Raw genomic sequence first — 72089 nt, forward strand, 5'->3', positions numbered from 1 at the left:
GTGTATAATAAAAGTCCAGGATAGCCAGGGCTAACACAGCGAAGCCCTGTCTCAAAAATACAAAAAAATAAAAACATAAAAAGTATGTAGTCTGAGCAGCAGAAAGAATGAAGGAAAATAAACGGAAGAGAATCTAAGAATCCCATAACACAATACTTGCTTTGTCAACATGCACACTGTAAGTGTAACAAAAGGAGAACATAGATCATGAACTGGAAAGAACCTTGAGAAAGTGCCAACAGAAGGCAGCCTTCACGGGAGGGAAGCTGCCCACTCTTACTGCAATTTAATAGCCATCTTTGATTGCATCCATAGGAGGCCTGTGGCGCACGCCTGTAACCCCAGCACTTGGGAGGCAGAGAGGCAAGGGGATCTCTGTGAGTTCGAGGCCAGCCTGGTCTGCAGAGTGAATTCCAGGACATCCAGGGCTACACAGAGAAACCCTGGCTTGAAAAGCAAAGCAAAACAAAACAAAACAGCCTTTTTCTGAAGAGAAAGGGAGGAGGAATGGATGGGGAGGGCCAGAGGAGAGGTCGGGAGGTAGGGCTGGGAAGAGAGGAGAAAGGAGAAACTTGGCCTCCCCAGTTTAGGAATGTGAAAAAAATAGTAATTTAGAAAAGAGAGAAAAATAATTACCAAAGAAGTGAGAAGGGTAACTTATACCTGTAATCCCAGCACAAGGAAGGTGAAGGCAGGAGGATCAGGAGGTGATAGAAAAGTATCAGGAATTCAAGGACAACCTTGGCTGTATGGTGAGTTCAAGACTAGTCTGGGCTACATGAAACCCTCTCCAAAAAAACCCAAAAAAAACCAAAACAAAACCAAAAAAAACCTCTTTTAAACCAGGCATGGTGTCACATCTTTAATCCCAGCACTCAGGAAGCAGAGGCAGGTGGATCGCTGTGAGTTCGAGGCCGGTCTGGTCTACAAAGTGAGTCCAGAACAGCCAAGGATACACAGAGAGACCCTGTCTCGAAAAAAAAAACAAAACAAACAAACAAAAAAAGAACTCAAACAACCAATAAATAGCAAAGGACCTGAAGAGCTATTTCTTAAAGAAAGGCATACAAATAGCTAATGGCTATGTCAAACATGCTGAAATCACTAATGGTGATGGTCAGTGTTACTTGTCAACCCTACAGAATCTGGAGCCATCTGGGAGATGGGCCTCTGACCATGCCTGTTCATCTTCATTATCTGATTTATCTGTGTATCCAGTTATCTTGATAAGACCTATCTCAATTGCAGACAGAACCATTTCTTGGACAGGGCATCCTGAAAGGTACAAATAGGAAAAAAGAAATCTAAGTTTCACCATGCACATCATTCTCTGCTTTCTGATCTGCAAATGTGATATGGCCACCTGCCTCAAGTTCCTCCCTCCTTGACATCCCCAACATGATCGGCTGAGCCTAAAACTGGGAGTTAAAATCAAGTGGTTCTTCCTTAAGTTGCTTTCATCAGAGTATTTTATCACAGTAACAGGAAAAGAAACTTAGGCATTATCATCAGGGAAATGCACACTTCCCACAATAAGACACTTCCTTATGCAAGCTAGAATGGTTCTAGAACAGACAAAAGCTAACTGTTGGCTAGAATGTGAAACAAAGAAATCTTCTGCATACTCTTTAACAATGTAAATTTCCAGCAACCACCTGGTGCCTCACAACTATCTATAATGTGATCTGATGCCCTCTTCTGGCCTGCAGGTGTACATGAAGCCAGAGCATTGTATACATAATAATAAACAAATCTTAAAAAAAAAAAAGAAAGAAAGAAAGAAAGAAAGAAAATCCATTATGCAAAACAGTATGGAAATTATTTTAAAAGACTGAACACAAAAGTACTACGTGGTCAGTATATGCATACTAAAAAAATGGGGTTCACTGAGTGTTATGAAGTACACTTTTAATCCCAGCACTGAGGAGGCAGAGGCAGGAGGATTTCTTTGAGTTTGAGGCCAGCCTGAGGCCAGTTGAGGCCAGCTAGGTCTAAGATAGTTAAGGTTACACAAAGATTCCCTGTTCTGTTTGTTTGTTTGTTTAGTTTTTTGAGACAGGGTTTCTCTGTATAGTTCTGGTTGTCCTGGACCTTGCTCATAGACCAGGCTGCCTTGAAATCCGTCTGCCTCCCAAGTGCTGGGATTAAAGGCCTGTGCCACTACCCCTCCTCCATGGCCTCTGCATCAGTTCCTGCCTCCAGATTCCTGCCTGCTTGAGTTCCTGTCCTGACTTCCTTTGATAAAGAATAGCAATATGAAAGTATAAGATGAATAAACCCTTTCTTTCCTAACTTGCTTTTTGGTCATGGTCTTTCATCACAGCAATAGAAATCCTAAGACAGTATTTCACCACAGCAATAGAAAGAAAGCAAACTAGAGCAGTGCAGAATACTTGATTAGCATGAATGAGGCCCTGGGTTTCATCCTCAGGATCCCTTAAAAATAAAAATTAAGATTATCAGAGATGAAAATAGCGTTGCAAAATAATTAAGTAATCTTAAAGAAGCTCTCATCTCTCCTTCCCCCTCCCCTTTCCCCTCTCCTCTCTCCTTCCCCTCCCCACTCCCTTTCCCCTCTCCTCTCTCCTTCCCCTCCCCCCTCTCCTTTCCCCTCTCCTCTCTCCTTCCCCTCCCCCTACTTTCCCTCTCCCCTCCCTCCTCCCTTTCTAAGACAAGGTTTCTCTATGTAACAGCCCTAGCTGTCCTATAACTCACTCTGAAAAATCTCTGCCCCCCACCCAAGTGCTGGGATTACAGGCATGCACCACAACATCCAGCTGAATAGCAGTCTTGGCATAATACAATTAATATTGATGGACCACCGAGTCCAAAAACAGAAAAATACAGATGCATTGGAAAGCACAAAGAAAACATTTACTAAGATGTGTACTATGTGGGCTATAAAGTATATCTTAATAAAATTTTGGAAAACAACAAAAATTATGTAAAATCTGTGTTCATACTCCAAAAACATGATCAGAAAGTGGGTAATTTGCAAGTATTTAGAATCTGTACAACATAGTTTTAAATAACCTATGGGTCACAGGAGTCTCAAGAGAAATTAAAATGTTTTAACTAATTGAAAATAAAAGTACAGCACACCACTTGCATACTGTAGCTAAATTTTGGAGAGATAATTATAGGATTAAATATCTATAAAACAAAAGAAAGAAGATTTGAAGGGACTGAGTTAAGGATGCACTACAACAGCCTGAAGAGGTAAGAGAAGTAAACACAAAGGCAGCAGCAGAAAGAAAACACTGACGATGAGATGGTAAGAAATCACCAAAACTGAAAGCAATACAAAACACATCAACAGAAGACTTCAATCCTTGTGTTTGCAGCCACCACCACTGAAGCCATCAGCCACCACTGCAGCAGCAGTAAACTGCACTTTGGGCCAAGTCTCTGTCTTTTTCTAAGGCCAGGAGCCACCCAGAGCCAGTGACCTGCTGTTACTGTGACTAACCAGTCCCAAAGCGGCTGCTGTGGTTCCTCTGCCCCAAAGATACCTCTCCGAAACCTCAGGTGCTTGGTCATTCCCAGTTCTGTCTCCCATTCCAAATCCACCCAAGCTATTCCTGACATAATTTTGCTGTCACAGGATTGATCCTATCCCATTGGCTCATTCTCTACATGCCTAATGCACTAACCCTCATGCCTACTGCCATCCTAGTAGCTGCCTCTATGGGTGCTCTGGTGTAGACATCCAGTGCAACCCTGCATCTGGGTATGTGGATCCACACCCAATGTTCCGTGCACCCAAGGCTGACTTCTGCAGCCAGACTACTGCATAATCCCAGCCCTGGCCCACACAGCTGCACACATGTGTATACCTCCAACTCAACCCCATAGCTGCCCACATTCATGAAGACCTTCTTTCTTGCCCCTGAATATTAGGATTCTGCTTCAGTTGGCCTACCTGTGATGTCATCACCTACCTGCCACAGGGGAGTGGCCCTGCCCAGGGCTATATAAAAGGACAGACTCTCCTGTGGCCCTCTCTCCCCCCTCACTTCCTCTTCCTCTTCCTCTGTCTCTGTCTCTCTGTCTTTCTGTCTCTCTCTCTCAGTCTCTCTGTCTCTGTCTCTCTCTCTCTGTGGGGGGTACCCCTCCCCCCCTTTCCTTCTCCCCTCATGCTCATTTAATAAACTCCTCTATAACATAATATCTGCTGCCTGGTACTTTATTATCTTATCATCTTCTTTTCTTATATTTTAAATCACTACACCGATAGCTCTATAAGATGAGTAACCAAGGAAAGTCATGAAACATGCATGAACACAGAGGAAGGCACTTGTGAGGCTACAGACAAGGCAGCCATTTGCAAACCAAAAAGAGAGCCCTCAGAATAAAGTAAACCAGCAAGGCATTGGTGGCCTATGCCTTTAATCTCAGTAGTTGGGAGACAGAGGCAGGTGGATCTCTATGAGTTCGAGGATAGCCTGGTCTATATAGTGAGTTCCAGGACAGCCAGGGCTACACAGAGAAACCCTATATTGAAAACCAAAACCAAAAAAAGAAAAAGAAAAAGAAAAAACTCAAAAAGGGCCAGACAAGATAGATCAAAGGCGCTTACTGCTAAGCCCTATGATCTAAATTCAACCCCCAGGAAGGAGAGACCAACTCTTATCTCCACAAGCATCCATGTCATTATCCAACAGGGAAATCAAATTTTTAAAAAAGGATGAAATGCCACTACATACATATACTAAGGATTAGAGACAAGATGCCTATAATGTAAAAAAGTAGGACAGGAGCTGGGGAGATGGCTCAGTGGTTAAGAGCAGTGGGTGCTCTTCCAGATGGACCCAGGTTCAATTCCCAGAACCCGCATGGCAGCTCACAACTGTCTGTAACTCCTGTTCCAGGAGATCCAACTCTGTCACAAATGCAAGCAAAATACCAATGTATGTAAAATAAAAAGTAAACTAAAAAGTAGGACAGACATATTAAAGATAACAGCAACTGTTGATAATGAGATGGGAACACTAGAATTGTTGGACACAGCTGGTGGAAAGGAAAATGATGTAATCATTGTAGAAAAGACTGCTTGCTTCATAGAGAGAAAAGCATAAGATCTGACAGATCTATTCCTCTGTGTAAACCCTAAGAGACTTGAGAATATGTGTTCATAAGTGCTTGTATGGAATACTAAAAGCAGCATTATTCCCTGTAGTTGGATTGTTCCTATTCTTATTCATATTAGGAAAAAGTAAATGGAACTTAATAGCCACCAATTGATGAATACAAACAAAATATGATTTATTCATAAGTGTAATTGTATTCAGCCATTCAAAGAACAAAGTACTAGCAAATTTTTGTGTCTGGAAAACATGGTGTCACACAAAACAAACAAGCCCAACATAAATACTGCATGCTGTGCCATTCATTCTATTTCTATGAAACATCCAGGATACACAAATCCATGGAAACACACTGTAGATTACTGGTTGCCCGTGGCTGGGAGGAGAGGTGGACCTAAAATGGGCAGAAATGGGGCAATAACCATATGATGGTTTCAAACATATGTGAATACACCTAACAATATTAAATTGTAATGGGGGCTGCAGAAATGGCTCAGAGGTTAAGAGCACTGTCTGCTCTTCCAGAGGTCCTGAGTTCAATTCCCAGCAACCACATGGTGGCTCACAACCACCTATAATGTGATCTGATGCCCTCTTCTGGCCTGCAGGCACACCTGTAATCAGAACATTGTATATATAATAAATAAATCTTTTTAAAAACATTATTAAATTGTATGCTTTAAAATAAAATGTATATTATATTTCAGAAAATCAGTCACAGATTTCTATTTTAGGGAATTAAAAGACAAATGAAAAAAAACAACAATTTTTGGCCAGATATGGTTGTGCGTGGCTTTAACCCCAGCACTCAGAAGGTAGAGACATGTGGATCTCTGCATTCAAGACAAAACTGGTTTGCATAGTAAGTTCCAGTCCAGCCAGGGCTACATAGTGAGATCATATTACAATGTTTATATTCACCCCATTGCTCTCTACTATTACCACTGAACCCCTTTTTCTTTCCAACAAACCTCCCTTCTACTTTTGTGTGTGTGTGTGTTGTGTAAAACCCATTATGTTTAATTGGGGCCGCTTGCATGAAGATAGGTGGGGCTTATTTACTTAAGCAGGGAAATTTTACCAGGGACTAGACCACTGAGGAATTCAAACCTCCTTCCTCACTGGGATGTCTTATTGCCTCACCTATCCCAGTCTTGGGGATAAAGAAGCCAGAACCACAGAAATACCAGTTGGGACACACATAAATTTACCCCCAGCTCAGTTCTTTCTAGCCAAAGGAGACCAGACAAGGAACAGGATAACTAACTGGAAAACCTTAGATGGTAGATTACCTGTATAGCATATATTAATACCACAGAAAAGGACTCTAGTTCTGCCTTCATCTTCACAGCAAGGCTAAGTTTGTTGCTTTGTCTCCTATACTTCAGAAGTTGCAAAACAACAAAAATGGTGAAAAAGGAAGGCCAAACAGACAATCAGGACTTCTCACCTTCACTCATCAACTGCAAGACACTTCCATCTTCTGGATTACTGCAAATGATACAAGAGGCCCAGATTCTTACCTCATCCAGCAGTACCAAGTACCGGGCTGCTAGTTGAGCATCAATCAAATCAATGGGGAACGTGGACTTTCACCTCCAACAGGGAGTCACGTAAGGATGCGAAGGATGCAGCAGCCCAGCTTCCCTCAAGGGAGCAGAGCCAGCAGACATCAGTCAAAAGAGAAAGCTCAAAGAGATCCAAGCTCTCAGGAGGTAATATGAGGACACTCAAATTTACTTGGCAAAAAAACTTATTGAACTGGGTATAATGTACAGGACTTGAATCCCAGTACTCTGGTGGCAGAGGCAAATGGCTCTCTGTGAGTTCAAGGCCAACCTGGTCTACAGAGCAAGTTCCAGGACAGCTGGGGCTACACAGTGAAGCCCTGTCTCAAGAAAAGAGAAAAAAGAGAAGGCTCAAATGAGAAGGACAAATAAATCCACACCAAACTACATAATAATTAAAGTTTCAAATATTAACAACAAATAAAAATATTTAATGCATCCAGCAAATAAACACAATATCATTGACAATTCAAAAAAATACCTGGACACATGAAGCAAGTGGTATAACCTTTCTCAAATGCTGAAACTATTGTCTGTCCAAGAGTAAACACCTACTAAAAATAGGAATGAAAGTACGATGGCTATTTCATCAGATCCGGAAAAGTAAGGTAAGTTGTTGCCAACGAGCCTCAAGATCAAGCACAGGGGGTGGGGAAGAAGTGATACAGTATTTGGGCACTTCTCCCAGTGTGCCCAAGGCTCTGGGTTCCATCCCCCGCATGGGAAAAGAAAGAAAAAAAAAAAAAAAAACAGAAAAGAGAACATAGAACAAAAACTAAATAGGAAAGACAAGAAAAATGTCAAATATCCTAGAATATCAGTAACAAAGAAGGAACTATAAGTAAGCAAAAATACTAACAAATACCCCTCTCATATTTATAAACGGTGGTGGCAGTTGAGTTGTTTTAAATAAATCATTTAAAAGACAGAGAAGCTATGATCAACAAGACACAGAATAACTCATGAGAATGTCAGCTGATAGAACCATGCTGGAAAAATTCTTTAACTGCTTTATTGAGTTCAATAATCTTTGTAAAAAAAAAAAAATTCTATTTTGTCATTAACTGTGTGTGTGCAGGTGTCCTCAGAGGCTAGAGGCATCCAATCTGCTGGAGCTGGAGTTACAGGCTGTGAGCTGCCCAAATAATGGGTGTTGGGAACCAAATTCAGATCTTATGAGAGGACAGTATGTGCTCTTAACCTCTGAGCCATCTCTCCAGCTCCAAAGTTCAACACAGTCTTAAGTATATGGCCCAAAATTCCACTTACACATATCTACTCAAGAAAAAATTAAAATGTGTTTTACAAAGACATATGAACATCCATAGTAGTATTTTCTTTTCTTTTTTTTTTTTTAACACAGGGTTTCTCTGTGTAGCCTTGGCTGTCCTGGACTTACTTTGTAGACCAGGCTGGCCTCAAACGCAGCACTGGGTGACCTCAACACCCAGCTAGTATTTTCACAATATATAAAATCCAAATGTCATGACCAGGTGAATGGATAAACAAAATATGACATACTGCAACAATGAAACACTATTTATCCATTAAAAGGAATAAGTCAGGGGCTGGAGAAATGGCTCAGAAGTTAGGAGCGCTGGCTGGTCTTCCAAAGGTCCTGAGTTCAATTCCCAGCACCCCAATGTTGGGTCACAACCATCTATAATGAGATCTGATGTCTTCTTCTGCCCTGCAGGTGTTCTATGGAGACAAAACAGTGTATGCATAATAAATAAACAACAAAAAAGGAATGAAGTCTTAATAAATGATACAATATCATCAACCTCAAACAAAAAAGCATTAAGCAAAAGGTGTCAGTGATAGGCGGGCGTGGTGGCGCACACCTTTAATCGCAGCTCTCAGAAGGCAGAGGCAGGCAGATTGCTGTGAGTTCGAGGCCAGCCTGGTCTACAAAGTGAGTCCAGGACAGCCAAGGCTACACAGAGAAACCCTGTCTCAAAAAACCAAAACAAAACAAAAGGTGTCAGTGCCAACATATTTTATAATATAACTTATTTGAAAATATCTGCTGAAGAAATACAAACTGAGAACACAGACTGATAGTTGCGTAGCAATGGAGATGAGAACTGAGGGTGGAGGATATTGAAAATGAGGCAATGGAAACATTCTAGAATTAGTTTGTGGTGATGAATACACAACTCTGTAAATTGGCTAACATCAATAAATTGCATGCTTGAGCAAATAAACAAATCTATCTTTTAAAACAGCAAACCCCTCTCAGACCATTAAGCCTGAGACTTTGTGCCTCAGGTCTCTATCTATTAGCTGAGAGAATTACCCTCATGACCTTCTTTGCACATTAGGTAAACAAAGCCTTCTACCACCTGCTTTCCTCGCTGTCCACGCCTCAATTCGCTCTCCTAAAAGCTAATTTATCATTTAAAAACCATTATGCTTCTCATGTGTTCACTGACAGTGGAGACACAAAACGTGTTTTTTCTCTGCTTTCCCAATCTAAAAAGCCTCCTGTCGTTCAGCAGAACTGATTACCTTTGTAATCACTTATGCTTTTCTGCACAGAGTACATGGAGGATGACAAATGAGCTGACCTGACCGTACTCGTACATTTGGCCAAGGGTAGCAGTCCTTCAAACTACTTTGTCCTTTCGCCTTCTGCCTAAATGCCAGTGGCCTCTTTCCAATTTATTTAGTTTGTTTTGTTTTGCTTTGTCTCAGTAGTGTCCCAGGCTGATCTCATAGTTACTATGTAGCCAAGGATGAAAGTGAAATCCTAATCCTCCTGCCTCCACCTCCCTACTTCCCGGATTACACATGTGCACCTGCATTCTCAATGTATGCTAAAGATTTGTCCTTGGGTTTTCCTACATAATAAGCAAGCGCTCGACCAACTCAGCCACAGCTCTGGACTCTCCGCTTTGCAACTAACAGTAGCATTTGTCCTTCTTCTTTTCCATCGCCCTTAGCCACTATTGCCTAGTTTTACAGTAGTTCCAATGTCTTAATGCAGTTATCACAAAATGCAACTCTTAGACTTTTCCCTTTCTGTCAAGTATTCCTTCCTAGACTAATTTTGAGTGATAAAAAGTAGAAGCTACCACTGGGACAGCAATCAGCATACTACTACGATTTCCTCTCGCTATGCACTTGCTGGCCTCTTTCTTTATATATATGATGCTTCTGAAACATTTCATCTCCTCTTTGACTTTGTTGTGCTTCTTTAAAAGAACTGGGACAGAATATTGAATTTGATCTGAAGTCTAAGGTCATTCACTCTCATTGTTGATATAATATGTTTAATAATAGCACCAGGAAAACCAATGAATTTTATGAAATACTTTAAGATTCTATCTTTTATCCTAATCTCTGGCTAAAGTAAAGCTCTTTATACAACAAAAGCTGCATTTGTTCCTTATAGATAATGTTACAGCTTACTTTTTTTTTTTTTTTTTTTTTTTTTTTTTTTTTTTTTGAGACAGGGTTTCTCTGTGTCGCCTTGGCTATCCTGGAACTCTCCTTGTAGACCAGACTGGCCTTGAACTCACAGTGATCCACCTGCCTCTGCCTCCCGAGTGCTGGGATTGAAGGCGTGCTCCGCCACACCAGGCATACAGCTTACATTTCAATTCCAAAATAGCCAAGCTATTGATTACAGTGGAAAAAATAATCTCCCCCTGCCCCTCTGAATTTCTGAGACATTGAAAGCACTGAATCCAGGCTTAAGATCCTTGATGATTAGCCACAGAGGATCCTGGGAACCGAACTCGGGTTGTTCGGTTCTCTGCTATAAAAGGCATGTTCATAACCTCTGAGCCATGTCTTTAGCCGGAGGAAAAAATAATCTTAATAACAGCAATTCCTTGGTATTTGAACACTCGCTGACAGAACAGATCTCTCCCTTCCTCATGTACCTACATATTCTGTTTATTGTCACTGTGTTGATGAGGCAAGGCTCATTCTAAATTCCAGGCTCTGTCTGTTTTCCCAGTCACACCATGAAATCAGAATGAAAGGTCTAGTGCAGAAGAAGGCAAAGGGAAGCCAGTGTTGATATGGAGGTCCACGATATTCATTCTATTACAGAGCCGCTGCGCAACTTTATCGTCTTAATTGCACAAAGTCTGTGCTACTGCCAGATACGAACCGGTTTGGCACATTACCTAGAAACTCAAAATAGGTGATCTCTGTATTTTAGCAGTGTAGAGATGAGGTAGAACGTTTGAAATGGGGGGGGGGCGCAATGGAGAAAAGGTCACTACAGACCTGAATGAATGATTTAAATTTTGTAACGTTCAGTTCAACTCAGTTCAATCGTCTTTTTTAATGTTTTTTTTTTCCTTTGTTTTATGTACATCGCTGTTTTTTGCCTACATGTATAACTGTGTACAGGTGTCAGCTGGAACTGGAGTTAAAGACAGTTGTGAGCAGCCATGTGGGTGCTGGGAGCTGAACCAGAACTCTCCGAAAGAGCAGCCAATGCTCTTAGCTGCTGAGCCATCTCTCCAGTCCATCAGTTTTTCATCTATAAAGACATATATAAAGATGTAACTGAATGGGTCTCTAAACTACCATGTCCTCTCTCCTCCTCCTTCCTCTCTGTCTCTGTCTCTCCTCCCCCCTCTCTCCCTCCCTCCCTTTCTCCCTCCCTCCCTCCCTCTCTAGCTCTCTCTTTCTTCCCCACTTCCCCAGAACTAGCTCCGTAGACTAGGCTAGCTTGACTCAAAGATTCTCCTGCCTCTGCCTCCCAAGCGCTGGGATTAGAGACTTGGGCCATTATGCCCCGCTTCAAAACTTCAATTGCAAACCTGCATATTCTTAGTCATGAGAACCAACAAAAGTGCACTACCCCATCCAGCCTTCCTAAGCAACTTTAAACACTGTAGCTGTTTGGCTCAGAATACAGGGCTTTGGGAGTCAGAAGAGAGTCCCGATTTAAAAGCGCATCTGTCATTTACTAGCTCCATGATCTTGGACAGATTATTCTCTTTGTATCTAGATTACCCTTGTGCAATATGAGACTCAGCATGATACGGTCCTCACAGTGTTGTGGGAGAGGTTAAATGAAATACGGACACAGAGCACTTAGCACAGTCGGTGACACTTAGCAAGTCCCCAAAGTACCATTCAGCATAAGAAATTAATAGAAAGTTTCCTCTTTTGTAAAATGTTAATAAAAAAATGTTTCCCTTTTCTCAGGATTCTATGTGTAAGGGATTGACATATGTGTACCTTGAGATATTTTGGGCAAAGTCCTAAACTCGCTTTTATAGAATTTGCTATCCCTCGACTGCGTGCATAGAGGTAAATATATCCCGCATTAATTAAAAGACACTAAAACGAGAACGTATGTCCCCTGCGTACAAGAGACTGACGTCTGAAACGCAGCACGAAGATCAGCACCCGCAGAGCGGACCTCGAGAATTCCCTGGAGTTCACCTCTACCGGCCCCCTCCCCTTGGAGGCGCGCAAGCGTACACCGAATTTACTCCCTGGTCCCTCATGCCCCCGCCTCCAACCCCCGCGCTGTCTGCCCAACACGCAGGCGCGTCTCCTCAAGTGCTTTCCCTACCCCCCTCCTCTTTCTCTTCAGTTCATTCCCCCTCCTCTCCCAGCAGCTCCGCAGGTTCAAACTCTTCTCCCGGAGAGTGGCGGCGATCGCGAGGTCACGTGATGAGCATCCTGCTGCCCAACATGGCGGAGTTCGACACCATCTCGGAACTGGAGGAGGAGGAAGAAGAGGCAGCAACGTCGTCGTCGTCGTCGCCGTCGTCGTCGTCGTCGTCAGTATCTGGGCCCGATGAGGACGAGGAAGATGAGGAGGAGGAAGAAGAGGAGGAAGAGGAGGAGGAGGAAGAAGAGGAGGAGGTGCCGCCCCCGCCTCGGGTAGTGAGCGAGGAGCATCTGCGGAGATATGCCCCAGACCCTGTGTTGGTGCGCGGTGCCGGCCACATCACTGTGTAAGCGATTGGGACGGGGGCTTGCCGAGGCTGAGATTTAGCTACAGACGAATGAAAAAGGGCATTGAGGGGCCTGCGGAGTGGGGGAGGGTTGACTAAGAGATACTGTTAGCAAAGGACACCTGGTCTAAATGGAGACACCGCAGGTTGAATAGATGCAGTGTAAAAGAAGAGGGAGGATGATGGCATCGACCCTAAGGAAAGAGTGAGTGTAGGACATGTAGTTGCGGGGGGAGGGGGAAGCCAGAGGCGCTGGAGTAGGGGTGATCCGCTTGTGCGTGTGCTGGCAAGTGAATAGTCTCTAAACTGCAGGATGTACTAGGCTTCTCTGCTGCCAAGATTGAAGGCTAGTGGGAAACGGCTACTGCTGTGACATGTGACAAGATCTAGGTTTGAATTCTTCAAAACAAAAATGTGATGCATTTTGTGAATAATATAAATATTCATCCACCCACATATTTATCCATCCATTCTTACTATCTAATGCTTAGATGAATGAATATCGTCATCCTTTCTCTGTTGAACGCACTACTCTGACGTTCCTTTAATATCACATCCTGAGAGGTTCAGGTTGATAAGAATCTATGCAAAGTAGGAAGAGCAATGGATACTGAGTGAAAGGTCTTGCTTGCTAATCTCAGTTTCCCTTCTTACTGGCCCCATGACCTTGGTCAGTTGATTCTTACTTCCAGGCCCTGGGTTCTCCACCTCCAAAATGAAGGGTTTGGAGTGCGTGGTTTCTAAGCCCCTTTGGGTCCTAAATAATTTATGACATCTACAAGGGATCTTGTATGTCCAAACACTAAATATACAAACGTTAAATAGAGAGAGAGAAGTTAGCCCTTGATGAATTGAAGATGATTTCTTTAAAACTTATCCAGCATGGATTCTTTTACATTGAAATCCTGTATCATCTTTGAGAAAACAGAGTGTGCAAGGACTTAATATCATCTTGGTTGTACAGTAAAAGAAGAAAAATTGATCTCTGGGCTTTGAAGAGTCCTTCTTTGCTTGGATTGTAAAATACTTGGCATTTTGAATATGGTGTTGTGTTCTTTTGCTGCGTTTTCCAACTACATTTGCTCCTTCCCATCATGTCAGACCATCTTAAATTCTGATCATGGCTCACATAGTCCCTTGGACTCAGTTGAGTGCTTGCATGAAATCATTCAATAGTGTTGTCTTTTAATTTTTTCACATGTTAACCATTTTGACTGTAATATACTTTTTAAATCATTGAATGGATGTATTATCAAATATTTTTCAATTGTGGAAGGCTTTGGGGAGACCTTTAGGCCTTATTTTTTTAATTAGGTAATTTTAAGACAGTTTTTCTCAGTCCAAGATTTTTGCAGATAACCTGCAATGTTCAGGTGCCAACTTACTGTACTGTTTGACTTGCATTCCTTTTTCACTAGAGAGACCATTATTCAAACTAATTATGATCCTGGTGTCCAGGATTCTTTTATGCAGATTGTTTTAAATGACCAAACCAAGAAAAGGTATTTTTTTATGCTGACCCATAATTTTATGTTCCAACTCCCCCATTATTTTTTAAAATTCTAACAATGAGTACATAGCAAGGAAGCATAATTTAAGTTCTCTAAAACTTCCTTGTGGCTCCATTCTACTCTCCACACAACCAATTTCCTTTCTTCATTTAAAACAGAGCACCAAGATTTGCTGTGTCTAGCCCCTTACAGGTAATAACTCCCCTCCCCCAGTTGAAAAATTCTGGAGTTAGGTGTAAAGAGATAGCACCGGTAGCGTCTTGGTATTGTGTCAAGAAGAGTCCAGAAAGCATAAGTCAATACTTAAATCACTAGACTTGAAGTTAGTTTTGAAAATGGTTCAGTTTTATTGTATATATTTTCTCATTTAGGAAGAACATTTGATGCTAAATATCTAGCAATTTAAGAAAAAATATGACCTGTTTAAAAGGTCTGCAAAAACCTTGGCATGGTGGTTCATACCATGCTATCACTTGGAAGACTAAGACAGAGAGAGTGCCATGAGTTCAAGGCCAACCTGGGGCTCATAATAAGGTCCAGGCCAACCTGGGCTACAGAGTGAGACACTGTTGTTAATAAAAATGTTTGGTTGGGACTTGAGACATGAACTGTAATAACTGATTGTCAAATGAACTAAAATCCTTAAGAAATAATCTTAATCTGATACATCTAAAGTATCAAATTTTGTTTCATTTTTTTTCTGACATAGGCATGTGTAGATTGCTCTAAACTATATGTTGTATTGGTTTTCGTGGGTGTTGTAGTGATGAAACTCAAACTATAGCATTGTGCATCCAAGCAAGTACTGGATCACTGAGCTACACCCCTGCCCCTATGTGAGTGAACTATTTCTTGTTCTCTTCTTGTGGGCTGACTTTTTTCTATTCTGTGTGCAGCATTCATCTATAGAAGATTTTGCTTCTATTTAAAGTTTAAATTTTGAGAGTTGTCACCATCAATTACATTTTTTTTTCGAAACAGGCTTTCTCTGTGTAGCCTTGGCTGTCCTAGACTCACTTTGTAGACCAGGCTGGCCTTGAACTGACAGTGATCTGCCTGTCTCTGCCTCCTGAGTTTTGGGATTAAAAATGTGTGTCACCAAGCCCAGCCAAACTAGATTTTTTTTTAAAAGGAAAGTATTTTGTAGCTTTTTACCATGAGTAAGAGATAACTATTTAAGGTGGTAGATATACTTATCCTGATTCTAACTCAGTATATCTTAGTATCTTAAACTCAACATTTTTCCTCACCAAATGGATTGTATTTCCAGTTGCCACATTTGTAGTAGGGGCACCAAAATTGTACTCTCCCAGGGTAATGTTTGAAATCTTTGAGTCATTTTGACTCTTCTCCTTGAATTGCCCTATGTCCAATTTTCCCAGAATTATGTCATTATATATTTGGAAATTTGCTTAGATTTTTTTCATTTTCTCTATTTCTATTTGGCACCACTCTTGTTTGAGTTGCCATCATCTCCTTCTTGAATTATAGGCACAGTCTGCTGCCTCTCCCCATTTCATCGTGCATGCTTGTGCCAAATTAATTTTCTTAAAATTCACTGTGCTGCTGCAAACCTGCATTGGATCTTTATTAGATCTGAGTTCTCCCAACATCAGAATTTAAAGAGTCCTTCTCCTTACCCAAGACTCCTCTCTTCTGCCTTCCAAACTCTTGTCTTCTAGCCTCCTCCCAAGGTCTTGTACCAGAAGACAGTCCCTGGCTCCAATAGTACCTCACTTTGATCCTATCTAGAATCTAGTCTAGATTGTCTTATAATTATAATCAGTCCTTCAAAGACAAAAGCCTTCTGATACCCACATATCCTTTAGCTGCTATCCACATGTGCTATATATCATTCCTCTAATCTGGATTCTCCCACCTTAATTGTGAAGAATCTGGCCTCAGTTGAGAGCACTGTGATCAGAGAGTAGGAGGACCTTTAGTTCTCCCAGTACTTGCCTGGCATGTATTTTTCTTTTCTTTGTTTTTGTTTTGGGGGGTGGTTTAGGATAGGATGTCTCTGTGTAACCCTGGCTGTTCTGGACCAGGCTGGCCTCAAAGTCACAGAGATGCACCTGCCTCTGCCTCCCGAGTGCTGGAATTACAGGCATGCACCACCACCACCTGGCCTCCTGTCTTGCTTTTTAAATACCAGTGATCCATCTGGTAGGTGGGCGCAGTAGGGCACTCCTGTGTTTTCAGTTATCCAGTGTTTCCAAAGATGTATCTCTGTAGCTGACTCTGCTCAGGCTTTTACCTAGGCTACTTCACTCTCAAATGTACCTTATCACGCTCTATTCTCCATCTCAGTTGAGTGTATCTCCTGTTACCTACCCTTTCTTCTTCTCACATTTCCCAAAGCTAAGCATTGAGCAATTATTAATAAAGAACTTAAGTGCTGCTTGTTTTCCTCTCTTCTGCTACTTCTCTGATTCAGGTCTCTTTTTCCACCCTAACTAGTTGTCTAACTAGTTGTCTTACCCCTGTCCTTGTCCACTCTGACACCTATCCTTCATCCTGTTGCTTGATTAAAACATCAGAAGTACAGATTTAATTAAACTGCTCTCCTGCTTAAGATTAGTCTGGTTTCTGCTTCATTACCAGGATAGAGTCCAAGCTCTGGAACATAGCATACAGAACTGGACCTAACATGTCTCCATCATCTCCTTCCATGTCCTTTGCTGCTTGTATGTTACTTGTCATAACATGCTATTTCTTTTCTTTTTCATTTTTTTACTTTTTATTTATTTAGTTATTTGGTTTTTTGATATAGGGTTTCTCTGTGTAATAGCCCTGGCTGTACTGGACTCACTTTTAGACCAGGCCAGGCTCTAACTCACAGAGGTCCATCTGTCTCTGCCTCCCTAGTGCGGAAATTACAGGCGGGTGCCACCACGCCTGCTATTTCTTATCGTGTATGCTATTATCTTAAAATGCTATTTCTTATCTTACATGTGTTCAAGCTAGTGCCTCCATCCTAAATGCCAACATACACTTCCTTTCACCCTGACTATCCAAATGTTACCATTTGTTATCAGTCTTCTTTGACCTTGCTAAGTTGTAAGCTACAACAGCAAAAACAGTCCTTCGTTCCCTATGAGTCTTCAGTGCCTACCGTAATACCTATTTAAGTAGGGTCATTGAAAGTTGCTTCATTTTCATGATAGTCCATGCCCATTGTTGTGCAAACTATACTACAGGCCCTCAACAAATGCTAGGTGGTAGAGTCTTGCTGCAAAAAGGACTCTATATAGCTGTGATGTTATCATAATCCCAATGATGAGGCATCATCCCTTTCCAGCTGATGGCATCAGGATCCCTCTAGGAAGCTTTGTTAAGTTACCCTGTGTGCCAGGGTTCTCCAGTTCACTTGTATCATCTTCATATTTTGGCCTTCTAGTTACTTTAACAAAATATGAATGTTAACATGAAATTAATTGTAATTAAGCCAGGTGTGGTGGGGCACATCTTTAATCCCAGTACTGGGAAGCAAAGGTAAGTGTATCTCTATGAGTTCAGAGCCAGCCTGGTCTACATAGTAAGACCCTATCCTTATTTTTAAAAATTACTAAATTAACTCCCATAGGTTTGAGTCTATTAGGAACAAAGTAATGAATATCACTTGCAAGTATGAAGTATTTCAGAAATGCAGTATATATCAGTTATACTTTTCTTCTTTTTTTGGATAACTATCAGGGCATGGTATATTGAAATGCAGAAAACATACATCTGATAAGATTTTTATTATAATTTATTTAATTTTATTCTATGTGCATTGGTATGAAGGTGTCAGAATCCCTGGAACTGGAGTTATAGACAGTTGTGAGTTGCCATGTGATTGCTGGAAATTGAACCTGGGTCCTCTGGAAGAACAGCTAGTTCTCTTAACCACTGAGCCATCTCTCCAGCCCCATCTGATGATATTGTGTTTATAAATATAACCACACTTAAAAATGTATGGATATCTGCCCTTGCTAGAGTTCCTTATATAGAAGTTAGTTGAACTGATTGTTGGATTATCAGTTTTTGGTGAGTCTCCTTAGATATAGAATCAAAACCAGGCGGTGAAATTTATAAACAGTACTTTTCAAAACAAATTTAGAGACACTTCGTAGATTAGAGAATGGCATACCATTCTGTTACCTGTCATTGAAAAATTACAGTGACTCGTTGTTAGCCTGACTTCATGGAAGGTGAGTATTTGTGCTCAGAGAGAGGGCTTGCTCAGTAGGCCCAAGGCCCTGGTTCAATCCCCAACATTGAAAACAATCAGGTAACTATTTTACAAAACTTTAAGCCATTGTGTAGTCTGGTAATAAAGATTAAGGAGATCTAAGAATATTTTTTTTTAAAAGCCGGTTTGTAGTTTATGGCATAATTTTCCTTTTCTTTCGTACAGTAGAGTTGACTACATGTACTTTAGAATCAATATTATTATTAAATACATAGCTTTCTAGCAAAATGGTGGTTCTTTTGTTTTGTTTGAGGCTGATCTCAAACTCACAGAGATCCGCCTGCCTCTGCTTTCCCAAGTGCTGGGATTACAGGGATGTGCCACCACACCCAGCAAAAATGGTGGCTCTTGTTAGAAGTGTTTGACTGCACTGATTCTTAACCTGAGCACGCGAACTTTCATTTCCGCAGGGTTTTACATGATTGAAAATAGTCATTTTTACAAGCATGAAAAGCAAGGAATATAGGGGGGCAGGGAAAAATAAGGAAAAGGATCCTTTTTTTTTTTTTTTTTTTTGCCTTCATTTCCTATAATCCAAAGAATTGGTCCAAGAAAATAAAATGTAGAGGCATTGAAAACGCTTAAAGAAAATTTAGTCACTGACAACCACTACCTTGGTCAACTTCAAACACGTAATAGACTCTACATTTAATAAAGTCAATAAAATGACTGCATGAGTGGTTCCCAAGTGCCTCTTTGTCTACTGCTGAAGAGTGCCACATCTTGGCTAATGCATATCACTGAGAAGCAATGAATAGATGCATTTGTGTAACCTCTGTAGAGCCGTAGCTGTAGTTATTTTTTTTTCTTCAAATTTATTTATTTATTACATACACAATATTCTGCCTGCATGTGTGCCTGCCCACCAGAAGAGGGCACCAGATCTCATTATAGATGGTTGTGAGCCACCATGTGGCTGCTGGGAATTGAACTCAGGACCTTTGGGAGAGCAGCCAATGCTCTTAACCTCTTGAGCCTCTCTCCAGCTCCGAGCCATAGTTCTTAAATTCACAGTTTGCTTATGAAACAGAGAAAAGTGTTTATTCAGCACCAGTTATTTTAATCTTATATTTGTAGCTACTAAGTGAAACCCTCAGAATCAAGGTTATTTGAAGTAAACATCTTTTTATGTCCTCACTGCTAAAGAAAGAAAGCAAAATTAAGAACGAAATCCTTGTTAAGTGAGAATAGGATAACTATTTCTTGTTAGCCACAATTATGAGAGTATTGGCCTTGGTTTGCTTTCCATTAGGCTTTGTCTGATTTTTGAGAGGGATTCTCGATATATTGTCCAGCTTGACCTTGAACTCACTATCCTCCTGCCTCATCCTGGGATTATAGATCTGTGCCACTATGCTAGCTTCTTTATATTTTATGGTATAGAAACAGTTTTCTGTAGTCACAGGTTTTTTACAAATCGAACCATTTACAGATCCAAAATATCTGAAAAAATTACCATCTACATTGGGCATCTGTGGACATCCTCTTATTATTATTCTGTAAACAATATAGAATAATATAGAATAACAATAATTTGTATGGTAGTGCATTAGCTATTACTAGGATGATTTAAAGAATATAGAAGGGTATACATGGGTTACATGCAGACACTACTCCAGTTTAAAATAAGGAACTTGAATCCCAGCACTTGGGAGGCAGAGGCAGGCGGATCACTGTGAGTTCGAGGCCAGCCTGGTCTACAAAGGAAGTCTAGGATAGTCAAGCCTACACAGAGAAACTCTGTCTCGAAACTATCCCCTCCCAAAAAGGAACTTGGGGCTGCAGAGGTGGCTCAGCAGTTAACAGCACTTGTCGCTCTTACAGACAACTCTTTCTTAGTACTGCATGTAGAGGTTACTACATGGAGTTCAGAATGGAGTTCAGATTCAACTCCCAGTACTCATATGGATGTTCATAACCACAAGTAACTCTAATTCCAGGAGATCTGACGCTCCTTTCTGACGTCTGAGGGTACCAGGCATACATGCAGGCAAAATATATCTGTGATAAAATGAGTCCTGGACTCACTTTGTAGACCAGGATGGCCTCGAACTCACAGACATCCGCCTGCCTCTGCCTCCCAAGTGCTGGAATTGAAGGCGTGTGCCACCGCCCAGCCTTGGTTTTGTTTTTTCAAGACAGTGTTACTCTGTAGAGGAGGCTGGCCTCAAACTCAGATATTTGCCTGTAAAGTTTTATTCAGAACATAATCTATTCAATTTAATATTATTTTTAAGGCTTATGTATGGATTTTTTAGATCCCTTAAGTTTGGTTTTAGCTGGCACATATATCATAAAGTTATGCATATTCAGGACACACTTTTTAAATCTGAAGGCCAAAAGAAAATGTCATGGGTTTATAACATATTGTGAGAAAGGACTAAATATGCTGAATAGAATAGATTTTGTTCTTTCTTTTTAAGGTTTGGATTGAGCAACAAGTTTGATACAGAATTTCCGTCAGTTCTGACAGGGAAGGTAAGTGGATTTGCGTTGAATTTTCCAATTCTAATGCACTGTGTTATGGTTTATTCAATGTTATGACAAATGCTTTGACTCACCAGTAATGAAGCCAAATAACAAGGGGCCTCTCTACATGGAAGCTGTGTTCGCAGTGACTAAACGGTGTTTCCATGACTACCAGCCTCTGGCCAGCGATTTTGTTGGTTCTTTCTTAATGTCAGCCATTGTTTATTTACCTGTTCAGCTTTTCCAGTGTTGCCTTTTTTTGTCCAGCACAGGTAGCTGTAATTGTTTTCATTTAGATCTATAATTCTCAATCTTTCATTGCCAAGGTTATCTTTTAACTGAGTCACTATTATTTTTAAAGTGTTATCTGCTATGCATCATTTATTACTGATAAAAAAGATCACAGTTTTTGGTTATGTTTTTCTTCCGTTCAGATTGAATTTTTAAAATTGGACTCATAGCAATAAATAACTACCTTTCTATTCCCAGGGTTCTCTATATTCCATTGTATAGACAAGCATTCATGCTCAAAATTCAAACTTCGCAGGTTTCAAAGCCGTAAGTCTAGATTAATGTACTGCCTGATGATTATAAATAATACTGCATTATATACTGAAAACTCACCAAAGTAAACAGATTTCAGGTTCTCTAAAAAAAATGATAAATGACTGTGTAAGGATCTATGTTAACTTGCTTGACTGTAGTAAGTATTTCACTATGGTGTGTATGTACATGTTGAGCTGTTGTCATGGCATTGGTCTGCAAACTGAGCACTAGCATTCAAGAGGGTCATGAGCTCCCGGCTAGCATAGGTTACATAGTGAGAACTTGTCTCAGAAAAAGAAAGAAGGAAGGAGGGAGAGAAGGGGGAGAAAGGAAAAGAGAGGGGAGGAGAGAAAGAACAGAGGCATGTTGCACACTTGAAATATTGCCTTTTTAAAAGTACTGTATTTGGAACAATTCTCTTACAGAAATGCAAACCATCAGGTTGGGAAGATGGCTCAAAGGGCAAAAAATGACTGCTATACAAGCGTGAGAACCTGCATTCAGATCCCCAGCACCCATACACAAGCCACAATGATTGGCAACTGTAACCCCAGTGCTGGGTAGCAAAGACAAACAGACAGATCCTAGGAGACACTCTCTGGCCAGTTAGTCTAGCAGAAATGATGAGTTCCAGGTTCAGTTGGAGACCCCATCTCAAAAAATAAGATAGAGAGCGATAGCCCTTTGGATACACCTGAAGTCGATCTCTGGCCTCCACACTTACACACATGTGCGCACGCATACACACACACGCACAGAGAGAGAGAGAGAGAGAGAGAGAGAGAGAGAGAGAGAGAATATCTCATTGGTGTAAATGGCTTTGGTTTCTACTATCTTCTACCTTCCTCTCCTAATCATTTACAATACTTCGCCAGGGCAGCAGCAGCTTAAACTTAGATGTATTGGACTGAAGAAAGAGATGACTCAATGGTTAAGAGCACTGGCTGTTCATCCAGAGATCCTCTGTTCAATTCCCAGCAACCACATAGCAGCTCACTACTGTCTGTAGCTGTACTCCCACGGGATCCCATATCTTCTTCTGGTGTGCAAATGGCAAGTGTATGTACAAACAAAACACCTATATACATACATAAATAAATAGTTTTAAAGCTTAGATATATTTTATAAACATTATTAATAAACATTTTCTCCAAATGTATAAAATTAAACATGGAAATATCTCTTCAATAATACATATAGGCAAGAACATGGTAGCTTTAATATTAAAATTAAAGAACAATGTAAAACAAATCATCTCCAACAGAAAATTTATTTACATTTCCCTTAATGATACTGCATGTGTTGTCTGGGAAATTACATCCACTTTTAATATTAGCTGCTTTTCTTTCTTTTTTTTTTTTTTTTTTTTTTTGAGATAAGATTTCTCTGTGTAACCACCTTGGCTCTTCTGGAACTTACCCTGTAGACCAGCAGGCTGGTCTCAAACTTACAGAGATCCACCTGCCTCTACCTCCCAAGTGCTGGGATTAAAGGCGTGCGCCACCCCCACCCCCCACCCCGGCTCTAGCTTATTTTTTTTTTACATGCTTAAAATTAAAGTTCCAGAAAGTTCTAGAAAATTAAAACCTTCAAAACAGTCAGTAAATAATAGCTCTCAGGCATAAGCAGTATCCATTCAGTTCTGGAACTGAAAATTCTATTGCCCCAAAAGATACTAGAATGTTTTTAAAATCAGAGTTGTAAGAATGGTAAGCTGGCTCTGGGTCGGGGTTCGATATTTACTGCACGTATAGTCCTTGGCTGGTGCCATAATTTGAGCTGAACCCCTGGGCCCAGATCTGCCCATCATAATGTTCTTCTTGCAGGTTTCTAGGACCTTCTGGATCCTTCTGTTTCCCCATTCTCCCTTGCCTCTCTCACCTAGAGTCTCAATAGGATGTCCTACCCTCTGTCCCACTTTCCTGATAAGTGAAGACTTTCATGGGACATGCTCCTTGACCATGTCCCCTGGAGGGGGAGACCTGGTGGCACTCAGAGGAAGGATAGCAGGCTACCAAGAAGAGACTTGATACCCTATGAGCATGTACAGAGGGAGGAGGTCCCCCTCAGTCACAGTCATAGGGGAGGGGAGTAAGGGGAAAAAGGGAGGGAGGGAGGAATGGGAGGATACAAGGGATGGGATAACAATTGAGGTGTGATATGAATGAATTAATAAAAAGGAAAAAAAAGAATGGTAAGTATCCATTCATACAACCTAAATGATCTGGGTGGGTGCTATTCTTGAAAACATTTCTTCTTCTTCTTCTCCTCCTCCTCCTCCTTCTTCTTCTCCTTCTTCTTCTTCTCTTGTCTGTCTTTCTTTTTTAGAAAGAGTTTTGTTACGTACCCCAAGCTGTCCTGGAATTCATTATGTAACCCAAGCTGGTCTCAAACTTGTAACAATCCTCCTGCCTCAGCTCTCTAATTCTTATGATTAAAGCATGAGTCACCATGCCCGGCTAACACATCTATTCCTTTCAGGTGATTATTTGTACAGTACACATCATACTGATATACAGATGCTTGTTCAAATATGTGCTATTTCTATTGTATGCATTTTCTCATGTATTGGGTAATACAGGAATGATAATGCAGTGTTTTCTTAATATGTTTTTGACATTGAGAAAAGCGCTAAAAAAAATTCTGATATCCTGATGCATGTTTATTTTGTTGCTGTGGACCAAGCCCAGCGCCTTGTTCATACTAAGCATGTACTCTGCCACTGAGATTCATCCCTGGTTCCTGAAGGTCTAATTTTTAAAGTTATGTGTTTATAATATAAATACAAGTTTTATTTCCTTAATGAGAAGAGTCTTTTTCCCCAGTAGGTACTACTTCATTAGTATAGATTAGTGTGGATTATTAAAAAACATTCCTGTAATAAGGTGGGTCTTATATAAATATGAAAAACTAAATTAAAAGGTCTTAATTCCCAACTTAATCCTCTTTGTGTAAATTGTCTTAAAGTGAGTAACTTTAGTACCTAACAGAAAAGAATTTCTCTTCATAAATATCAGTCTTTTGGCATGAGTGAGATAGTCTAAGGAGCTGGCTTGAGGTTAAAAAAAAAAAATTACAGCCAAGTAGGAAAGTCTAAAAGGCCATTTGGTAAGATCCACAACTCACTATTAACTTTTTGCTTCTTTTGTGTTAATTCTTGTAAGTGCAAAAAAAAGATGGTTTTCCCTATTTCACTAAAGGTAAGTTGTCCTGTCATGACCTACAAATCTTGTAGGTGTACGTGTATATACACACACAGATTCTGAGCACCAGAAAGTAAAAGACTGACATAAGTTTTTAAAAAAGAGATGAAGATGTCATCCTTAGCTGGAAAGAAGAAAAGGGAGTTGTGGGGAGAACAGTGTTTAGTGTTGGGAATGGTAAGCCATAAAAATTGACCTCCTCTATTGTGATCCCGTATGACAAGTGATTAATAGGCCTGTGTCCCTCACAATGAAGGAGGCAAATCAGTCCTGCTGGGCTTTGCTTCGATTTTTGTCTGTTTGCAGAGTCTCCTGTATCCTGTTATAAAATATTATGACCCTTTCCCCCCACTTTCAAGATGTTCTTTTCCTTTTTCTTTCCAAGAGAGTCAAAAGGAATGAAATGTTTCTTTACAACCTACTGTCCGGCTAGAAAGTCAGAGGCTCCTAGCCGGCATCCAGCACTGGGACCACTCACGCGTATACAAGCAAATGAGTCCAGCTGCACTAACTGGGCTTCTGCACTTAACCAAACCTTTATCTCATGTTTAAAGTTGACAGTTGCTGGATTCTCGGCCCCCAGCTCTGTTTTATGACTTGTACTGCTACTCAAACACAGGGTTTGTTTTTTCCCCAAAAGCCAGTCCTGGCATCTTTTTAAAGTCAAAATGCCTACTGTACTATATTGTTTGAGATTCTAGTGGAAGGTTTTCTTTTCAATATGTTTGTCTTATGAGCCAAAATGTCTCATTTTTAGTAACTTGACCATTTGAGTTTTAAATTGTCTATAGTAAGAGAGTATCTCTTAAAAGTAGAGTGTTAGAAAAGGAAAATTGCCAGACTTGAAGAGTGCTGGGATTGTCATTTTCTGGAACATGTAATGAAAGGCAGTTTCCTAACAAACTATATACCATGATGTGTATTGGTTTCACTCACATGTTTCAGATTAAAAGCTACCTTTCCCTCAGCCTTCTAATACTGTTGTTTTTCCCTGCTAAAAAGAAACAACTTCTTTTTTTCTTTCTTTCTTTTTGGTTTGGTTTTTTTGTTGTTGTTTGTATGTATGTATGTTCACGAGTGTGTGTGTGTGTGTGTGTGTGTGTGTGTGTGTGTGTGTGTGTGTGTGTTTCAAGACAGGGTTTCTTGGCTGATCTGGACTCACTTTGTAAACCATGCTGGCCTCGAACTCACAGAGATATTCACCTGCCTCTGCTTCCCGAGTGCTGGAATTAAAGGCCTATGCCACCATGCCTGGCTGAAACGTTATTTTTTTACAAATCCTTATACATTGTTTTGTTCTTTTGGATAGATTCATTTCTATCTCTGGTATAACTCTTTACTTTTAATATTTTTATCTGTATTTGCATACTTGTTTTTAAATAAACGTTTAAATCATAATTACAAACTTTTTTGGGTTTTCAAGACAGAGTCTCTCTGTTTAACAGCACTGGCTGTCCTGGACTCACTTTGTAGACCAGGCTGGCCTTGAACTCACAGAGATCCACCTGCCTCTGCCTCCCAAGTGCTGGGATTACAGGAGTCAAACTTTCTTTCTTTCTTTCTTTCTTTTCTTTTCTTTTCTTTTTTATATTTTGAGACAGGGATTCTCTGTGTTATCTTGGCTATCCTGGACTTGTTTTATAGACCAGGCTGACCTCGAACTGACAGTGATCCACCTGCCTCTTCCTTCCGAGTGCTGGGATTAAAGGTGTGTGCCACCACGCCCAGCTTCAAACTTTCTTTTTAATATGAAAAAAATGTTAATAGCCAAACCAATCACTTAAGTAGCAAAAGCACAAACATTGATGATTACAACTACTGGAAAACACAGATTTGCCAAGAAATGAGGAGGCAAGTCTTTAGGATCAAGAAGAGAAAATGAAAACTGATTCTTCACAGAAAGTCCCTAAACCAACAACAACTCAATGAATTAATAATATAGTATATTACATTTTCAGAAGACAAAACAGTGAAGGATTTCTGGGCTGAGTGGCCCTTGCCTGTAATCCCAGCACTAAAGGAAGCAGAGGCAGGCAGATCTCCATGAGTTCGAGGCCACCCTGGTCTACAAAGTGAGTCCAGGACAGCCAAGGCTACACAGAGAGACCCTGTCTCAAAAAACAAAAACAAATAAATAAATGGAACATCAAAGGACTATAGGTGGAGCATCTGCTTAGTGTGGGCTAGCCCCTGGGCTCCATCCCTGGTTCTGAGAAGAGGGAAGAACCAAGCAAAGGGGAGGAATATCTCTGAACTGAAGAGCAGTGAAATGTCCTTCAGAGTGAAGCAGATTATCCTTTTATGTACAACCTATACGTAGCAAAACTGGGAGGCTTTCTGTGCCCATCTGATCCATCCCTTTGCCTTCACAGAAGTTGGGCAACAGCTTTTCATTCTCATTTCTGAGATGTGATTTGCAGACCTTTTGTTTGTTTGTTTGTTTTGTTGTTTTGTTTTGTTTTGTTTTTCGAGACAGAGTTTCTCTGTAGCCTTGGCTGTCCTGGACTCACTTTATAAGCAAGGCTGGCCTCAAACTCACAGACATTCTGCCTGCCTCTGCCTCCCGAGTGCTGGGATTATAGGCATGCGCCACCATGCCTGGTTGCAGACCTTTTTTTAAAAAAGTATTCCAGCCAAGAAAATCCTAAGTTAGAACTTCCATTTCCAGTGACTACATCAGCGTTAGAGAGATGGCTCAGAGGTTAAGAGCACTGGCTGCTCTTCCAGAGGTCCTGAGTTCAATTCCCAGCAACCACATGGTGGCTCACAACAATCTATAGTGACGATTTGGTGCCTTCTTCTGGTGTGCAGGTGTACATGCAGATAGAGCACTCAAACATAAATAAATAATTTTTTAAAAAAGCAAAAAACGATACCATTTCATGATGTATATGAGGTGCTGTAATTAAGAAAATTTAAATGAGCCGGGTGTGGTGGCACTCGCCTTTAATCCCAGCACTAGGGAGGCAGAGGCAGGTGGATCTCTGTGAGTTGGAGGCCAGCCTGGTCTACAGAGTGAGTTCCAGGACAGCCACACCTATACAGAGAAACCCTGTCTGGAAAAACAAAAAAAAAGTAAAATAAAATATTTTTAATTGAATTATATTACCTACGATTTTTCTCCCCTGGACATGGCAAGAACTAGAAGGAGTCTCCTGATTTGGCTGATTAATGTTTTCTGATTTCAGTTATAAAGCATGACTCTGTTGATTTATTTTTATATTTACCCTCTAACATGTCAGTTCATTGGAATTATTGGTGCAAAGTGACTGCCACTGCACCATGTTGGTAACAGTGTCGATGGAGAATGAAGTCCATTTTTCCCATGTAAACTAAGTTTTAAACTCTACAGTTACAAAACTGGTCACTGTTAGCAAGAATAGCCAGTTCATGGCCAGTTTGTGGACTGAATAATTCACTTATAGATGACACAAACATTTCTAATGAAGCCTACCTACTTAATGTTTTCATTGTTAACATGCTGAATTGAATCTGCCGCATCCGCTAATACGTATGTGTGTGGATTCTAAGACATCCAATGCTTTTCTAGTATAGCCTTTCGTGTGGAGTGTGAAGTTTTTAGGTTTGTGATGTCACACATCATCGCGGCGCTTTCATTTTACAGCAACTTAATTTTCTACCAACATCATAAGACCAGATGCTGCAATTTTCCCCATGAATTTTCCAGCTGCCGACTTTCTGAATAATGTGGTATCGTCTTGATGATCCAGAAGCATGATTTTAGTGAAAGCACACTATTTTTAGTATTACCTTTGAATGATGTAACTTGAGAGGAGACTTTGTGGTGTAAATCTTAACTACATGGGTCATTCTCATGCCTTTAAATGGACTTTACATAGTTTATATAGAAGCGCAAGCCACCACTTCCAGGAACAGGGGTAGTAACTAGAAATATGAAATTTGTATAAAGACCTTCCAGCCTTCAAAACTCAGAATGATTATGAATCTGCTGTGTGCTGAATACTAACAGACTGCTTTAAACATAATTACTAGATATTATCTCTTGTTAATGTATTTCTCTGCAAACAGCAGCAAGATTAACTATTATATTGCAGATTTGCCCAAAAGAAAAGGTAATAAGCGTTTATCTCAAAGGAATCCAGGATTATTATCCATGCCTAGTGTTTACTCTATTTCTCTGGTTAGTCCCTGGGTTGTTGTTTTTGTCTTATGCTTCTGGCAATCACTCAGCTCTAAGTCAGGGTACCCAAAGGCTGAGGAATGTTTGCTCTCAAAGGTGTTGATGGGTTTCCTTTACTATCCATCATGCTGCTTTCAGATTATTGTTGGTCATTTCAGCACATTGCGAATATTACGTGAAGTTCTTCAGGCATGAAATGATATTGCTTTCCTCACTCATTATCTCCCAAGAGTATATGCTACAGATTTATGGAGAGAATATATTGAGACATTGAAATAGTTGTAGTGAGACCTTTTCCTTAGGAGGAGAGGTAGTAGGGAGCTATCCACACATTTTAAAGATAGTCCCTCTTTTTTAGGTGGCTCCAGAAGAATTTAAGACCAGTATTGGCCGTGTGAACTCGTGTTTGAAAAAGGCTCTCCCAGTCAACGTGAAGTGGCTGCTGTGTGGATGTCTCTGCTGCTGCTGCACCCTGGGGTGCAGCCTGTGGCCTGTTATTTGTCTCAACAAAAGAGTGAGTATAACCAGCCTATTCTATAACAATAAAAAGAGCTGACATTTATTGGACACTTACTATGTGGTAGAACTGTTTCCATTATTTATTTAATTCCACTAACAATGCTGTCCTTATTTTCAAGCTAAAGAAACTCTGGGAAGAGAGAGCAAGCCACTTGTTCAGCCTTTTTCAATACTTCATCACTTAATATGAGTTTCCACCATTTGATTTTTTTTTTTTTTTTTTGAGACAGGGACTCTCTGTGTAACAGCCCTGGCTGTCCTGGACTCGCTCTGTAGATCAGACTGGCCTCGAACTCACAAAGATTTGCCTGCATCTGCCTCCCATGTAGCACTGGGATTACAGGCATGTGTGTCGCCACACCCGGCTGAGTTTCTACCATTTGAAATAAATGCAATGTAATTGATGTACTCAAGTAAATATATATGGATTACTTTTCTAAAAAGAAAACGCAAAGGGATGAGCTATAGGTGTACCAGGAGAGCATCGGTGGCTCTGAAGCTAAGCAGGAGGACCAGCAAGCCTCACAGGCGAAGAAGCCCTTAGCTTTGAATATGTCACAGTAACATTCTTTTCTAGTCGTATGTCCTGAATTTAGGAACCTTGTTCCCAGCAATGAAAACCCTGTGATTAAAAGACCTGGAGAGATAGGTAACAGCACTTTCTATGCAAGCACGAGGACCTGAGCTTAAATTCCAGCATCCGTGTCAAAAGGCAGGCATGGGTGGTCACAGAAGGGTCACCGCAGCTTGCTGGTCATCAGCAAGAGACTCTGTCTCAAGGAAATGGGATGGAGCTAGAGCAGGGCGTTCTCCTCTGACCTCCACAAGCACACAAACGAACTATGATTCGATCCAGTGAGGGAAACACCTATCTTACCTAAAGTTCTTTCCGTAGTACCTACTAATATTTTGTTTAAACTTGTAAATAACAATTAGTCCACTAAATCAGAGAAAGTATTATAAGTTGAAAATACTGTCAAGAAATACTTTTATCTTGCATCTTCACTTAAGCTCTTTCATGATTACTTCAAAAAGATAGATAATAAAATGACTTTTTTTTTTCGCCTAGAGCATTGTGCATGCTACGCAGGTGCTCTACCACTGAGCTATAGCCCCACCTCTTGTTTTTGTTTTGAGACAAGATCACATTAAGTTACAGAAACAGGGTTTCTGTCAGGTGTGGTGCCATATGCCTGTAATCCCAGCACTCAGGGAGGCAGAGGCAGGCGGGAGCTCTGTGAGTTCGAGGTCAGCCTAGTCTACAAAGTGAATCCAGGACAGCCAGGGCTATTATACAGAAAAACCCTGTCTCGGAAAACAAAAAACAAAAACAAACAAAATAGGGTTTCTCTGTGTAGCCTTGGCTGTCTTGGACCTCACTCTGTACACCAGGCTGGCCTTGAACTCATAGATAGCAACCTGTCTCTGCATCGTGAGTCTGGGATTAAAGGCCTGCGCCACCACTGCCTGGCAGGTGATTTTGGGGGCGGGGAGAGTGAGTTCCAGACAGAGTCTCTCTGTGTAGCCTTGGCTGTCCTGGACTTGCTTTTGTAGACCAGGTTGTCCTCGAACTCACAGTGATCTGCCTGCCTCTGCCTCCCAAGTGCTGGGATTGCAGACATGCACCACTACACCCGGCAGAAACCCTGTGCCACCACACCTGGTATGATTTTTTTTTTTAAGACTGAGTCTTACTGTATAGCCCTGGCTAGACTGGACCTCATTATGTAGTCCAAGCTAACCCTGAACTCACAGAAAACTGTCTGCGTCTGCCTCTGCCTCCTTGGTACTGGGATTAAAATTCACACTAGCAGACAGCTGGCCTGGGCGGATCCTTCTGTAGCCTAGGCAGGCCTTGAGATCATGGGCTTTTTGTTCAGTCTCCTAAACAACTGGGATTATAGGTGTGCGTCACCAGGCTCAGCTCCCCTATGGCTTTCCGCAAGTAAAAGTTAAACACTTTACTGGTTCCTTTAATAACCAGCAGTAGATCAGAGCTTTGCTTTAAATACAGTTTAATTTGTTTGTCAAGGCGAGCATAGTATTTTCAACTGGCTTTCTCTAAGTTTTAAAAAGGCTGACGACGTAAAAATTTTAATTGTATCTTTTAGAAGTTAGAATCAATAGCTTCCACCACTTTATTTTAAAGTCTCGGTGTGGATTAATCATGATTTGGATTTCCCATCATAAGTAAAGCCAGAGTCTCAGTTACTTCGAAACAAGGTTTTGGGTTTTAATGTGATCAAGGATATTTTTCCTCTGTGACTTATTTATGCTTTGTCCATCTCAATAACTGCACCAGAGGGCCTGAGACAGAAACATTTTTTTCCAATCATGTGTTTGTGCTTTGAGTATTTCTAATAGAATATTCAATGGAAGCTAAGATGGTGCAAATTCTATGACAGCCTTCTTTATGTTGTTGCTTTGGTTAAGTAAGAGTTTATTCTGGGGCAAGCAGGATGGCTCAGCTAGTAAATAAAAGTGCCTGGTGCCTAGCCTGAGAGCCTCGGTTCAGTCTCCAGACCCACGTGGTAGAGAAGGGAACCTACTTGCACGTGTAGTCTTCTGACCGCCACACGCATGCATACACACACACACACACACACACACACACACACACACACACACTTTAAAAATGATCACTTATGGGGCTTGAGAGATGGTTCCAAGTTTAAAAGACTTTACTACTCTTTTTTTTTTTTTTTTTTGCTTTTTCGAGACAGGGTTTCTCTGTGTAGCCTTGGCTGTCCTGGACTCACTTTGCAGACCAGGCTGGCCTTGAACTCACAGAGATCCGCCTGCTTCTGCCTCCCGAGTGCTGGGATTAAAGGTGTGTGCCACCACCACCCGGCCCGACTTTACTACTCTTCTAGATGGCCCAAGGTCAAATTTCAGACCTACTTCAGGTGGCTTGTAACCACCTATAATTTCAACTCCAAGGGATCTGAAATTTTATTGTGGCCTCCATAGGCACCCTCACACACATGGCACACATATATATGGTTTACACACACACACACACACTTTTTTTAAATAAGAAAATAAATCTTTAGAGATGACTATTCAGACTAGGGATAAATCTCAACTGTTAGAGTGCTTACTCTGCATCCACAAAGCCCTAAATGCAATCTCCAACACTAAATAAACCATGCGTGGTAGCTTATGTCTATAATCTCAGCACTTGCGACAAAAACAGTAGAAGCAAGAATTCAAGAGTTCCTGCTTCAGGAAAAAAAAAAGAGTTCAAGGCTATCCTTGGTTCCATGGTGGGTTTGAGGCCAGCCTGGGCTATATAAGATCCTGTCTAAAACTATCCTTAGTATGAATTTGTAAACTATTAATTACCCCAACGGCCACACCATTCTTGGATATTTAAAATAATTATCTGAATTTAAAAATTAGAATAGTAAAGCTGGGTGTGGTGGCGCATACCTTTAATCTCAACACTCGGGAAACAGAGGCAGGCAGATCTCTGTGAGTTCGAGGCCAGCCTGGTCTACAAACCGAGTCCAGGACAACCAAGAGAGACCTTGTCTCAAAAAATAAAACAACAAAACAAAAAAAAATTGGAGTACTAAAACCACAGATCAGTGAGACAGCACTTGCCTAGCGTGTGTAGTGAAGTCCTAGATTCTACCCCTGGTACCTCATTAATGAATTAAATAATGTTTAAAATAAGATTTGCACTATGCAGCCAGCTACTCACAATAAGGAAAGATCTGAGAAGACTGGGCTTCAATGAGAGTTAACTGTGGCCACATAGATATACAAGGTCCAGTAGGTTTTGACTTACTGCTCTTCATGTGCCATGGAGGCAGCCATGATTTCATATTCAGCTTTGAGGCTTGGCCACGCCACCACCCGTACAATGAAATGAATTAAAACCTTTCTCCTTTTTTGCTTTGAGCTGTGTTAAATTAAGAGGGCCATTAAGAAGGGAGGGTCTATTCCCATAATACAAATATGATTTTTATGAGGTAGAGCTTGTAGTCCACCATGGTGCTTGATTCCATTAATTTAAGTATTTTTTAATTTGTATTTATTATTTTTATCTCTTTAAATGATTTATTTGTTTTCATTTTATGTGCATTAGTGTTTTGCTTACATGTATGTTTGTGTGATATCAGTTATTTGTGGTTGTTGTTTTTTTGTTGTTGTTGTTGTTTTTCTTTTGAGATGGGGTTTCTCCCTGTGTATAGTTTTGGCTGTCCTGGAACTCACTTTGTAGACCAGGCTGGCCTTGAACTCACAGAGAGCTGCCCGCCTCCTCTCCTAAGTACTGGGATTAAAAGCATATGCCACCACCCCCAGCTTATTTTTTCAAGTACTTTTTTTTTTTTTTTTTTTTTTGTTTTTCGAGACAGGGTTTCTCTGTGTAGCCTTGGCCATCCTGGACTCCCTTTGTAGACCAGGCTGGCCTCGAACTCACAGTGATCTACCTGCCTCTGCCTCCCCAGTGCTGGAATTAAAGGTGTGCACCACCACTACCCGGCTTCAAATACTTTTTTTTTTTTTTTCGGTTTTTTTCAAGACAGGGTTTCTCTATGTAGCAGAGCCCTGGCTGTCCTGGACTCCCTTTGTAGACTAAGCTGGCCTTGAACTCACAGAGAACCAACTGCCTCTGCCTCCCTGAGTGCTGGGATTAAAGGCATGAGCCACCACCACCCAGCTCAAGTACTTTTTAAAGAAAGAATTTACATGCCATAAAACTTAGTCATATTAGCCAGGCTGTGGTAGCACACGCCTGAAATCCCAACACTCAGGGAGGCAGAGGCAAATGGATCTCTGTGAGTGCGAGGCCAGACTGGTCTACAAAGTAAGTCCCAGACAGCCAAGGCTACACAGAGATACCCTGTCTCAAAAACACAAACAACCAAATCTTACTCATATTAAGACGATGAACCAAGGGCCTGGAGAAATGACTACAATTGAAAGCATTTGCTACTCCTCCAAAGATCCTGAGTTCAGTTCCCAGCAACCACATGGTGACTTACAGTCATTACAACGGAATCATTGCCCTCTTCTGACAGACAGACAGAGCATTCATATACATAAAAATAAATAAATGAAAGTTTTAAAAGATGAATCATTTAGTTTTAGCATATTTACAAAAGGTGCCTGTATGACCATTGCTACAGCCTAACTTTAGAACATTTCCATCACCTTCAAAAGGAAATCTTGGGACTAAAAGGAAAGAAATCTAGTGGCTTCAGATTTCTCCCCATCCCTGTTCCCAATCCCAACCAAGTACGATCTATTTTGCCTCTCACCTTTCCTCCTGGGACAGTTTCAACAGTGCATTCGTACAGTATACATTACTTCGTGGTTGGCTTTGAAACCAAGAATGATGGCTCTTATTGTGTAGAAACACATACAAAAGATGCTTTTGAAGCCACTTTCAAGTGTATAATTTAATGACATTAAATACATTAATGCTGTCATGCAGCCATCACCAGTATGCAAGGCCAGAACTTTTTCATAATCCCCAAAGAAAAAAGCCTATACCCATTAAGCAGTCGTTCTCCATTTCCCTTCTCCTCAGGAAGTGAAGAAGTTCTCCCTCCCCTATCTTTCAGAAGAGTTTTAAAGGATTAGTATGAATTCTTAAATGGATCTGGGAGAACGCACTAGTAAAGCCTGGGATTTACTGTGTTGGCAAGGGTTTGCCTTGCATGCACTCTCTTGACTTGGCTTAATCAGATTTACTCAGGCTTAGTCAGGTTTTGTATTTCTATTTGAGTCAATTCTAGGAATGTATTTGATCCTTCATCTAGGTTCTCTGGGTCTTCTGCGTATCCGTCCCCTTAGTATACTCTAATGCTCTTCGTCCGTGTAAGGTTGATAATAAAGTTTCAGACTTAGTCATTTGATTCGTCTGGTACAGCTAGAGGTTTGTCTTCTTTTCTTTTCTTTTTCTTTCTTTCTTTTTTTTTTTTTTTTTTTCTTTTTTTTTTTTTTGTTTTTTTTTTGTTTTTTTTTTTGTTTTGTTTTTTGAGGCAGGGTTTCTCTGTGTAGCCTTGGCTGTCCTGGACTTGCTTGTGTAGACCAGGCTGGCCTCGAATTCACAGCGATCCGCCTACCTCTGCTTCCCAGGTGCTGGGATTATAGGCGTGCACCACCACGCCTGGCTACAGTTTGTCTTATTTTCAAAGACGAAGACCTTTTAGTGTTTTGCTTTGTTTTGTTGTTTTTCAAGACGGTTTTTCACTGTAACAGCTATAAACCAGGCTGTCCTCGAACTCCTGGGAATCTGCCAGCCTCTGCCTCCCTGAGTGCTGGGATTAAAGGCTTACATCACCGTGCCTGGCTAGGATGATCTTATCTAGTTCTATCAATTTGCCTCCAAATTTCATGATGTCTTTGCTTTTAATAGCTGAATAATATTCCATTGTGTAAGTGTATAGTTTCTTTATCCATTTTTCAGTTGAGGGGTATTTGGGTTGTTTCTAGATTCTGGCTATTATGAATAAAGCTGCTATGAACATGCCTGAGCAAATGCCCTTGTTGAATGGTGGAGCATCTTTTGGGTATATACCCAGGAGTGGTATAGTTGAGTCTTGAGATAGAGCTGTTCCTAATTTCCCGAGAAAGTGCCAACTTGATTTCCATAGTGGTTGTACAAGTTTGCACTCCCACCAGCAATGGAGGAGTGTTCCCCTTTCTCCACATCCTCACTCTTAATCACAGTCCAAGCCTCCAGAACTGTGAGATACAAATTTCTGGGGAGGGGTTTCCCCCTTTTATTGAAAATAGACAAAGGCCAGGCATGGTGGCGCACACCTTTAATCCCAGCACTCAGGAGGCAGAGGCAGGCAGATTGCTGTGAGTTCGAGGCCAGCCTGGTCTACAAAGGGAGTCCAGGACAGTCAAGGCTACACAGAGAAACCCTGTCTCGAAAAACAAAAAAACAAAAAAAGAAAGAAAGAAAATAGACAATAGATTCTTTTCTCACATAATATATCCTGGTTATGATTTCCCCTCCTTCTACTCCTTACAGGTCCATCCCTACCTCTCCTCCCATCTGGATCTACTTTCTGTTTTTCATTAGAAAAAGAACAAGCTTCTATGAGATAATAATTATTACAAAATAAAATATAATAAGATAAAAGAAAAAGTATCACATTCAAGTTTGACAAGACAAATAGAAAAAAAAGAGCCCAAAGGAACCACAAAAGAGTACATACTGTTTTATTATACTGCCTGAACAGATTAATTCCTGTGTACATGTATGTGTTGTCTGTCTTTTTCTTTTCTTTTTTGTTTTTGTTTTTTGTTTGTTTGTTTTTGTTTTGTTTTTCAAGACAGAGTTTCTCTGTGTAGCCTTGGCTGTCCTGGACTTGCTTATAGACCAGGCTGGTCTCGAACTCACAGCGATTCACCTGCCTCCCCTAAGTGCTGGGATTAAAGGCCTGTGCTACCACCACCTGGCCCTGTCTTTTTCTTTTTTCTTTCTTCCTTTTTTTTTTTTTTTTTTTTTTTTTTTTTTTTTTTTTTTTTTACAAGACAGGGTTTCTTTGTGTAACAGCCCTGGCTGTATTGGACTCACTTTGTAGGCCAGCTGGATTAAAGGCATGTGCCACCACCACCTGGCTTCTCTTTTTATTCAGTCTATTTCGTCCTATATTAGCATAGCTGCCAGAGTTCCTTTTTGGCTAATTTATCATGCAATGTCTTTTTTCTGTCCTTTTATTTCTTTTCTTTCTTTCTTTCTTTCTTTTTTTTTTTTTTTTTTTTTTTTTTTTTTTTTTTTTCTAAAATGTATTTTCTCACACTACTGGAAGGTAAGGAGCCTGTCCTAGGGCTTTATTGCTGTGAAGAGACACCATAACCAAGGCAACTCTTATAAAGGAAAACATTTAAGTGGGGCTAGCTCACAGCTTCAGAGGTTTAGACGCACCCCCCCCCCCCCCCCCCCCCCCCCCCCCCCGCCATGGCAGGAAGCATGGTGCAGGCAGGCATTGGTAAAGAAGGAGCTGAAAGCTCTACATCCGGATCCTCAGGCAGCAGGGAGTGAGCATATCTGAGACCTCAAAGCCTACCCCCACAAGGCCACACTTCCTCCGACAAGGCCACGCCTCCTAATAGTGCTACTCCCTAGGGGCCGAGCATTCAAACAATGTGAGTCTATGGGGGCCGTTCCTATTCGGACCACCACAGAAGTCAAGGTCAAGCTGTCTCCAACACTGTGCATAAAGGAGCACGCAGCACTTTGGAGGCTAAAGCAGGAATGTTTCTGTGAATTCAAGGCCAGCATGGTATTCATAGTGTTTCACGGCCAACCGGGGCTGCATAGTGAGGGAGACCCTAGTCCTTGCTTTAAAAAAACATCTCCAATCTTCTCTTCCTATACAAATACCTATCATAGCCAGGTGTGATGGCGCACGCCTTTAATCCCAGCACTCAGGAGGCAGAGGCAGGCGGATCTCTGTGAGTTCAAGGCCAGCCTGGTCTACAAAGCAAGTTCCAGGAAAGCCAAGGCTACACAGAGAAACCCTGTCTCCAAAACCCCCCAAAAAGAATCATAACCAGGTACATTGCCTCATGCCTGTAATCTCAGCACTGAGGCCGTAGAGGAAGCAGGAGGGTCATGCCTTGAATTAAAGGCCAGCCGCAGCTACCTAGCAAGTTTGATGCTGGCCTGAAACCCTGTCTCAAATGACAAGACAGAACAATTCCAATTGTTCTGTTACACCCACGCCTATAAGACCTCATTTGTCCTGAAATAGCTCCTTCAATACACAATCTCCAAATACAATCACTTTCCAATAGAAAGCGGGGTGTGTGGGTGTGGGTGTGGGTGTGTGATTTCAACATGGGTTTTTCAGAGAACAAAATTCAGCTCGTAAAGACTGGAGAGATGGCTCAGTGGTTAAGAACACTGGCTGCTCTTCCAGAGGTCCTGAGTTCAATTCCCAGCAACCACATGGTGGCTCACAACCATTTATACCCTCTAATGCCCTCTTCTGCAGGTGTACATGCAGATAGGGCACTCATATACATAAAATAAATAAAACATTTTTTAAATGACAGATTTAATTTTTCTATTTTGTTGATTTTTAAAAATCTGTTATTCTTTTGTGTTTGTTGTTTGTATATTTTTGTTTAGTTTTTGGTTTTTTTGTTTTGTTTTGTTTTTCCAAGACAGGGTTCCTCTGTGTAGCCTTGGCTGTCCTAAACTCACTCTGTAGACCAGGCTGGTCTCGAACTCACAGCGATCCGCCTGCCTCTGCCTCCCGAGTGCTGGGATTAAAGGCGTGCGCCACTACCACCCGGCTTTCTTTTGTTTTTTTGGGGGGGGGTTTTGTTTGTTTGAGAAAAGGTTTCTCTGTGTAACAGTCCTGGCTGTCCTGGCCTCACTATGTAGACCAGGCTGACCTCAAACTCACAGAGATCCACCTAACAAGTGCTGGAATTTAAGGTGTGTGCTACCAAGCTAAGCCCTTGTCATTCTTTTCTCACCCCTCAATTCCTGTGTTACCTCCTGGTGTGGTTTGGGTGGTAATACCGCCCCCCATAAGATCAGATGTTTGAGTACTTGGGCCTCAGTTAGTGGTGCCGTTTGGAGAGATTTTGGAGCTGTGGCCTTGCTGAAGGAAGTTTGTCACTGGGGTGGGCTATGAGGTTTCATTCCCAGTTCTCTGCACCATGTTTATGGTTCACCTTGTAAGCCTTCCCTCTTCCTGCTCCTACCAGCTTGCATTCACCCCATCATAGAGTCCCGTGGAACTGTAAGCCCAAATCAATTCTTTTATAAGTTGCCTCGCTCACGGTATTTTATTACAGCAGTAGCAAAGTAGCGTATCTCCTCATCTAACATATCACTGATTTTCATAGTGAAGTGTTGTTTTGTTTACTTTTCATGTTTTGTGATAAAGTCCCTGACAAGAGCAACTGAAGGCATGAAGGACTTTGTTTGCCTCATGACTCCAAGGACTATAGTCCATGGAGGCAGGGATGACATGCCTGCCACTCTGTCTGCAGCATCAAGAGTTGACCACTCGAGCCGGGCGTGGTGGCGCACGCCTGTAATCCCAGTACCCAGGGAGGCAGAGGCAGGTGGATCTCTATGGGTTCGAGCCCAGCCTGGCCTACAAAGCGAGTCCAGGACAGCCAGGGATACATAGAGAAACCCTGTCTCAAAAAAACAAAACAAACAAACAAAAAGACTTTGCAGCTTATTTGCACCGTGGTTGATCAGGAAAACGGAGAACTCAAGTCCAAAGTTCTTGGCCTACCTTCAAAGGCCTACCTCAGTGACCCACCTCCAGAAGCCATGCCTCCTTCCCAAAAAGTTCCTCAGCCTCTCAAAAAAGCACCACTAGCCAAAGGTTCAAACATATGAGTCAACAAGCATTTAGCTTTAATAGAGCCCATTTGTTTCAATAGTTTGCAGACTCTGCTCCTATGTATGTCCTCCCCTTGGCCTTTATGTTGCTACTGCCCCAAATAACATGAACCCATACACACACACACACACCACACCACACACCACCACCAACCACACATATATATATGGGTTGGTATTTTGGGAGGTTGTTGCTTGGGCATTTTGTTTTTGAGATATTGTCTCACGTTGTAGACTAGGCTGGTCTCTAACTCACAGAGATTCACCTATCTCTGCCTCCCAAATACGGGGATTAAAAGCATATGCCACCATGTCCAGCTGGACCCATTTTTAGTAGCCCAGACTTGGGATGCTTCCAGAAGGGGGAAAAAAAAAGACTGCATCCCTTCCAGAGTAACTAATCCATTTCCAATGGGACACCATTTCTAACAAGACAGGAGCTAAAGGATCTATGCCCAGTTTTAGCTGGTTTTCTTTTTTTTTTTGTTTGTTTGGTTTTTGTTGTTGTTGTTGTTGTTGTTTGGTCTTTGCTTTGTTTTTCGAGACAGGGTTTCTCTGTCCTGGACTCACTTTTTAGACCAAGCTGGTCTTGAACTCACAGCGATCCACCTGCCTCTGCCTCCTGAGTGCTGGGATTAAAGGTGTGCTCCACCACGCCCGGCCCTACTGTTTTTCTTTTAATACTGTTCAGTTTTTAAAAATAATACATATACTTTACAAGCCAGTAATCTTCAAGGTAAGTTTGTTGCAAATTTTTCTGAGCCCACTACTTATCTTTTCAGTCTATAACAATTAATTGTCTATACTATACCAGAATTTCAAATTTTTCTTAATTTTCATCATAACCTATTTTTTTCTATTATTGGTCCTTCTTTTTGGCTGTGAATCTGAGAATCCATTGCCAAACCTAAAGTCACCTCAGTTTTGTTTCAGGTTATAGTACAGGAATTTTATAGTTTTCAGCTTACATTTGTCTATGACCTTTCTTTTGACTTATTTTTACCTGTGAATGTCCACTTGTTCAAGAACTATATGTAAAAACACCATACTATCCTTTCTCCAATGCCTTTCCTCACTTGTAAAAGTCACATGGCTAGAGATTTATGTGCTTTTTTTCTGGCCCCTCTAATCAGTCCCACTAATGCTATAATGAGCGCTTTTGTTGTTGTTTTGTGTTTTTATCAATAGTACACTGCTTGGTTAATGTACTTTTACAGGGTTAGCGAGATGGCTCAGTAGTTAAAAGTACTGGTTGTTCTTCCAGAGGTCCTGAGTTTAATTTCCAGCAACTACATAGTCACTCACAACCATCTATTATGGGATCTGATGCCCTCTTCTGATGTGCAGATGTACAAGTTGATAGAGTGCCCATAGATACATACATGAATAAATGATTTGGGGTTTTTTGGTTTTGGTTTTTGCTTTTGTTTTTGTTTGGTTTTTTGGTTTGGTTTGGTTTTTGGTGGGTTTTGTTGTTGTTGTTGTTTGGGTTTTTTTTGTTTTTGTTTTGTTTTGTTTTTTTGTTTTTGGTTTTGGTTTTTCAAGACAGGGTTTCTCTATGTAGCCTTGGCTATCCTAGACTGGCTTTGTAGACCAGGCTGGCCTTGAACTCACAGTGATCCTCCTGCCTTTGCCTCCCAAGTGCTGGGATTAAAGGCGTGTGCCACCACGCCCGGCCTAATAAATGATTTTTTAAAATGTACTTTTATACTAAGCCTTCAAGAAAGGTAGTAGCCATCCTCTAACTTTGCTCTACATAAGTACTTTGTTGAGTGCTCTAGCTTTCAGGTCGTAGTATAGGAATTTCATAGTTTCCAGTAAACCTTTTTGTATAAGGTAAACCTTTTTTAATAAACTCTAGAATCAGCCAGGCGTGGTGGCACTGGCCTGTGATCCCAGCACTCCGGGAGACAGAGGCACAGGCAATTAGATCTCAGTGGTAAAGAGCACTAGCTGCTCTTCCGAAGGACCTCCATTCAATTCCCAGCACCCACGTGGCAGCTCACAACTGTCTGTAACTCCAGTTCCAGGGCATCTGACACTCTCACACAGACAGACATGCGAGCACATAAAATTTTTTAAAAAGAAAAGTTATGGACAGACCCAGGTCCTCTGCAATAGTAGTAAATGTGGCTAGGCTTCATGAACACCTTTAATCCCAGCACTCAGGAGGCAGCAGCAGGTAGATCTCTGTGAGTTCAAGGCCAGCCTCATCTGCACAGTGAGGTAGACTGCATAGTGAGACCCTGTCTCCAAAAATAAAAAAGAAAATGTTCTTAACCATTAGGCCATCTCTCCAGACCGTGATTTAACTTCTTTGGTAAAGGCTTATGAAGACGGCTTCTTCTTTTTCTATGAGTTTTCTCTCCTTCAAGTAATCATTCCATTTCATGCCAATGCTCACCCCCGTTAGAGAACCCTCCTGCAGTAGATGTTTTCCCCCTAGGGAATTTCATAACATTTTGATCATCATCTTTCTCCTCACCCAACTACTCTGAGATCCTCCCCCACCTTCCTACCCACCCAACTCCATGTTCTTCCCTGTAAAAATAATTTTAATTTAAGAGAAAGAAAGAAAGAAAAAAAAAAAAGAAAAAAAGAAAAAAAAAAAAAAAAAAAAAAAGAAAAAAAAAAAAAAAAAAGAAAGAAAGAAAGAAAAAAAGAAAGAAAGAAAGAAAGAAAGAAAGAAAGAAAGAAGGCTGGAGAGGTGGCTCAGAAGTTAAGGGCACTGTCTGCTTTTCCAGAGGTCCTGAGTTTAATTCCCAGCAACCACGTGGTGGTTCACAGCCATCTATAATGAGATCTGGTGCCCTCTTCTGGCCTGAAGGTGTACATGCAGGCAGAGCACTGTGTACATAATAAATAAATCTTTTTTAAAAAAATAATAAAGCCAGGTGTGGTGGTGCACGCCTTTAATCCCAGCACTCAGGAGGCAGAGGCAGAAGGATCTCCGTGAGTTCGAGGACTCCGTGAGTCTACAGAGCAAGTCCAGAACAGCCAGGGCTACACAGAGAGACCCTGTCTCGAAAAACAAAACAAAAAACAAAACAAACAAGCAAACAACAAAACCCGTGGTGTGGGCCAACTACTCCTGAACATGGGTGCTGCTGGAATTCCACCTTATCTTTTGACACACGATCTCTCACTGGGCCTGGAGCTTAGCACTGTTCTGACTTGCCTGGCCAAGCTTCCCTTCTCTGCTCCTCCCCACAGCACTGGGGTTATAAACACAGGCTACTATATTCAGCTTTTACATGAATACAGAAAATCCAAAGTCAGGTCCTCATGCTTGCACATAGAGCATGTGACCCACTTTACCCAAAGTAGACTTTTTTCAATCTCATCCAATGACCTTCTTTATTTCTGATAACTTGCCCCCAACTCAGCTTCGATACTGCCTGCCACTCACTCTCCTTGGAATTGCTGTCAGCATTTCTACTCTTAGACTTTCTACATCTCTTTATGTTTAATCTGTTTGTCTATATATGTAATGTGGGTTTTTTGTAGACAGCATATGCTCTAGATCTCGTTCAATTGATGCATTTAAACCGTTAGTGTTTAAAATGGTTACTGCTATAGTTGGAATAGCACTGAGCCTGGTTTATAAATCTTCTGTTTATTTACTGTGTCTTGTTCTTGTTCCGTCACTCTTTTTCTGCCCTCTGCTATTTTAATATTGTATATGACAACACTTCTACCCTTCTTTAGCATGTATCAATTCTATTTCTTTATGTGTTCTATGGGCGTTGTTTCAACCTGCATGTCTCCACACCAGAAGAGGGCATTCCACTATAGATGGTTTGGAGGCCACTATGTGGTTGATGAAAATTGAACTCAGGACCTCTGAAAGAACAACCAGCCCTCTTACCCTCTGAGCCTCAACTCTAAGCCCCTCAGTTCTATTTCTTTATAAACTTTTTTAGTGATTACATTACATTTACAACCAGTTCAAGTACTAGTATGGCCAGTGCTTCTAGGCCTTTTTTTTTTTTTTTTCCTCTCTCTCTTTTGGCTTTTCGAGACACAGTTTCTTTATGTGTAGCCTTGGCTTTGTAGACCAGGCTGGCCTCGAACTCACAGTGATCCATCTGCCTCTACCTTCCTGAGTGCTGGGATTACAGGCATGTGCCACCACCTCCTTCTTAACTAAAATCAAGTATCAAATAATGGCATGCCCTTTCCCAAGCAGTACAGATGCCTGCTGTTTCTCCCTCCTATTCGCTGTAACATCTCTGCCTAGAGTCACCAAGTTAGTCCTATTGTTACCTTGAACAAACTGTTACCTTTTAAATGAGCTAAGAATAAACACACATGCACACACGATTTTGTTTTACTTTCACTTATTCTTTCTATAAAGCACTTGTCCTGTCTTTATGTAGATCTGAGTTTCTGGAAAGTAAAAATCCAACCTTCTTAGTTATTTTAAGTATAATACCGTATCTAACACTGTGCTTTCATGGTCGGTTTCCAGAAGTGATTTATTTTACACGACTAAGACTTATTTCCTCTTAATAATCAGCTACTCCTGTCTCGCTCTACCCAGTTCCTGGCATGCTCTCTGCTGCTGCTGTGAATTTGCATATTTTATATTCTTCATTATAAGTGCGCACGACCTTCCTGCAGAGGCCGGAGAGAACAGCATACCTTTGAACTAGAATGACACCAAGAGCCCCAAAACATTATTCAAATGCAAATCTGGGGCCAGGGGAATTAGCTCTGTCTGTAACGCCCTTGCCTTGCAAAACTAAAGACCTGAATTTGAGCTCCGGACCCCACGTGAAGAAAAGAGAAAAGCCTGCGTTTGCAGCTGTAGCGTTGAGGACACTGAGGCAAGCTCACTGCCCGCCAGCCTCACCTTCTCAATGTGGGTGAGAGAGACAGCTGTCTCAAAAGAATGAGGAAGAGAAGAGGGGCGTGGCAGCACACGCCTGTAATCCCAGGCAGAGGCAGGTGGACCCAGGCAGAGAAACCCTGTCTCCCTGTCTCCCTGTCTCGGGAGAAAAAAAATGAAAACAATGATGGACAGCAATGCCTCTGTCCTCCGAGTGCATGTGCATAAATACAAATCTGGTTTGATGAGTAAAATGGGTTTAATGGGGCTTAATTATTTAATAATGAACTGGGGAGGGCTGCACTCACCCTCAATCGAGTTGCCAAACATGCCACCTTCCTGCCTTACCAGCCTCCTACTTTATATTGCTTTAGACCAATTAGTGCTTCGACCCTCTAATACAGTTCCTAATGTTGTGGTGACCCCCTCCAAACCATAAAGTTATTTTGTTGCTATTTCATAAGTGTAATTTTGCTACTGGGTTGTTTTTGTTTGTTGGTTTGGTTTGGTTTTGGTTTTTCCAAACAGGGTTTCTCTGTGTAGTCCTGGACTCGCTTTGTAAACCAGGCTAGTCCAGAATTTACAGAGATCCTCCTGCCTCTGCTGGGATTAAAGGCGTGCGCCACCATGCCCGGCTCATTTTGCTACTGTTAATGCAGGATATCTGGTGGTGTGATTGAGATCCACATGTTGAGAATTACTGAGACTATAGTGGAACCTGGACTTAGTGCGCCACCTTGTGACCACAAATGGAAACACACAAAACCAAATTGGGGAAAGTTAGATATTTTTTGTTGTTGTTGTTTATTTTGTTTTTGCTTTTCTCAGACGGGAGTTTTCTGTGTATCCCTGGATGTCCTGAAACTCACTATGTAAACCATGCTGGCCTCAAACTCCTGCCTCTGCATTCAAGTGCAGGGGTTAAATGCACATTTCTCCATTACTTTTTTTGAGACAGAGTCTCACTATGTAGATTTGGCTGTCCTGGAATTCGCTATGGAGACCAAGCTGGCCTCAGCTCACACAAATCCTCCTGCCTCTGCCTCCCTCCAGAGTTCTGGTGATTAAAGGTATGTGCCACCACACACTAAATGCGTATTTCACCCTTTCCCTCCCCCTCATCAGAGATTCTGCTGGTTTCAGCAAACGCTGGCTGATAAGAGAAAGCAGGCTTCAAAGCATCCTACAGATTCATGTGTCATTGTATTGAGGACCAGGAATTAGACAGATTCCCTGATAGGCAGACAGAGGGGCCAGAACTAGGTAATAAAGATAGAGAACTTCCAAAAAGCCGCTGGCTTCTTCCCCACCCTCCTGGGCTTAAGACAAAACCCTGGAGAGCTTTTTTTCTCTTGCGCCTGTAGGGCCAGCTCCTTGCTGGTTGGTTGGTGTTCCTTCTGTGTTTAGGAGATTAATCCTGTATCAGATATATGACTTGCAGATATGGTCTCAAATTCTGTGTATTCCTTTTTCTTTTTCTTTTTTTTTCCCCCCTTCTCTGGGTTTTATGTTTGAGGTGAGAGGTTGGGAGGGTTGGGGGTTTTGTTTTGTTTGGGGTTTTTGTTTTATTGGGTTTTTTTTTTCAGGGTTGGATATATGCCGGGCATGGTGGATACACAGAGAAACCCTGTCTCGAAAAACCAAAAAGAAAAAAAATTAGTTGTGTGAGTAGGTTTATTTTTAGGCTCTCTGTTCCATTCTACTGGTCTATATATCTGGGGAGATTTTTGGTTTGTGTGTGTGTGTAGGTTTTTTGGGGGGGGGGTGTTTTTGTTTTTGTTTTTTGAGGTCTCTCTGTGTAGCCTTGGCTGTCCTGGACTCCTTTTGTAGACCAGGCTGGCCTTGAACTCACAGAGGTCCACCTGCCTCTGCCTCCCGAGTGCTGGGATTAAAGGCCTGCACCACCACTGCTTGACTAAAGACCAGTATTTTGGTCATGAGATGAAGCATTATATTGTTGAACTGTTTACACTGCATCACTGCGATATAGAAATAGAGAGCCGGGCGTGGTGGCGCACGCCTTTAATCCCAGCACTCGGGAGGCAGAGGCAGGCGGATCCCTGTGAGTTCGAGGCCAGCCTGGTCTACAAAGTGAGTCCAGGATGGCCAAGGCTACACAGAGAAACCCTGTCTCGGAAAAAAAAAAAAAAAAAAAAGAAATAGAGAAAGAAAATCCCCCAAATTGGTATAGAATCACAAAAACCCACGAGCCAGAGGAATCATGACAAAGAATGAAGGTAGAGATGTCACCTGATGGGAAACTATAATTGAAAAGATAATCAAAACAGTCTAACACTAGTATAAAAGCCAGACATATGGTCCCAGAGAGATGGCTCCAGGGTTAAGAGAACTTACTTTCTCAGAGGACTGGGATTCAGTTTTTAGCATCCATATTGAGAGGCTTACAACCATTTGTAATTCCTACTCCAGGAGCTTTGACACCCTTTTGTGGATTCCATGGGTACCAGCACATATGTACACACACACACAGACACACACACACACACACACACACACACACACACACACGCAAAATCAATAAATCAAAACAGCTGGGCCGTGATGGCGCACGCCTTTAATCCTAGCACTTGGAAGGCAGAGGTGGGTGGATTGCTGTGTACCACAGAGCTATCCATGTGTGTACTTCATTTGGAAAATTATGAATTAAAATTTGGTTGATTTATAGGTGGATTAATAGTTTCTTTTTTTTTTTTTTTTTTTCCCAAGACAAGGTCTCTCTGTGAAGCCTTGGCTGTCCTGGACTTGCTTTATAGATCAAGCTGGCCTCGAACTCACAGAGATCCATCTGGCTCTGCCTCCCGAGTGCTGGGATTAAAGGCGTGCACCACCACCACCTGGCAGGTGGATTAATAGATCTCCTTTTACTGGTATACAGTAACCACCCAAAGTGTTATTCTGCCTTTGGCGGTTTCTTTCAGATACATTGCCTTTTTTCTGATTGACTTATTTATTTATTCGTTTTTGGATTTTCAAGATAGGGTTTCTCTGGGTAGTGTTGGCTGTCCTGGACTCACTCTGTAGACCAGGCTGGCCTTGAAATCACAGAGATCCACCTGCCTCTGCCTCTGCCTCCTCTGCTGAGATTACAGGCGTGTGACACCACGCCTGGCTCTTTTTTCTGATTTGTAGTAGAAAAAGCAGAGACGAAACTAATAGTGCCTTACAAGAAAGCAGAAAACCACCAACTTGTGTAGCTTATAATGTTCTTTAGCTCCTCTCCTCACAGAAGCTTGGTTCTTTTTCTTAGACCAGAAGATCGATTCAGAAGTTACTAGAATGGGAAAATAACAGATTATACCACAAGGTAAGACATTTTAGGCAAATAAATGACCTGTTCATGTTTACATTATCAGACTGAAAAAGTAACTAGTCCGTACATTATTCAGAAGACAAAGGAACAGATTCATGGACTACACCTCAGTTATTAGGGTTATTAGCATGCATTCTTTTTGTTGTTGTTGTGTTTGTTTGATTTTGTTTTTCGAGACAGGGTTTCTCTGTGTAGCCCTGGCTGTCCTGGATTACCATTGTAGACCAGGCTGGCCTTGAACTCACAGTGATCTATCTGCCTGCCTCTGTCACCCGAGTGCTGGGATTAAAGAAGTGCACCACCACCGCCCAGCGGGGTATGCATTCTAGATATGGGTTTCAAAGTGCTTTTTTATGGCCCAAAGCCTAGATTGTGGTTTTAGTGATGTGTTGAAATGTAATTAGCCAAAGATGATTTTGTTTTAATTCTTAACAAAGTTCTTACCTTCTTAGCTTGCTTTGCACTGGAAGTTGACTAAAAGGAAATGTGAAACTAGCAATATGATGGAGTATGTAAGTATGGAGCTATTTTCATTATGTTCTTTGGATTTCACCCCAAGTGCAATGAGTTACTATGTTCACCACCTGTTGTCTGTGCTTTTTAACTTCTCAGCCAAAATTTCTGTCAGTTGGGGTACAAAGACCACCATTCATTTTCTTTAGCTTTGTGGGCAACCTAAAGTATCTTGGAAGCCTAGTCTCGGAGCCTGTGCTCAGCGGACAATGCTGTACACCCGTCATTTCTGTTACCACAGAACTGTAACATATGCTATACCACAAACTGCAACATATGGCAGCGAGAACAGCTGCTGCCTAGCAAAACACACCGAGGTGCAAGCTTGCCAAAAAACTTATATTTGGAATTGACTTTCAGTTTTGGACTCATATCACTAGGTGTTTTTTTGTTTTTTTGGTTTTTTTTTCTTTAACTTGGCTGGCATTTAACTTGGAGTGAATAAACTATTGAATGAATAAAATCTAATTAAATGGATTTGAATATAGGCTAAAAATTTTTGCTGAAAATCTATAATCTTGCTGTATGTGGTGATACACACACACACACACACACACCTCTCATTCCAGCAGGGGCGGGTGGGTTGCTGTGGGTTTCAGGTCAGCCAGGGCTACATAATGAGACCCTATCAAAAAATATTTCAAAAATGCACAGCTTTTTTCATAAAGCATAAGACCACATATGAATAATATGATGTATTCATTCCAAACTTCCAGAGTTTATCACTAAACATTCAGGGGCTGAGACTATAGTGCAGTCAGAAAAGCACTTGTTCAGCATCTAGAGCCCTCAGATTGGTCCCCAGCACTGCTTTACACAGGCTGCCTGTAATCCGGAAGTTCATGGTCATCCTTAGGCGGGAGATCCATCAGACTGCCTTCACCATGTAATAATAGACGTGGCTCACACCTTTAATTCCACCTCTTAGAAGCAGAGACTGGTGCGTGGGTACATATCTTTGAGTTTGGGGCCAGCTTGATCTACATAGAAAGTTCCAGAAATCTTGTGAGCCTTTCTGGAGTTCAGCTGTTTTATAGCCAATCCGTTCAAGCAACTCATATTTCATAAACAACTTACAAAAATGAATAATCCTCAACTAATATTCTCTGCTTTAATTAAAAAATAAAAACAAACATTTTTTTTCTAATCAATATAAAGAAGTTTAAATCTCTTCTTGGCTGAAAAGAATCGGAGATATAAAAATGTAGTAGAGCTTGGCTCTCAGCAAATAGCTGTCATAAATCAGGCCGTAGCAGCTGTTAGGTCTAGTGGGTAGGCTGGTCTGCCAGTTGAGTTTTGTCAGAACTTGTGCTTAATTCTTTGAAGAACCATTTTGTGTATGTCACTCACCTCCTATGATGCAGGGTAAAAATACAGTCCTGTGGGACTCAACTAGATTTTGGGGCTTATGTAAATTAAATGAAGACTATTTCGTCAATATATTCTTTTCTGTCTTTATTTTACAGGTAATACTAATAGAATTCTTACCAAAATACCCCATATTCCGACCTGACTGAGGAGTTTTGTTTGGTCACTTGTGTGTTATCTGTCATTTCCTACCCTTAGTGCCTTGTAGGTGATCTTGGAATGGAGACGGTCTCCTTTGCTGTTTTCAGTTTATTCTTCACAACAGTAGAATATTCTTCTCACTCTTATTTGTGTTGATTTAAGAAGACAATTTGCACATCCTTTTTGTTATTAAATGAGGCTTGTGTTTTGCACTCTCAATTTTTAAATAAACACACAAAAACATATACACGTATATATAGTTGACACTAAAAACACCAGTGCTGGTGTTTTATGAAACAAAACAAAAACCTTGTTCTGAGCATGCTGCCTTATGATTTTCATACTCACTGTTTCTAAATATGCATCATTTTTCTAGGCTATTTAATGCTCTGTAATCCCTTACTGGACACACCCAAATAAGCTTTTGGTAGCTTTTAGAAATGGTTTTACTCTGCTTTTAAAGAACATGCAATTAATAACGCTGGTTTCCTCCTGCACTTTGCTAAGTTGTCACTTATGTTAGTGGATAAAATATTTAAACTCCTAATGATTGTAAATATCGTCTCTTCGCATAATGTAAAATGTGGTATGCCATGGTTTACAGAATGTATTATTACTCTCAATGTATTGCCAACAATTCCGCGTAGATTTTAATATGAATGAAGTTTGCAAGTCCTTTTGAATGTAGAGACCTTTACCATGCTGTTTTGTGGCAAAGCCAGAATGAGGATGTTAAATTTCAGGTGCGAGGCCAGACTGCCCTTCCTTACAAGTGGATTAAAATTGAAATCATTTTCAGATCTTTTGCATTACATCGGAGACAAGAACCTTATTTTCACATTTAATCCACTGGCCTTCATTTATCTCCACTCCACCTCCCATAGTGTTTGACATCAAGCGCATCTTATGGCCTCACCTGCTCTCATTCCCTTGCCCTTATATGTCCTTTTCGTATGAAGATACACAGAATTCCGGTCTTTAAGTGTCTTGATAGCCAGGCTCACACCTTTCATCCCAGCACTCGGGAGGCAGAGGCAGGCAGATCTCTATAAATTTGAGGCCAGCCTGGTCTACAAAGTGAGTTCCAGGACAGCCAGGGTTTTTACACAAAGAAACCCTGTCTCAAAACACAAGCAAAAAAAAGGGGGGGTTGTCTTGACAAAATTTTGCCTCTTGTCAGGTATCAAGACCTCCATGAAAGCCATGGCTTATCCTCTTGTGAGGTTCCGGTGTTCTACATTGAGAAAGTGCTGAGAAATTCTGCCTACATAGTAGGCCTGCCAGGATTGATAAAATAGGCTCAGCCTTCTGCCTGAAGATCATTTTTAAGCATTTAGAAATTATTAATGAGGAAAAAGTAAATTTAGATAAAATTGTTTTCATTTGTAAATTGGCCACATGTTTTGATTGGTACGTGCATCTTTCTCTGTTTTCTTTTCACAATTAAATTGAGTGAGATTACCACTCTTTACTACAATTTAAAATTATAATATAATAAAGGTTTCATATCACATAAATTCAACTGCAAGTGAATGCCTGTATATAGGCATTGTTTATAATTTACATCGACTGGTATACAATCTCTTTGTCCTTCTACTCTTAAGTGCTTTTAAGTAAGTTCATCCTAGTGAACAGAACAATCATACAAGCCAAGCTTTTTTAAAGCACTTTTAAAAGTTAGACTTAATCTGAAATCCTTAGTCCTTGACCTAAGGAAGAAAGATACCCTGTTTGATGTGTGGTTCTAATGGTTTGCACAAACACTTTTGGAGTCCTATTCCCCCATGTCACCCAGCCACCCCAAATCTCTAAGTCTAATATATTGTGTATGCCTGCAAATATGTTTGCCTGCTGCAAAACTGAAGGTGTATTTTTATAGACAAGAAAGAAGCTTCTGAAAATGCATACCCAATGTCTTGTTTTATAGCTAAGGTCAGGGAAAAATATATCTATGTTTTATGTTCCAGCTAATGTCAACAAATTTATGCTTCATACTGTGATGTTTTAATACCAAAATTAATTTCCATCTTCATACAGAATTTTTACTTCTGACTGGTAAAATAATTTCTTGTAAATGTCAACCCTCAGCAATCTTCCATTTTGTTTGTCACCTTAGAATTTGACCAAATGGTGATTAGAGTAATTTTTTTGCCATGTACATATCACACTTCATTTTGTTAAAAACAAAAAAACAAAAACAAGAAGTGTAATGAATTGTTTCCATGAAACAAATATTAAGATAGGAATAGATCGTATCTGGAGGTGACCAAGTATAATTCAAGTTACAATAGTATTTGTCATAAAAAAAAGAATGTGACACAGTATGTCAATTCCACTTGAGCTACTCACTCATAAGTGGGTTATTTTATTGTTCAGTATGCTGTTGACTGATCGTAGTTTCTTAAGCTACCCAGAAAACAATCAATTTTCTCTTTTCCTTTCTTCTTATGTGACTTTTTTTTTCCACACTGGTTTCCCTTAAAGGAAGGTGATTAAAAGCTGGGTAGTGTGCATGTGGGGAAGAGGCTCTTTTCTAACCTGACAGAATAAACCTTGGTTCCTAACCCCTCCCCGACAACACTTTTTTTTTTTCTATTAGCCTCAGGATAGAGTGAAACTCGTATTTTTCTATTGGGTTAGCCAAGTATTTCAAGAAAGTTATTTTTGACTGAAAAATTAATTTTGTTGATACATGATATTCCTTTATTAAAACTGCCATGGCAGTTTTCAAAGGAAAAGAGTTTAAAAATAACCTGTTTTTGCCAAAGCATTTAAATCTCACTAGGCTTTGAGATTGCAAGTTAAAAGAGTTATTTTTGTGTCGCATTCTGAAAAGCCTGGCATGGTGGTTTACACCTTTAATCCCAGCACTCAGGAGGCTAAGGCAAGAAAATTGCTGTGAATTTGAAGCCAGCCTGTACTACATGAGTTCAAAGCCAGCCTGGGCTACAGAATGAGATCTTGTCTCAAGAAAGAGAAATGGGGGTGTGGGGGTTGTCTGTTACTTCTCATTTGATCCAACTGGTCATTTTAAAGCTTATCTAAAAGGCCAATAGCATCTATATTATTAATAAAAGTAAAGGCGAATGTCATTTGCAGATTAACTCCAACTCAGATATGTCCTCTACTCGCTTCCCCTCTTACCCCGTGTTCATTTAGGAAAGAGATTATTGTAACTTGAGACCTAGATGGGAAAGTGCCTTGTCTTTTTCAGAGATAACATGGTATGTGGAAGGAAGCAGAATGAATAAATTAGTAATTATTAGAAATTATTATTTTCAACTAACCATGATAGCATCGATTATTATATTTTTCTTATGTAAGCCCATTTACATATCTGCCAATCATATATATTAATGACAAAATATCACGGAATACAATTACCAGTCACTTAGAAATTAGCGTGATTTTTTTAATGCTAGTAAGCATAGAATTTAACATGGTTCTGGAAGGACAAATGGTCTTTGATTGAAGACCCTACCAAAACACACTTAAGAATTGAATGTCCGACAGGCACAGTGGCGCACACCTGTAATCTCAGCACTCGGGAGGCAGAGGCAGGTGGATCTCTGTGAGTTCAAGGCCAACCTGGTCTACAAAGTGAGTCCAGGATAGCCAAGCCTACACAAAGAAACCCTGTCTCAAAAAAAAGCCCATATTTCTTATATTAGCATGACCTATGAACACTAATATCTCAGAAAATAAACTGTATTCATGCCTAGCATTGTCACTTTTAGTGAGAGTTTGATAATTTTAGGAATGTTCAATAACATTTATAAGTCTAACAACAGTTAAGGATTTTTAAATGTCTGAGACCTTTACAAATCATTAGCACTTTTACTTTTGCTTACAGGTAGGCTGCCACCTAAAATTTAAACCACTACTTAAACATGAAGACCCCAGATAATATTTCATTTGCATTTACTGTATTCCTAGGCAAATACAGACATTATACTAATCTGATTAATTGGAACAGTTTCACATAGCGGAAATATGTTTTATTAAATTTACAGGAAGTGTTCAATTCATTGAAATTAAGTCCAATTATGCCTATAAAAGCCTGCTTCTTTAAAAAAAAAAAGGTCTATTTTACAACTATGAAATCATTCAGGTTCCCTTGAGTGGTGAACTGTTGAGAAATTTTTCATGGTAAAGAATAAGTTTATTAATACTTTCATAAACTTAATAAGTTTATCATATACTTTGTGAGCTAAAAGCAGTTGAAGGATATCTATAAATATATCCTTCCGTGTGTGTGTGTGTGTGTGTGTGTGTGTGTGCGCGCGCGCGCGCGCGCGCACACGCATGTAGTCCTTATCTCGCTCCAACTTTTCCTTACCTGATTCTGAGCCAGCCTTTTTATTTTGATGATGGCAACCTGAGAATATGTTCCATTTTCTGTGAATTTTGTCAAAGTCAGACTTAAAGAAGAAACAGTCTATCTACTATTGTGAGCCCCAGGCAAGTTGACCTAAATTTCATGTCAGTGATTTTCATTTGTAAAAGTAGAGGGTTGAACCTTGAGCTGGACAGAAAGTGAGAGCTTTGCTAACATGCTGTGGTTCTGAGAAGCCCTAGAAAAGCTTCACTGTGCAGAGTGTGAGACTGGTTCTGCTCAGGTCTCCACTCGGTGGAGAGTTGCAGTGCCTTGCACACAGTTTGAGTTCACTTTGCTGGATGGCTGCTAGTTGATACATGTTACTAAAAACACGCTCCAAGAATCTGATGCCTCGTAGACCTTATTCGCTCTGTGCTGATTAAAGTGAATGTAGCTTCCCTAGGAAGTGAGAGCTGGGATCTCTTGTTTTGCCATACGGCCTGTGACTAGGCAGTTGGTATCCAGGCAAGAATTGTAGGTGTGACAGGAGCAGACATGTAACAGTATCTGCTTAGACAACGTGACGAGTTGCATGTTCTATTTCACATCTGCTTCAGTGTCTCACCAAGTTCCCTACTCGTGAAAAGGTCAATCGGAGTAGGTTTAGAAAAGTGGGTGGAAAGGAAAATGGCATAGAGTTCAAGCCCACGTCACTTCTGGTTTAATTCTTCATTCTGCTGCTTAGTTCCTCTGTACCTCATGTCCTCATTGCTGAAGTGGGGACAATAATCTGGACCTACCTCACAGGGGAATTGAGGGTCTTTTTCATGTGTTCGTGTGCTTAGAAGCTGACTACGAGAAATAGTGGATAGCATAATTATATAATTTCTAAGTAGCTGTGTCTTTCCATCTGTGTTATGATGTTTTCTTTCTTGGTACCACCCTACAGAATACGTGGTTACAGTTGATTTTTTTTTTTCCAATAGTCATTTTTGTTGCTGATGCCCTGTTTGTTAAGCATGAATGATTGTATTATATCAATACTTGATTTAGGGAAGAAAGCAGATGGGTGTAATCCAGTGGCTCTCAGCTTGGGGCTGATGAAAATAGCAGTGCAGAGTATCCTTCAGCCTCTCTCAAAAATTACCAATTAAAAAATAAATAAAACAACAACAACACTAAAGGCCACACACTGACCTATCACACTCCTTCTACACCAGCCAAACAAGACATGGAATCACCATGCGTTTCTACTCATGTTCTTTCCTGTTCTCTGTGTGACACTGCTTACCGACACTGATTAGAAGCTGTGAACAGAAGTGTGCTTGTAACTAATGTAAATGAGAAAGGCGTCCTTAAGTGTACTTTAATATATACTTGAAAATGGGGAAGGAATTGAGAGATCCATATATTGAAAATGTTTGGAGCTACTTTTATAAAAGAACTATTTGCCCCTCTCAACACATTGCTTCCTGGTCCCTGAATGATGGAGAGAGAGAGAGAGAGAGAGAGAGAGAGAGAGAGAGAGGATGTGAGGTGTGTCCATGTACGCACACAGGATTGCAAGTGTACAGAGTTCTAGTGTCATGGTGTAAGTAACACTTTCTCAGCCTCTTAAAGTAGTTCTGTGTGTAAAGTCTGTATGATAATCAAGGCAATAAGTTCTCAAATGTTCCTTTTAAATCCTGCGCATTTGATTTGCTTTTATCTTGGCATAAGTTTCCTGCTTTTCTGTTTTTCTTGTAAGCAAAGAGTTAAAAAATGTTTTCATGCGTGGACTTTGGAACCCATTACAACTGTTTGAAATTATATAATCTACAAGCTAGTTTGCCATTCTTGGACTAACCACACACAGATATGAATCTCTACTGCAAGAACAGGACATCCAGAGAGCTGCAGAGAGCTGGCATCATTCAAAACAATCTGGTGGATAATGAAACAACTTCTACATTTTCGCAGAGGATTCCTGTTGGGATAGCTTTACCGGAAGAGAATAATAGTGGCTATGTCCATCAAACCAAGAACTATCATGCATCTTGTAGTGTTATGTAGCCTGTGAAATGAATTCCTCTTCCCCCTCGAGTCCAGGACTGACTCCCCTGGAAGAACTCAACCTATCTATATACAGCTGTGCCAAAATGAAGGCTACCTGCCTCTGAACCTTTCACTGCTGCTTCTCTCGTTGTTCACTTGTCGGATAAAATTTTATTCTCAGGATGCAGATTCCAATAAAGTATAAATCTATGTTAATGAGTTGACCCGTGTGGCTTTGAGGTGCACCTTCTCAATTTACTACCTTATGTTTTCATCATTTATAATAGCATTACTTGGGGGTGGGTACAATAACTCAGCTGGTCAAAAGTCTTGTTGCCAAGCCTGATGACCTAACTTTGATCTCCGAGACCCACATGTTAGAAGGAGAAACTAACGCCCACAAATTGTTCTCTGACCTTCTCACATCAATCACACCACACAAGTAAATAAGTGGAATTTTTAAACTTTTTTCAAGAAAGGGTTTCTCTGTATGGCCCTGGCTGTCCTCGAACTCACAGAGATCCACCTGCCTCTGCCTCCCAAGTGCTGGAATCAAAGGCGTGTGCTACCACTACCCCCACTAATTTGATTCATTAAACTAACTTTAACACTTTTTTGTTTTTAGAAGAAAGCATTTATTTGGCTTATACTTCCAGGTCACAATTAGTCATGTCATATAATAAAGTTAATTCATATTATCTTACACAAGTTTAGACCATCACTATACTTTGTTTGGTTGGCTGGTTTTGGTTTTTGGAGACAGGGTTTCTCTGTGTACCCCTGGCTGTCCTAGACTCATTTTGTAAACCAGGCTGGCCTCAAACTCATAGTGATCCACCTGCCTCTGCCTGCCAAAGTACTAGGGTTACAGGTGTGCGCCACCATGCCCAGCTTGTTAAAACCATCACCATAGTTACGGTCAAACATATTCTCATGTCTTCAGAAAGATCCTTCCAACCTCCTTCAGTGTCAGTCTAACATCATAACTCATGCCGGCGTGCTGGTACACGCCTTTAATCCCAGCACTTGGGAGGCAGAGGCAGGTGGATCTTTGTGAGTTTGAGGCCAGCCTGGTCTACAAAGGGAGTCCAGGACAGTGAAGGCTACATAGAGAGACCCTGTCTCAGAAAAAAAACAAAAAACAAAAAAAGGGTCAGAGCACTTGCAGATGATCTGGGTTGATGAGCCAATGAGCACCTACATGGTGAGTCCCAGGGAATCATCTTCTGATCCCTACAGGCCACTTTATGTACATAATGTGCATACATATACTCAAGGATATGTATACACACACACACACACACACACACACCATTTTTTAAATAATAAGGGGAGCTAGAGAAATGGCTCCGCAGTTCAGAGCTCTGCTGCTCTTTAGAGGATCTGGGTTCGGTTCCCATGTGTTTTTTTTGTTTGTTTGTTTTGTTTTGTTTTGTTTTGACACAGGGTTTCTCTGTGCAGCCTTGACTGTCCTGGACTCACTTTTTAGACCAGGCTGGCCTCGAACTCACTGAGATCCCAAATCTAGCTGGCTGGTTCAACTCAGGTGTTCTGGTTCAAGCTCCTCTCCAAGCTGATTGATTGAATCTGGCTTCTCTCTGTTTTTCATTGAATTGCTCTGCTTGGTCTCAAACTAATTTTAGCAATCTGTTCTAATCTTCTGGCTCCTCATCCTCTGGCTAGTTCTGTCTTCACGTGTCTTGCTTGTTCTCTCTTCAACTTCTCGTTGGAAATATAAGACCTGGGGGGCTAGGTCCTACTTCTCGGAGCCCAATGAGACACGAGAGTCCAGTCAGATGCAATCAGCAAGGGATGCTTTATTGTTCCATCACGAATAAGCATAGCTTGGGTCTTTTATACTCTTACAGAAGCAGAACTTATGGTTAGTTGGCCTTTAAAATGATTGGTTACTAGTTATTTTATCCTTGAGGGGGCAAGAACTCAGCTTGGGACATCATCTGCTGTCAGGTGCTCAGGACAGGTATGAGGGTGTGGTTTTTCTCAGAAAGTATAGAACAGCCCTGGGGCCATCTCAGAAGGTACCTAGTGGCCAGGGTTGAAAAACAACTTTTCTATCTTTTCAAAAAAAAAAACTCTCCGGGGGAGTGGAGGGGGGCTGAGGCTGGACAGATGGCTCAGAGGTTAGAAGCACTGACGCCGGGCGTGGTGGCGCACGCCTTTAATCCCAGCACTCAGGAGGCAGAGGTAGGCGGATCGCTGTGAGTTCGAGGCCAGCCTGGTCTACAAAGCGAGTCCAGGACAGCCAAGGCTACACAGAGAAACCCTGTCTCGAAAAAACCAAAAAAAAAAAAAAAAAGAAGCACTGACTACTCTTCTAAAGGTGCTGAGTTCAATTCTCAGCAAAAGTAAGCCACAATGGTGCCTCACAACCATCTATAATGAGACCTAGTGTCCTCTTCTGGCTTGAAGGCATACATGCAAGCAAAACGCTGTATACATAATAAAATAAATCTTAAATGGGGGGCTGGAGAGATGGCTCAATGGTTAAGAGCGCTGACAACTCTTTCAGAGTTCAATTCCCAGAAACTACGTGGTGGCTCACAACCATCTATGATGTGATCTGATGCCCTCTTCTGGCCTGTGGGTGTACATGCAGGCAGAGCACTATACATAATCATAAATAAATAAATCTTTAAAAAGAAAAGAAAAAGAGCCAGGCGGTGGTGGTGCACGCTTTTAATCCCAGCACTTGAGAGGCAGAAGCAGGGAGATGTCTGTGAGCTCCATAACAGCCTGGACTACAGGGCGAGTTCCAGGACAGCCAGAGTTGTTACACAGAGAAACCATGTCTCAAAAAACGAAAAAGAAAAAGAAAAACTCTCCCGGGAAAACTGCTTCTGAATTCCACAGACTGAACTGCCACAGACTAAACTCCACTGCACTGCCTCTCAACTCACTGATGCAAAGGCCTGTAACACTACACCTGGACCTAAACTTTTCTTTACCTGAAGCTTGCTCAGTACCAAGACGGCCTTAAAAGCCAGGCGTGGTGGCACATGCCTTTAATCCCAGCACTCGGGAGACAGAGGCAGGTGGATCTCTGTGAGTTCAAGGCCACCCTGGTCTACAAAGCCAGTCCAGGACAACCAGGGCTACACAAAGAAACCTTGTCTTGGAAAAAAAGAAAAAACAAACAAACAAACAAACAAAAACCAGGCTATCCTTGAACTCAGATCTACTTGCCTCTGTCTCCTGGTATTAAAGGCATGTCTGTATTCCAGCCAGAGCAACCCTGTTGCTGGATTAAAATTCTTCTACAGGATCCAATTTTCCTTTCCAGCTTCCATGACCTCTCAAAGCAGACACAAACACACACACATAGCCCATAATAATGTGTGTCTAGCTCTGTCAATGGCACTCATTGACAATGATAGGTGTCATATGAAAATAGCAAGTTGAAAACCTGGGCAGTGATGGTGCACCTTTAATCCCAGCACTTGGGAGGCAAAGGTAGGAGGATCTGAGTTCGAGGCCAGCCTGGTCTACAGAGCAAGTCCCTGGACAGCCAAGGCTACACAGAGAGACCCTGTCTGGAAAAATTGGGGGAGGGGGGATAATGCATACAAGGTATTATAGCACAATAGAAAGATATGTACTGGAAAAGCCTAGAAGAATTGGCCATGAATGACTCCCCAGGGCTTATGTGCATCTCACAATAAGACAGGAACCCTAAAATAATGGAGCCCAACTGATTAGAACTTGCCCAGGAACCCCATGCTGGTGGAGGAAAAAAGGGTCAAGGACTTAGTACAAAAGAGAAACTTGCCTTACAGGAAGAGATTTCCCACAGGTCTAACAGCTTACCACATGCTCAGGTTAGCATATGCATATCTGCTAGCTTCTGTTTACCTTTGTTATCAAAGTTTAAGGCTGCTGTTGGGTACATGAGAAGGGATTAGTAAACCCGGCAATGGTGGAGCACGCCATTAATCCCAGCACTTGGGAGGCAGAGGTAGGCGGATTGCTGTAAGTTCGAGGCTAGCCTGGTCTACAAAGCAAGTCCAGGATAGTCAAGGCTACACAGAGAAACCTTGTCTCGAAAAACCAAAAAGAAAAAAAAAAAGAAGAAAGAAGGAATTAGTAGCCTTGGGGCTATTGAGGGTGGACCTTTCTGGCATGGTGAGCTTTTCACCTCCCTGCCCCTTACAATTTACAACTTAAATGTCCACTCCTGAGGTAGAGGTTTCAGGGCTCTGTAGAGACCCTTCAAGGAAAACTAAACTTCCTCCAGGTGGAAAGAATGGAATCTGAGCTCAGACTCTGCTTCTAGGTGGAAACTGACATTCTGATCATTCCAAAGATTAGAAAAGAACATACTATTGTCTCCACCCTTAGGAGTTAACCGAGGACTGGAAGGTCAGTGTTTGCAGGTTTATTACTCTTGCCAAAGACCCACATTCAGTTCCCAGCCCCCACGTCAAGTGGCTCACACCACCCATAGCTCTAGCTCCAGAGGATCCAATACTCTGGTCTCGGTGGGAATGGCAGACATGTGGTGCTCATAAATTCGCACAGGCACTCACATATACACAAGAAATCAATAAATATCTTTTTTAATAGTTAATCCAGTTGGGCCTGGAGTCCAGCCCACAACTGCTTTGTCCACCTGCATTACTGAGTGTGCCATCTTACATGGACCTTAACTCATCCAGCACAGCTTCCTCTCTTCCTCTTCCTCCTGGGAGGGGGTTGGGGGTTGTGGGTGCTATTAAAGTTTACAGCTGTATTCTCAGTATTTTTGTTTGCTTGTTGTTTTTTTTCAAACTGTAATAGAATGGCCCTTGAGCTTAGTCTGTGGGAGTTTTATTGGTTGTTCTTGTTTGGGGGACTATTTTTGGTCTGTCCTTTTGGGGGGAAGGGATGGGGGGGAGCACTGTCTCACTATATAGCCCTGAATGGCCTGAAACTCCCTACTAGAGAGGTCCACTTGCCTCTGGCTCCCTGGTGCTGCGGTTCAAGGTGTGTGCCACCATGCCTGGCTGTGAATCTATTATTAAAGTCTTTTGTTAACAAGATTAAGTCCATAATGAGAATCTTCCCTGTGAAACTACTGCAAGAAAGAAAAGGACAATGAGTTGGGGTTTTTTTGTTTTGTTTTGTTTTGTTTTGTGTTTTTGTTTTTCAAGACAGAGTTTCTCTGTGTAGCCTCTGTGCTGAGATTAAAGGCATCCCCCTTTTTTTTTTTTTCGTGAAAGGGTCTCTCTGTGTAACCTTGACTATCCTGGACTCGCTTTGTAGACCAGGTTGGCCTCAAACTCACAGTGATCTGCCTGCCTCTGCCTCCCAAGTGCTGGGATTAAAGGTGTGCGCCACCACACCCGGCTAGCATCTCCATTTTTAAGTTAACATTCTAAGGGAAACACTGTGCATCCTCACCAGTCTTTAAGTGCCCTAGATGGAAAGCTTATCTGTTATCCTGAAGCACTATGCCATTATAGGACTTGGAAAGATCTTCTTGCTTCTCCATGGATGATACTCTGCCCATTAGTCATACCGTGTACAGCTGTTTAGTGTGTGCGCACGGATAGATCTCTGTGAACATAGAGAGGATGCTCTGGGAACTCAGACAAGAACTATGCTGAAAAATGAAGTATCCCTGAGCTTAGTAGACTGTTCTCTGACAGGGCCTGGCATTATGATGCATCTATGAATTGCTGTAGCTCTTGTAAGTAGAAATACTTCTGGCATGTTCACATCCTGTAACAGTCAGCTTTTACTCTTTTGTTATCTAATTAGCAATTGTGTATGGTATACACTATTTCCACAAATGTGTTTTCTATTATAGCCATCCAGATTTATAAAAATTACAGTACATGTTGGAAACATATTCAAGTGTCTCCATAAAAGGTATATTTGTCAGCCTGGAGAGATGGCTCAGAGGCTAAGAGCAGTGACTACCCTTCAAGGAGTCCTGAGTTCAGTTCCCAGCACCCACATGGTGCCCTACATGCAGGCAGAGCACTGTATACATAATAAATAAACCTCTTTTTTTTTAAGGTGTATTTGTCAGACCACAAATTCCATTTTTTTTAATTTGGAAATTAGAAAACACTCGTGTTTTAACACCATAACTAAAATATTATGGTATCATGAGAAAAGGGGGCAAAAAACTTGTTTTCTATTCCTCTGTCTCCCTCAAGGGCACAGCAACAAGCACTTAAGATAACACAGCTGGGCCAGGCGTGGTGGCGCAATCCTGTAATCCCAGCACTAGGCAGGCAGAGGCAGGTGGATCCCTGTGAGTTTGAGGTCAGCCTGGTATACAAAGTAAGTCTAGGGCAGCAGCCAAGGCTACAAAGAAAAACCCAGTCAAGGCTGCACAAAGAAACCCTGTTTCCCCAACCCCTCCCCCACAAAAAAGATAACACAGTTGGTTTTAGTCAAGCTAAGTAGTCAGCAGCTGGATCAAGACTAGGTTAATTAAAGTTAGAGACTTCCCAAACACAGCAGACTCCCAGGTGTGGCATGGGACAAAAGTCTTTGGGTTCACAAACGCTGCCCTTGCAAGGTATTTTCTTTATCATTTGTAAGAGGAAGATAAACAACATAGTGAGGAAATGCTTTGTGATCCCATTGGCTTCCAAGCCTTTCCATTCCTTAGACCTGGGCCTAAACACATTTTACATATCTATAGGGCTTTTAGCATTTCCGTAGCTTTCCGGCTTCTCTCAAAAACTCCCAGTCACAACCAAAAAAAAAAAAAAAGAAAGAAAGAAAGAAAAGCCGGGCGTGGTGGCTCATGCCTATAATCCCAGCACTTGGGAGGCAGAGGCAGGTGGGTCGCTGTGAGTTCGAGGCCAGCCTGGTCTACAAAGCGGGTCCAGGACAGCCAAGGCTACACAGAGAGACCTTGTCTGGAAAAAAAAAAAAAAAAAAAAAAAGCCTCCCAGTCACCCAAAGCTTGGGCTTTGTAAGTAAAGTAGGCATAATGATCTCTAACTTAAAGATAGAGAACTCATTCCTAAGAGGAGAAGTGAGTGCCCTTACTGCTGCCTTTGCCTTTTAAAGCTTACTTCATCCTCTTGGCTGGCTGATTCTAAACTGATCATTCTTTGTCTTTCTCACTTTCTGGACTCTGAAACTCTGACAGACACAAAGCAGCCATGTCTGCCGGGCTGTGGTGGCTCACGCCTTTAATCCCAGCACTCGGGAGGCAGAAACAGAAACTCTGTGAGTTCGAGGCCAGCCTGGTCTACAAAGTGAGTCTAGGACAGCCAAGGCTACACAGAGAAACTCTGTCTCAAAAAGGAAAGAAAGAAAGAAAGAAGAAAACAAAGCAGCAATGTGTTCTGTGTTGTCCTTAGAATGGTACTTAGAGCATTTGAGCTGGGGTGAAATTTAGAGTTCATCTAGGCCCACGCTCACTCACACTCGATAACTAGAGGCTTAGTAAAATCAACTTAAGCCAGGCTTGATGGCGCACGCCTTTACTCTCAGCACTCAGGAGGCAGAGTCAAATGGATCTCTGTGAGTTCGAGGCCAGCCTAGTCTACAAAGTGAGTCCAGGACAACCAAGGCTACACAGAGAAACCTTATCTCAAAAAAAAAAAACAAACTATAACAAACAAACATAAAACACTGATATCCACCTGCCTCTGCCTCCCAGAGTGCTGGGATCACAGGTGTGCATCACCACTGCCCGGCTACATGTTTGTAACATTTTTAATAGCAGTTGAGACACAGTAATCCAACTGACTGAACCCAATTAATATTTTCCTGTTTTTCATAAGAAGGGTTTGGTTTGGCTCAAAAAGGTTTGATTTAAAATATGAGTGGTTGTGTGTGGTGGCGCACGCCTTTAATCCCAGCACTCGGGAGGCAGAGGCAGGTGGATCGTTGTGAGTTCGAGGCCAGCCTGGTCTACAGAGTGAGTCCAGGACAGCCAGGACTACACAGAGAAACCTTGTCTTTGAAAAACCAAACAAATAAAATAAAATATCGGTGACCTAACATAGAAGCCAGGAAACTAGAAACAGGCCTTTGTGTGTGGCAAGAAAGATCTTAAAGGAGTAGTTACTGTAGAATACACGAGATAGGAAGAAGGTCAGAGAAGAAAGTGGGGTGTTTTTAACGGAGATAGCAGGGTAGTCAGGAGAACAAAGAGGACAGAGATAGCAGGGTAGAACTGGGGAGGGGGAGGGGAGCGGTTACTAACACTGGGGATTTGGGGAAACTCCATGTAGAAACCTACTATCTTCTAAACTTCCTTTTAAAAAAGATGTTTTAAAAAAGTTTAAATGGGGTTACCCTGTACTGGGAGGTGAGGAAGTGGGGTATAATACTCCTCTCATAAGTCATAAATAATCAAACCAAAAACCCAGTGCCAGGTGTGGAATACCTCCTTTAAGTTGTTGGTCAGAGGGTTCCCAGAGACCCCCCCCCCAAATATTCAGGCTATTGTCATTGCTCTTGGTTGCTTACACAAAGTTGATTGCTAAAGGCATCATACATTTTGACTACAGGATATAGAGAAATCAAGCTGGCAGTGACAAGGAAGCCTCTCCCCTGCTGGAGAGCTTTTCATAGTACCAGAGGGCACTATGCAGCCTGCTGGAGGACAAAAACCACTGATACTCTTTCCTATCTGTGAACTCTGTTAGTTTGTTTGTTTTGTTTTGTTTTGTTTGTTTGTTTTTCAAGACAGAGTTTCTCTGTGTAACAGCTTTGGCTGTCCTGGGACTCGCTCTACAGACCAGGCTGGCCTCGAACTCACCTGCCTCTGCCTCCTGAGTGCTGGGATTAAAGGCGTGTGCCACCACATCCAGCTTCTGTGAACTCTGCAAGCTAGGGTAGTGATGGGCCTGGCAAAATAGTCCTCTTGGCCTACAGTAGCAGAAATGCTATGGAAGTAAGCATCAGTCTTGTTTTTTGTTTTCTACCTTTTCGTTTTGTTTTGTTTTTTTCAAGACAGGGTTTCTCTGTGTAGCCTTGGCTGTTGTGGACTCACTTGGTAGACCAGGCTGGCCTCGAACTCACAGCAATCCACCTGCCTCCACCTGCCTCTGCCTTCCGAGTGCTGCTGGTGCAGCACCATGCCTGGCTAGAAGAGTTTTTTCCTGCCGTTAGGTATTGTCTATCCTTTAAGTGAAGGCTTTGTCCAATGGGAAAGCATATAAAAATAAAATCTTATCACAATTTTTAAATGTCTCATTTAGTAAAAAGACCAAACAAAATCCTATTTAAAAATTAAAACACTGTTAAGAATAGATTAACACTTTTTAAAAAAGAGATTTCCCCTACTTTGATGTAATACACCTATGTCATGCTTCCACTAATAAATTTTAAGTGCTTTTATTCTGTTTTTGTTTTTGGGGGGGTTTTATTTGTTTGTTTTTTCAAGACAGGGTTTCACTGTGTAGCCTTGGCTATCCTGGACTCACTTTGTAGACCAGGCTGGCCTCAAACTCACAATGATCCATCTGCCTCTGCATCCTAAGTGCTGGGATTAAAGGCATGCACCATGACTGCCCAGTTTATTCTTTTTTTTAAAAAATGTATTTATTTATTAAGTATATAGTGTTTTGTTTGCATGCACACCAGAAGAGGGCACTAGATCTCATTATAGATGGTTCTGAGCCACCATGTGGTTGTTGGGAATTGAACTCAGGATCTTTGAAAGAGCAAGAAGTGCTCTTAACCTCTGAGCCATCTCTCCAGCCCTACATTAATATTTTTTTTAAATGTATTGTAAACTGGGCATGGTGTCACACGGGCCTTTAATCCCAGCACTAGGGAGGCAGAGGCAGGCAGATTGCTCTGAGTTCGAGGCCAGCCTGGTCTACAAAGCAAGTCCAGGACAGCCAGGGCTACACAGAGAAACTCTGTCTTGAAAAATTCAAAACAAACAAACAAAAAATGTAACAGAAAAGCAAGTGTTAGTTTTATGAAGTTATTGGATTTTCTTTTTTCTACTTTTAAAAGTAATTTATTTTTATTCTATATACATTGGTGCTCTGCCTGCATGTATGTCTGTATGAGGATGTCAGATCCCCTGAAACTGGAATTACAGACAGTTTTAAGCTGCCATGTCGGTGCTGGGAATTGAACCTGGGTCCTTTGGAAGAACAACCAGTGTTCTTAATCTCTGAGCCATTTCTCCAGTCCTGGTTATTGGATTTTCATCTTTAAATTTTAGTTAAAATCCATTTCGGACACAGAGAAACCTTGTCTAAAATAACCAAAAAAATAAAATAAAATAACAATAATAATAATCCACTTCGGCATAACTGTATCCACTTTTTAAAAGCCTCACAATCCCTCTGTAACATACTTTAATTCACTAACTTTGTTTCCATCTATTTTTGGTTTTCTTTGTTTGTTTGTTTTGATTTTTTGAGGCAGGCCTTTCTGTGTAAATCTATTTTGGGGCCATCTTTTTGCTTATTGTTTGCAGACAGGGTTTCTCTTGTAGTCCTGGCTGTCCTGGACTCACTTTGTAGACCAGGCTGTGCTTGAACTCACAAAGATCTGCCTGCCTCTGCCTCCTGAGTGCTGGGATTAAAGGCGTGTGCCATCATGCCCAGCCTATTTTTGGATAATCTTTACCATACAGAGTCATTTCTCATCCAAAGCATTTCCCTGGACTCGGAACCACCAACCCATAGAAGACACCAACCAAAATGAGCTGCCCCAACCCCCGCGCGCGCGCGCCATATCAATAACTAAACAAGAAAATGCCACATAGGCCAATCTGATGGAGATGATTCCTCAAATGAGGTGCCATCGTCTCAGCTGACCCAAACATATGTCAAGTTGGCAAAAAACTGACCAGCACAATCATCGTTCATCAAAAGTACATCTCATATCTATAACCTTTATAAATTGTATTGACTGTCCTTATCTTATTATTGCTGTCATTATATATATATATATATTTTTTTTTTTTTTTTTTTTGGTTTTTCGAGACAGGGTTTCTCTGTGTAGCCTTGGCTGTCCTGGACTTACTTTGTAGACCAGGCTGGCCTCGAACTCACAGCGATCCGCCTGCCTCTGCCTCCCGAGTGCTGAGATTAAAGGCGTGCGCCACCACACCTGGCTTATATTTTTTATAAAATATAGGAAATACAATAAAAATTTAGGAAGCCATGTCTAAACCAAAGAAAACAAGTATATGATATCTTAAATAGGTAGCAATTATAGAGACAAAACATATTGGTCATCTTGTTTTCTTTATATAATGTCATAAGGATTTAAGTCATTGTAATGGGTACTTTGAAATTGCTCTTTTTAGAAAGGACGGTTCTCTTTGGGCTTCTGAGACATCCAGAGCAGGATATGGTTTGAGCATTTGTGCCTGCATTTTTTTCTAACAGCACAGCCTAGATAGTGCCAACTACCTATTAGGGAGAAAGGCTGAATCTTGGACCAGGAGCTATTAGCACACACAAAAAAGCAGTTAATATCTCAAGTAATAGGGACCTTTCTACAACCTCATAGAACCAGAATGGAGACAAGGATCAAGGAGGTAACATCATGACCAGAATGGTCTACTTATACACACCTCGCTTTTGTTTTGGTTTGGTTTGGTTTTGGCTTTTTTGAGACAGGATTTCTCTGTTTTGGAACTCTCTTTGTAGACCAGGCTGGCCTCGAACTCACAACGATCCACCTGCCTCTGCCTCCCAAGTGCTGGGATTAAAGGTGTGTGCCACCACTGCCCGGCTCACCTCACATTCTTCTTTCTTTCTTTTTTTTTTTTTTTTTTAATGTTATATGGAGTTTACTAAATGAGCATGGGGGAGAGGGAAAGGAGGAAGGGGTACCCCCAGAAAGATAGAAGAAGAGTAGAAAGAGAGAGGGGAGAGGGAGAGAGGGAGAGGGATAACTCACCTCATATTCTTTAAATCTCATAAATCTCATCTTCTTCAAAGTTTTCTATTTAAACCATGGTGGCACATGCTTTTGATCCCAGCACTCAGGGAGGCAGAGGTAGGTTATCTCTGTAAGTTCAAGGCCAGCCTGGTCTACACAGCAAGTCTAGGACAGCCAAGGCTGTTACTCAGAGAAAACCTTGTCTTGAAAAAAAACTAAAATATATATATAAACTTTTTTCTATTTAAATTCAAAGGCTCATGTTAATACCCCCCCCCCCAAAAAAAAAAACAGGCATTGGTGGCACACACCTTTAATCCAGCACTCAGGAGGCTGAGCGGACGTGCCTTAGGGCCAACATTACAAGAAGTCTGGAAGATGGTCCAAATTCCATGAGTGGGGACAGTGTGCCCCTTTGTGAAGAACCTAAGGAAGTTCATGTATAGAGTCAAGGTGGGTCACTCCCACAGCCTGGGTGTGGCCAGTGTCCCATTTTCGGTTTTGTTTCCGATGGGATCTTGGGCACACAGTTTCTGTTACTCTTGTCTTTGTCTGATGTTTATGCCTTCCTGTTGCTCTTTATCTGACTGAGACTTGAACAGACATGGGACAGACCACCTCCACCCCTCTAGATTTAACAACAGACTGTGACAACCCCCTTTTCCCTCATTATGAACAATTTTTAAAAATTTTGTTTAGCCGGGCGTGGTGGCGCACGCCTTTAATCTCAGCATTCGGGAGGCAGAGGCAGGCGGATTGCTGTGAGTTCGAGGCCAGCCTGGTCTACAAAGTGAGTCCAGGATGGCCAAGGCTACACAGAGAAACCCTGTCTCGAAAAACAAAAACAAACAAACAAAAAAACCCAAAAAATTTTGTTTAATTGTTTAAATATTGTTTTACGTTTTATATTCAAGGGCGGGGCGGTGGGGGGTGAAGGCCAAACTTCATCTGCTGGCTGTTAGTTCTAACTCATTTCAAAGACTTGCAAGAAAAAAAGAAACAGCAAAAACTGATAAACTAGCTCTGTCTTGGAGCCAGGCTGGGAGTCTCCTGCCTAGATCAAACTGGCAACAAGCCTAGGGCTGCCTGAACTCCTAATGATGGGCTCTGAACTCCAGCAAGCCCAGAAGCCTCAACATGGTGAGTGCAGGGTCACTACACCCAACAGGGAGAAATAGGTGGCTGAGCAGTAGGAGCTAATGTGATGGGTCTCTTCGGGGATTGGGTGGTAAACAGTGACCAGATGAAGCCACTGGTAAGGTCTTTTTCAGTCCTAGTCACTCCTTGGACTCCTTGGCGATGGGCTCTGCACAACTTTCACTATTGGGGACTGTGCATTTTCAACAGGGGCTTGTGTGCAGAAAGATCCTGGGCATCCAGCACTTGGGAGGCAGAGGCAGGCGGATCGCTGTGAGTTTGAGGCCAGCCTGGGCTACAAAGCGAGTCCAGGACAGCCAAGGCTACATAGAGAAACCCTGTCTTGAAAAACAAAAACAAAACAAAACAAAACAAAGATCCTGGGCAGGATGCCAAACTCAGACCTAGTTTCTCTATTATCTTCCACAGGTTCTGCCTTTAGCATTTGATATTTAGGTGTAAGATCCTTTTAAAATTATGCTATAAAATTAATGAGAACTGTAATATGCTAATCAGGCAGGCAGAAAGATGCTCCTCCCTTGAAACCTCAGCTAGAAAAAAAAATTGAGGACGAGTTTTGTCTATTTTACTACATGTTTGTTTCTGATTGGCTTTACTAGTATAACTTTATTGTGTTCTGTATATCTTTTTGTTTGGTTAGGTTTTTTTGTTTTGTTTTGTTTTTTCCAGACTGGGTTTCTCGGTGTAGCCCTGACTGTCCTAGACTCACCTTGTAAACTAGGCTGGCCTCGCACTCACAGTGATCTGCCTGCTTCTGCCTCCCAAGTGCTGGGATTAAAGGCGTGCACCACCCTGCCCGGCTGTGTTCTGTGTATCTTGGTTATAAATCATTGGTTATTGGGTATGGTTGAAAATCTTTAACATTTGTAACAAATAATTAAGCATATAATTTAAAGCTGACGCCATTCTGAACAGCAAATGAAATGAGCCAATTTAGGAAACAGATCTCCAACAGTACTAGACTTATAACAGATAAAATTTAAAACAATGGGAAAAAAAATTTAAAACAATGGGGTTTTTTTGTTTTTGTTTTTTGTTTGTTTGTTTGTTTGTTTCGAGACAGGGTTTCTCTGTGTAGCCTTGGCCATCCTGGACTCACTTTGTAGACCAGGCTGGCCTTGAACTCACAGCGATCCGCCTGCCTCTGCCTCCCGAGTGCTGGGATTAAAGGCAAAAACAATGTTTTTTTAACAAATGTATTGAAACTACACATCCAGCCGGGCGGTGGTGGCACACGCCTTTAATCCCAGCACTCAGGAGGCAGAGGCAGGTGGATCTCTGTGAGTTCAAGGCCAGTCTGGTCTACAAAGTGAGTACAGGACAGCCAAGGCTACACAGAGAAACCCTGTCTTTAAAAACCAAAACAAAGAAATTACACATCCAGCATATATCTGTGAACTTTTATCTAAGGATTGATAATTTTCTTACTGCCTATAATGTTTAAATTTTGTTTTGTTTTGTTTTGTTTTTCGAGACAGGGTTTCTCTGTATATCACTGGCTGTCCTGGAACTCATTCTGTAGTCCAGGCTGGCCTCAAACTCAGAGATCCTCCTACCTCTGCCACCCAAGTGCTGGGATTAAAGGCATGCGCCACCACCATGTAGCGATGTTTAAAATTTAAGTTCAAACTCTTGTTTAAAATATATGAGTGTAGCCAGGCATGGTGGCCTTTAATCCCAGCACTTGGGAAGTAGAGGCAGGAGGATCTCTGTAAGTTCGAGACCAGCCTGGTCTACAAAGCAAGTCCAGGACAGCCAATGCTACACAGAGAGCGCTGTCTTGAAAAACAAACAAACAAAAAACCAAAACCAAAACAAAACATATATATATATGGTGTGTGTGTGTGTTTGTAACACAGATATTATGTGATTCAATCCTAGCTCAAAATATTCTTTATTTGATGGTAAAATGTTAAGGTTATGAAAATTGATTCAGATTAGCAGACTGCTACATTGCAGATTTTAAAAATGAGTGATTCTAAAGATACCTTTAAGTTGAAGTGTATTAACTTTAGAGATATTCAATTGTTTACACTGTGAAAAATCTGGTTTTGACTTCTAAAAATTATGGTTATACTCTGACTTCACTCTTAAACAAATATAAAAAGGCTCATTTGTATTAATTATGTTACAGTCAATGCAGATTACTAGTGACTTAAAGGAAACTTCTGTAAATCATAAGTTAAATAGGTAACAACACTGATGAATTTTCTTTTAAGAAAACTGTTGTATTCTATAATGATATGCCATATGGGAGTCAGAAAATTTCCAGCCCCTATATCTGGAGATCTTCATGCAGAAGTAAAGGAGCTCCAATTTAATGGTTGTCATTTTATTATTAACTGTTAAAAATAAGTAATTGAGAAGTGCAGATTATCAGTTATCTCATGAATGATTGTATTCTTAAAATATCATTGACTGTGCTTATGGTCATGAGTGATTGCCAGGATTGGATTTATTTGGCCTCATATGTTTGTTTAAAAATTAAAGAGATGGGGGGGAGGGGGGGCAGGAGAGGTGGCTCAGAGGTTAAGAGCACTGACTGCTCTTCCAGAGGTCCTGAGTTCAATTCCCAGCAACCATATGGTGGCTCACAACCATGTATAATGTGATCTAAAGTGCATTATATACATAATAAATAAATCTTTAAAAAAAAATTAAAGAGATGTAAATACCTAAATTATTACATATAACTGGGAGATACAAATTGATAGTCAATTTTCAGTTAAGGGAGGTTATATTTTGATTACAGCCTTCTATGTATCAACTCTTTTAAGATGTTGTATGTAATTCTTAAAAATGCTATGTGACTTCTCAAGGTCTTATTGTGCATCCCAGTATTATAGATGGAGATTGTAAGGAGGAAAACGTGGTATGTGTACAGCAGAAGATGCAAATTAATGCAGGGGATAGAATTGCTCAGCTGTTACTGTTTCCTTACATTAAGGGCAAAGCGCCACCCCAGTAGAAAGAATGGGTGCAT

The 72089-nt window shown here is 41.2% G+C and overlaps 1 protein-coding gene across 1 annotated transcript; it reads left to right on the top strand.

Moving 5' to 3' along the window:
• Positions 1-12113: 12113 nt before the first annotated feature.
• On the top strand, positions 12114-50638 carry Chic1 (cysteine rich hydrophobic domain 1). The gene is made up of 6 exons (XM_051141577.1): positions 12114-12591; positions 20760-20814; positions 29075-29230; positions 47680-47736; positions 48195-48254; positions 49722-50638. The coding sequence occupies exons 1-6, from the start codon at positions 12134-12136 to the stop codon at positions 49770-49772; spliced, it is 837 nt and encodes a 278-aa protein (XP_050997534.1). The 5' UTR covers positions 12114-12133; the 3' UTR covers positions 49773-50638.
• The last annotated feature ends 21451 nt before the right edge of the window (positions 50639-72089 follow it).

The sequence above is a fragment of the Acomys russatus genome, chromosome X (assembly GCF_903995435.1).
Source record: "Acomys russatus chromosome X, mAcoRus1.1, whole genome shotgun sequence".
Classification (NCBI taxonomy): domain Eukaryota; kingdom Metazoa; phylum Chordata; class Mammalia; order Rodentia; family Muridae; genus Acomys; species Acomys russatus.

What these genes read in the sequence shown, in the direction of transcription:
- Chic1 (XM_051141577.1), top strand. Translation starts at nt 12,134, where the DNA reads ATGCCCCCGCCTCCAACCCCCGCGCTGTCTGCCCAACACGCAGGCGCG. An exon ending in CGTCAGTTCTGACAGGGAAG is followed by an intron (nt 20,815 to 29,074) that starts GTAAGTGGATTT and finishes CCTCTTTTTTAG; the next exon opens with GTGGCTCCAGAAGAATTTAA. An exon ending in TTATTTGTCTCAACAAAAGA is followed by an intron (nt 29,231 to 47,679) that starts GTGAGTATAACC and finishes TCTTTTTCTTAG; the next exon opens with ACCAGAAGATCGATTCAGAA.